The sequence below is a fragment of the Molossus molossus genome, unplaced genomic scaffold (genome assembly GCF_014108415.1).
Source record: "Molossus molossus isolate mMolMol1 unplaced genomic scaffold, mMolMol1.p scaffold_m16_p_3, whole genome shotgun sequence".
Classification (NCBI taxonomy): domain Eukaryota; kingdom Metazoa; phylum Chordata; class Mammalia; order Chiroptera; family Molossidae; genus Molossus; species Molossus molossus.
The window spans coordinates 37,380,649-37,451,544 of NW_023425366.1; the positions used below are offsets into that span (position 1 = coordinate 37,380,649).

The 70,896-nt window shown below is 53.2% G+C and overlaps 1 protein-coding gene across 1 annotated transcript; it reads left to right on the plus strand.

Moving 5' to 3' along the window:
- The first annotated feature begins 30,197 nt into the window (after positions 1 to 30,197).
- On the plus strand, positions 30,198 to 34,364 carry IRX4 (iroquois homeobox 4). Its single transcript, XM_036280670.1, has 5 exons — positions 30,198 to 30,242; positions 30,730 to 30,981; positions 31,784 to 31,905; positions 32,780 to 33,108; positions 33,538 to 34,364. The coding sequence occupies exons 1-5, from the start codon at positions 30,198 to 30,200 to the stop codon at positions 34,362 to 34,364; spliced, it is 1,575 nt and encodes a 524-aa protein (XP_036136563.1).
- Positions 34,365 to 70,896: the final 36,532 nt, after the last annotated feature.

Genomic DNA, 70,896 nt, shown 5'->3' on the forward strand with positions numbered 1-70,896 from the left:
CAAATACATTACAATGTGTACATGTGTAGTGTATATTTACATTCCAACATGTATAATGCATTTGTATTTACATAGCTTGATATATCCAGAATCGTGTCGCTGGCCCTAAAGTCATATTCCTTAAACTATTCTCTGCTCTAGAAAATGACAGATATTACATAACCTTATTATTTCACTATACAGGAAAAATGGTAACATATAATTAGGTTATTATAATTTATTTAATAGATTATTATCATTTTCTTTTATTTTTTATTCTGAAACCTCTGACACTTAATTGTCTATAAAATAAGCTCATAAACATAGCTCCTGATTTATGACAGAAGTTTGGCCACGGGACAGTGGCAGGTACATCCCACTGGGGGTACCATGCCTGTGCACAAAAGTGAGGCCCACCTCGGGGGGAGGACTGCCTGCCCAGCCACTTACCCGACCTCCTTTCCTGTTCCAGTAACTCCTCTGAAAGGGCAAAACGTTGTTTCTCAGGGAAAGAAGTGTTGTCACCGGAAGTGGAGATCGGCAGGTGCCAATGAGTCGAGACTAGTGGCCCTGGCAATGAGGGGGACTGGCGGTCTCTCTCACTCAAAGGAGAACAAGGACCCCAGGGTTGTGGGGTGGTAACCCTGCGGTAAGAGCACCTGAATACCCAGGACTTCACGGGACAGTCTGGGTGTGGACACCCAGGCTGAGCAAAAGAGGGGAATGTGGAAGCTGTGCAGGGAACAGAGGGGAGCAAAGCCATCTCTGGGGGACAGGGGCGAAGGTGGCATTAACAGAGCAGGGCAGTAGGTTGGGTCTTCTTAAGGAATCACAAGGGGCGAGTGTCTGAATGGGGTGAGTGGACTCAGCAGGTTCGCTCAGGATTCTCTTCCCCACGCCCCACGTGTCCTGTACCCATGCCCCACATGTCAAGGCAGCACCTGCTCAGTCACCTTTGGAACGTGCACTTATGCTGCCAATGAGAACAGGCCGGGTTGGTGGGGGAAGGGGACCGAGGGCACACGCCCCAATGTACCAGCCACCTGGAAAGGCTCAGCGTCTGCATGGATGGATGCGCTGTGCTCACTGATTTGAAATGTATTGTAAAGATGTTAGCAAGCTTGCCCAGCCGGTGTGGCTCACTGGTTGAGCATCGACCTATGCACTAAGAGGTCGCCAGTTTGATTCCCCGTCAGAGCACATGCCCAGGTTGTGGGCCCAATCCCCATTGAGGGCATGCAGGAGGCGTCCCATTGATGTTCTCTCTTGGCTATGTTTCTATTTTTCTTTCCTTTCCTCTCTCAAAAATCAATTAAAAAATATTTTTAAAAAATGTTAGCAGGCTTGTAAAGAGACTCCCGATTTTGTGGGTTTCTGTTTGATGAAGTCTGGGGATCCCTGATTTGGGACCACTTTCAGATCTCAGGACAGAGGTTTCAGGAATGACAGATGAGGAAGAGCCACCTGGGCCAGTGGCATTCCGAGGACATGACCCCATTGGCAGCCTTTGTGCAACCTGGAGGTCCGCAGGACTCCCCGGGCGTCTCAACCCAGGAAGCTCTCCACGCTCGGAGCTCACCCTGAAGGAATGCAGTCCCAACTTCCTGGACGGCAGCACTGTCCAACGGTGTTCCCGCTGGCTCCGGTACTGCGATGACCCCACCTGAGGCCGATGGAAGGGGCTCAGGAAACACTGGTCGACTTAACCATGTAGCGCCAGTGAAACCCCTTGAAATGCAGAAACTGTGGGCGCCACCAGATTGTCCTGTGTGCCTGAGAAGCTGAAATTGCAGAGCCAGTCTGCATGGGAAGCTCCCTATAAGACAACCTGACAACCGGAACCTAAGGCACAACCCACTTATTCAATCCACGTGGCACAACGCTCTCCAGTCCTCTGGCCTAGAGAACAGCAAATTGGGAAGCGATGGCAAGTCTCCCTCACGTCCTGGGTGCACGTGATAACATAAAGCTGACACCAGTTGCCAGGTTTGGGATGGATCGTGCCCAGGTTGCAAGGAAGGAACACTTCTCTCCTTGTTCTGAATCGCTAGCACCCCGACCGCAGGCGTTTTGATTCCCATCAGAGACAGGATTTGGTGAATGTTAGGTTTAACCAATAACTTGGTCTTTAGATTACATTCTCCAGCTCACGAGCCTGTTGCCACAAAGCTTGCTCCTCAATTATTTATCAGCCTCAGAGGAAAAGGGAAAACATGGAAGCTCACTTAGAAGACAGCCATCTATCCCAGTGCCCGATCGGACCGGCAGCACAGCAGCCGCTGGCCAAGGCAGAGCCTGTCACACTCTGCACAAAGTAACAGCGGCGTTGCCACTGACACCGCTACCTAATGATAAAGGTGAAAGAAGTCGCAGTGTCTGAGGGAGTGTGTGCTGTAACCTTCTGCGGTCTTTCTTGTCTTCTCCTCTCAGGTGGGGATGGTGCTGCCGGTGAGAAAACCACCGCCATCGACATGTGGCTGACCATTCCGACCCACATGTCTGGCTAGAGGAAATACTAGAAATTAAATGCCTTTTTAGATGAACTGAGTTTATGTTGAAAGGAAATAATGCCATTTAAAAATACTGCAAGAGGCTTTGCAGCCTCTGCAGGAGCAGCCGTGTGGGATGACAAGGCTTACGCGCTGGTCAGTCTCGAGAAGCCAGAAACTGCGTGCCGAACATGCATTCCTTCCTATGATGCTGAAAGGCCCTTACAAGCAGTCAACTGTTTTTCTAAATCTGTCAATTACACCATAAAACCCTCAAGCCTTTGGGGTTCTACCAAGCCTGGTCTTCAGATGGAAGAGGCCAGCTGCGCACCTGTGCAGAGGAGGTAGAACGAGTCAGAAATAAAGGGGTCGTGGGCACATGTTAATTCAGCTGAGGTCAGCGATTCCACTGCAGGTCTGCTGGGTGCCCCATTTCTGCTTTCTGAAAAATCTGGGAGCGCAGGTCTATTCCCCCGGCATCTAGCACCTTTAGTCTGAAGCACAAAGTGGCCTGGTCTGTGTAATTGAGATGCTGTTAAAGTGCGATGCTGGTATAGCCTCAGAGAGCAATCTCTGTCCAGCCAAGAGGTGAGGCCTCGCTCTGCCCCCTTCATGCCCACAGCGGCTGCAACCTGGCGAGGACCGAAGAAGGAGATATTCTGAAAGAACAACAAACCCTCTCTTCATTGATAGTATCCTTTGTCATAAAACCTTGGACAGGCCCTGGCCGGTTTGGCTCAGCGGTTAGAACGTAGGCCTGCGGTCCAGAGAGGCCCGGGTTCGGTTCCCGCTAAGGGCATGTATCTCAGTTGCAGTTTGTCCCCGGCCCTGGTTGGGTTGTGTGGGTGGCAACCACTCGATGTGTCCCTTTCACGTCGATGTTTCTCTCTCTCTTCCTCTCTCTCCTTCCCACTCTATCTGAACAGAGAAAATGGAAAAATGTCCTCAGATGAGGATAAAAAAACAAACAAACAAACAAAAACCTTGGACAGGAAGGACGACGGAAGGAGGGAAAGTTTCAACTTTCCTATCTTGTAAACCTTAATAAAAACCCAGAAGTGATCAAGCAACTCAAAATTCAGAGAGAAGCTCCTTCTGCGATGCTTTTCTTTATTAATACCAGGCCTCTGCAGGCTGACTGCAAGCTATAAGGGCAGATGAGCACAAAACATCTGATCCATTTACCAAGGAAAAAAAAGTATTTGCACAGGTGTAGAGTGTGTTTGAGATCATAGAAATGTGTTAAAACGAAAATGATAAGTGAAACATCAAGTTCAAAACAGCAGCTTGGTATGGATGCATTTGAGTTCAAGCAATGCGGCCACAAAGACAGAAGACGGCACGTACACGCGCCAGACTGGAACCTGGCGGTCTCCGCGCATGGGGACTTGAAGTGGTTTTGTTATTATTACTGTCGTTTGCTTCTCTGGATATCTGGCACCTCTTTTGCAAAGATAAAAAGACCATTGAGCACTTTTTGGACAAAAAGTCTGCTATCACTTTCATGATGCAAATTAATGCAAACCTGCTCTTTTCTTATCATTGGCACTTTGAAAGGGGTGTGAACTGGAGCTTTTAATGAAAAATTCAAGCATTGTGCCTCCATGATATGTGGGTGAGCGAGGGAAGTTGTTCCAACTCCCCACTGCCACCATCTGCGTCCTCAACAAACTGGTTCCCTCTGGTGGCCTGAATAAACCCAGGCAGCAGGGAGACCCATGACTGGACCTCGAAGGCCTCGCCTTCAGTGAGGAAGTCAGCTCTGACCCATTCCCACTGGAAAGTTTTCTGGAGACGAGATCCCCGGTTCCCGGTGCTCACTCTTCCTTTCCTCCCTTGCCCAGTCCTCCACAGTCCCAGGTATAAAAGAACAATTGTCCCAGACACTGGGTGAAAGCAAGACTTTACTCATGACTGTCGCAGCAGAGGGAGAGCCTGAACTCAACTCAGCAGGGACTAGCAGGGTAGGGGAAGAAGGTGGACCATCACGAAGAGGAGCTTGGTTGAATGTACAGGAGGAGGGATGGCTGATCGGAGGTCAAGGAAATCTCAAGGACCAGCTTAGCAGGATTCTTGCCACAGCTGGGCTCCAAGGGCCAAGGACAGGGCCCTGGTGTGAGGCCCAGTCAGAAGAAGGCTTGGAGGAGCCTGACAAAGTTCAGTCCAGGAGGATCCTTGACACCATGTGAGCCTCTCCAGCGTACCTCCCACCGGGCCCTGTGGCTCTGCTTTGCACTCTGTGGATGTTCACCCGATGTCCTGTCTCCCTGGTCACTTGAAACCTACCGTTTGTAAGGAATTTGGTTGAAACTATTTGCTTTAATCATCTGCATTTTGAATTCCGAACCCCTCTGCCAGTTTCCAGTTTAATCAGCGTCACCTGGCTGTGTTGGGTGTGCTGGGTCACCTTCTCCGGGTCTATTTCTCAGAGCCCTGGAGGCGCCCTGGGGCTCAGGTTGTCCACACTCTGTCATCACGACGGGTCAGGATTCACCCTGTGTGTGAGGGCAGATGGCAAAGCAGGCTGTCCATATAAACTCTTGGCCAAACTTCTAAGATCCTCACAGAAGGAGCGATGGCAACAATGTTAGACATGGTCACCTTCACGTCCACCAAAGCGGCTGTCCTTACACTTTTTATTCGTTAACTGACCTGATTCGTGAATGTATCTAATCAATCAGTGAGAAGGTAGTCGTCACGCCAGGCACTGAGCAGGCTGCGGACAGAGCGTCAGTAGGATGGAGAGCGTCCTGCTCGGCGGGACCCTTGTCTGATGGCACCGGGTGAAGCTCGGTGCTGTGGAGTGGGTGGCACAACGATGCAGCTCTCTTGGTCCTTAGTGGGAGGATGAAGCCATGTGACAACCAGAAGTAAATCAGAAGTAGAAGTAAATGGAAGCGCTGCTATTTCCACAACGCTCAGCGCAGGTGGCTCTCTCGGGTCTGGCTGGGAAGTGTCTTCCGGTCAGCAGACGTTCAGAGAGGTGTGCTTTGAGGGACGAAGATGCACCAGGAGTCCCCAGCCAAGTTCCCAGCAAGAGAAAACCTTTAGGCTCATTTTAGCTTATTCTGATTATAGTGTAAGTTATGCTGCATCTCTGGAAAAGCCTCGGTCTCCACCTCCGCAGACAGGAGACAGGAAGGTGAAAGGGCCGGGGCAGGTGGTCCTTCCGTGGCCCGGGGACCTGGCCCTGAGGACAGAGGGCACAGGACAAGGAGTGGACAGTGCCTTGCCGCACCGAGAGCCCCTGCTCCGCCGAGTGGAAGAAGAAGGGCATTCTGACGCCTGGATGGTCAGGCCACCTCTAAGCCATTGGCTGAATTCCCACCGGCTCCAGGGAGGAGATCTGGAAGTGCAGTGGCTGGAACAGGAGGCACAGTAATTGCACTGGGTCTGCGGAGACCCTGCTAACTGCTTCCAGGAAGGAGAGGGGGGTCCCCGAGCCCCTCAGGAGGGCCATGGCTCGGTGCCCACTCAGACGGAAGTAACCCAGATTTCATCACCTTGAGGAGGGACCCAGGTGCACTACTAGAAGCCCGCGTGCCCAGCCCTCCAGGTGGGGGCGTCCCTGCTGCTTTCCCTTCACTGTCTTAGGAAAAAGAACTTCCTTTGAACACAACTTCAGTCTTTTCTTTAAAAAAAAAAAATGCTTTAAAATTACAAGTGTAGATCTAAGCATATTTTTTCAACTGATTCTTCTTTCATTTCCAGGACATTCTCTCTTGCTACCTAAGCTGGCGTCTCACCTCAGGCAGGGACCAAGTTGGGAGAACTTAGTTCAGTTACATGACCCACCAAACTTCCACAAAATAATTACTCTGAAACGGCAGGACACAATTAAAGCGGCCCTGAAGGCCCTTCTGGGAGGGTGCATCTTTGCTTTATAAACTTTGGGGTTTCTTAAAGTGATAGCACACACCAATTCCGTGACTCCGCAGGATGCATGAGCCAAGGAAAACACAGTGACACAAAGGCTGGTGCGAATGTGGGAGCAGCATTAGTCCTGACAGACAAAACTGGAAACAAAGCAACGTCCATCCTCAGCGAACTCGGGGACAACATGTAGGACATCCTGGGATGGAATCCTAGGGGCAATAAAAGAAACAAAATAGTGATTCATGCTCCAAGCTATGAACCTCAAAAACATTGTTACAAGTTATAATGTTATGCTGGAGGAAAAGAAAAAAGATGCACAAGAGTATATATTAATGTATTCCATTTATATAAAATTCTCAGAAAAGAAAAAATTATTCAGACAGAAGACTATGGAGACAGAGGAGACCAGCAGCGGCCGGGTAATGGGGTGGGAGTGGGGACTGGGAGCTATCACAGTATTTGATGTGTTTGTTTGGACATTCGAAACATTATTACCAGACATTTGACAGATGGGATGAAAATGTGTAGGAAACAAAGCATTGGTTTCATAGAAAATTAAGCAGTGAAAACAATCCCATAAATATTAACTCCAAGAAACATGGAAAGTTATGTAACAAAGGAAGAATAACCACAGTGGGTAACTTGGCTTAGCAGTAAATAAAAATGATTTAACCAAAACTAGTGACAAAGCGTGTTAGAAAGATGAGGAGTCACACTAGAAAAGAGACACGGGGAGCACGAGAGAGCCACACTTCAGCCGCCGTGGGAGGAGGCCGCTGGACGTGGTCTAAACACGGAGAGCAATAGAGAGTAGGATACTGTATTATTTATAAACTGGAGACAAATGGTGAAGAAATAGGGAACAGAACAGAAAGGTGCTTCTGGGGAGCAAGACTAGAGGCTGGAGATCTCTGGGGCCAGGGGCTGCACTGCATTTTCTTATAAACCTTTCAGTCTTGTTTCACTTTTAAACTGTGTTCATATTACTTTTTTTTTTTTTTTAAATAATAAAACTACTCTGAAAAGCAAGGGCTTTGAACAAAATCGGTAATTACAATCTACTTCTCCACCATTTCAAAAGTATGTTGCTAGTGCCAAAAAAGTTGGAAGAACAGAATTAAATTAGTTCAAAATATGACTGTTTTTTGTTTTTTTCTTATTTTTATCATGAAAATTTTCTCGTGGTCTGGTAGCCGTCTGGAATCCGCATCGTCACTGAGGAAACGGCCAATGAGACGGAGGAGGGTACTGTTGCAGAAGGCTTTGGGAAAGGCCCTATTTGCCTTTCTCCCCCTTTTTCTGCCTCTTGCCTGGAATGCCAATGGGATGGCTGGACATCAGCAGCCTCAGTAGGACTATGAAGAAAACTTAGGGTGGAAGCCAAATGAGATAGGACAGAAGGATAGAAGGAGCCCTGATATCGGAGGAGGTTAAAGCTCCCCTTTGACACAGGAGAAAGTTGCGTTCTGCTTTATTTAAACTATTGTCATTTTCAGTGTCTTTTATTATTAGCAACCAAGCTCAATTCCTTGTAGAAATAGCTTTGCAGACATCCTCTTTCTATTCTTGCTTAGTGACGTTCTAACCTTTCCTTCTGAACACTTCAAAAATAAATCTATTTATTCAACAAAGATTATGTCCACAGGAGAGGGGCAAGAAACATAATATCTAGAATTCACTATTTTCCATTCCTATTTCAGACCACCGTTGTTCAAGTTTTTCTGGATATTGATCAGCAAACACCTTTTCAGCAATTTCCATTCACCATCTCAATTCTGTTCTTAAGCTCAAGGTACCCAATCAAATTCCTCTTTCCCAGAACCTTAGCAGTCACTGAGCTTAACACCTATAGTGAATTTTACCTTGATCCGTGAGAGGCGAGTGTTTGAGGAAACTAAGAAAACAGACCTAAAGATCTTCTGCTCAGATCTCTGCCCCATCAGGTCATCTGCTTCTCTGTTGAGATGCAGCTCCCGGGGTCTGTGTGGGGCAGTAGGGTGCAGGGTTGATGCTCATAGTGGCCCCCAGAGGACATACCCACATCTTCATCCTCAGACCGATCACTAGGATCTTATTTGGACATGAAGTATGTTAAGGATTTTGAGATGAGGAACTTAACCAGGATTACCTGCATGGCCCTAAATCCAATGACAAATATCCTTATAAAAGACAGGAGAGACACACACACAAAGGAGGCCACATGAAGACAAAAGCAGAGGTTGGAGGGACTGGCCACCAGCCCGGGAACCCTGGAGCCCCCAGCAGCTGGGAGAGGCAGGAAGGTGATCTCACGGAGAGCCTTGGAGGGAGTGTGACCCTGGGACACCTTGATGCCAGACTTCTGGCTCCAGAGCTGTGGGAAGAAGATAAATGTCTGTTATTTAAAGTCACCCAGACTGTAGTATGAGTTATAGACACGGGACACACACCCCTTCTTACATCCCGCCACCTTGTGGCATGTTCAGGACAACCCACCCTCCCATGCTGCCAGGCCCCGGGCCCCCACATGCTGTCTGAAGTCACCTCCTTGCTCCAACCTCGGAGTTGCACGTGGCCCCTGTGTCTGTGCCCAGAGGCTGGGGCAGCCTTCAGTTGGGGTCTGGTCCTCCAGGGGAGCAGGGGCTGCAGGCTAGAATCACCCCAGGACTTGAACTCTCATCACAGTGCCGGGTTCCCTCTGCGACACTCCCCCCTTGGGGCTCCTCATCCAGGGCACCCACAAGAGCAGCCCCAGCTGAGCCAGTCTCTCTAAGTGACCTTGGTGCCCTTTCCCCAGACACAGATGCCCGCTAGGCTGTGTTTCCGAGGTTCATTATTTTTCTCATGAAAAGTAATCAGTTTTAAAGCAGTTCACCTTCTGGAGGTGAGGATCTGGCTGGCAGAACACTGACTCTGCCTGACCCGGCACCGCATCGCACGGAGATCTTTGAAAAGGTCGCATGTCCCTAACCGGGAACTGGTCATGAGGGGAGAACACGGTGTCCTGATATTTTCATGCAGCAGACACACAGATAAGAATTTGGAGACGGATAGAAAAAGACCCTTAAATAGCATTTCTCTAGTTCAACCTTCTTAGGATTCAGTGATTGTATTTAGAGGCTATGAGCCTTTTCCGAGACCGATGAGCAGACGGCCCACCGCCTGCTTTTGTAGACTGTTGCTCTGGGCGCCGTCACGCCCACCAAGCACCCCAGGCTGTTCGCACCGGGAAGCAGAGCTGTGTAGTTAGGACCAAAGTGTGTGCCATCCAGCCCTGCGGGAAAGCTGGCCGGCCCTGCAGCGGGCCAACAGGAAGAGTAGCCCACATGCCACAGTGCCACGGATGTGTGCCTGCAGACAGCTGTGGTCCTCTCTCATTGTGTCATGGCTGCTGAAATGGATGTAGAAAGAAGACACATCCCCAAAGATCTGTCAGGGTTTCTCTGAGCAGTGTGACTATGAGTAATTTGTAACGTTTCTTTAATCTTTTCTGTATTTTCCAAATTTTCTACAATGAGCATCTTAAAATCTGCCATATTTTCCTTAGGAAGCAGAGGCTCTGGTGAGGTGGTTAGACAAGCAGATCAGCAGAGAAGCCAGTGGCTGGGGAAAGGTTGTACAGATGCTGCCCCAGAGAGCTGAGGACCAGGAGGAGAGAAGGGTCAGGGAAAGGAAGAGAAACTGAGAAAGGAAGAGGGAGAGGGAGGGAGGGAGAAACAGAGAGAGAGGGAGGAGGACATTGAAGAAGAAACAGGGATAAGGAGGGAGAGATCGAGAAAGAGAAGGAAAGAGAAAAAGAAAGAGAAAGGGGAGGAAGAGTGAGATGGGGAGAGGGAAGGAGGGAGGGAGGGAGGGAGGGAGGGAGGGAGGGAGGGAGGGAGGGAGGGAGGGAGGAGATTGAGCAGCAGAGACCATCAGGTAAAGGACAAGAGGGAGAGAGAAAATGACGAGAGTGAATCTGTGGAGTCTAAGACGCATGGTGTTAAGGGCTAGTGTCTCTTGCTTTCTTCCCCAGGTCAGGCACAGTCGGTCTCCTCTGCCCCTCTCCCCACACCTTCACACTGAGGACATGCATGGCTGGGTGTCCTAACTTGCCACAGTGTACACAAGGGCAGCAGGCAAAGCTGGGGTTGGCCCAGGAGGTGGTGCGAGAGCTGAGTGTTGACATCTGCCCGCAGCCAGTCAGAGCAGAGTGGGCCTGATGGACAGCGGGGGAGGACGGGTTTGGGTGGTGACATTGCAGGGAAGCCACCCGGCCAGGAGGCCCTGCCACGGCTCCCTGGTTTGGAGGGTGTTCCTGCCATGGCCCAGCCTCGGGGTCAGGTGTCGCAGTCCTTCCCAGAGTGATCTCACAGTGGTGTATCAAAGGGGAAACAAGAAGACAACATGTGGGATTTCTTCCCCAGTCAGATCAATACCCTGCTTCTGAGACTCCTGCTAACTGAGTCGCTGTGGGGGCCAAGGCCTGGGCTTCCAGGGGCCCATTACTTCTCACTCCTGCCGGATGAACCTTCAGGGGAAATGACATTTTCCTCAGGGTCAACTAAAGTTCCTATGGGATTAGATTAAATTATTTACATTTGACTCATATGTGATCTAGCACGGCTACATATTAAAATGCAGGCGTCCGTGAAGTGGCTCCCTCCCTGCCCCCAGCCCCTGTGTGAAAAGCACCAAGACTGGCTGAGCCTTCCGAGTTAAGCATGTTGGTGGCTTTCTAGTCCAGCCACATCAGGGACCCTCCTGCTCTTCTCCTCCCATCCAGAGGGTGTACCGTGACATCTGACAGACACAAACACACCCCAACGCAAGCATGTTTATGCAATGGAGTGCCTTTGGTGCTTAGCTTTGTACTGAGAATTTGCAGACCCAGGGGTGTGCCTGTGTTCCCAGATGAAGTAGGCCATCCACGGGCAGATCCTTCGGCCAGCTTGCCCGGTGCGTGGGCAACTCGAGTCTCGCAGCCTAAGAGCAGAAGAGGAACTCCATTGTCCACTGGTCCCCAGCCCCTGGCAGAAGCGGAGTTCCGGGCGTCAGCTCCCCACCCTGGGCATGGGAGTCATTTTTGTCACCAGCCTCTCTGGTGAAGTTCTGAATCGGGTGTTCAGTAATTCATCCTCCCTGTGCATGGCCGGGTTTTCCTTGGACCCACTGAATAATCAGGAGTGAAACAGAAGCTCGGTGCTTCATGTCCGGGGGCTCCCAGTCACCGTGCAAAGGAGAGAGTCACTGTGGACAGAGAGACGGCGCCGGCAGCACCCAGGGGCCGACAGTCCTCAAGACCTGGCACGGTGGCAGCACTGACCCATCCGGCGAGCGGCTCAGCAGGGGCGGTGGTCTCAGAGGCCGCAGCCCAGCCCGGCGGCACCGGCTGTGCGGGCCCCATCCTCAAATCGGCGGCCATGGTCCAGCGGCCGCTGACATTTCTCTGAGGTAGAGCCACACGTCTCTATTTCCCGCAGATTGTTTTTCTTGATTAAAAACTGATTTTCTGCTGTGCTCCCGGAATTGCTTTTCATTGCCTTTGGAGGAATAGAAGGGAGAGGAATAAAAATCTGCTGTAAACAATCTTCCTCGGAAAGAGACTTGAAGAAAAGGAGACCTAATTTGTCTGATTTTTCCCTTGTAAAATGAGCGCATATGTAATGAAACGGTTTATGTGTGTGTACATCATCTTTATGATCTGGGGTGAATGTGCAGAAGTCTCGGTTTTAAAGTATTCCTGGTGTCGACACGGGAACGTGAGCCCAGCATAGCCCCCGAGTGGAGACGCCCAGCCCTGTGCTGCTCCTCCGTCCCCTCGGTCACCTGTGAGGCAGGTAGCAGGCTGTGTCCTAAGTGTCTGGTCAGCTTTTGATACTCTGTTACATAATTGAAATACATGGGGTTGAAGAAAACGCTCTTTTGAAAGCGTAGATCTCCTGTTTACTACAAATCCCTTATCTCGAAGGAAACTAACAATTTAATAACACATCTCCAGGCTCTACTCAAATGGGTTGCCTGAAATGTGAGATTTTTAAAAAGGAACAGAGCAGACAGAGGGAAGCTGAAGGACCCCGAAGGCGCTGCTGTCCCGGGGAGTGTGCTGGGACTGCCCCGTGCCAGGTCGGAGGTGACCAGGAGGGTAGGGTGTCCCTGAACCAGGGGAAGAGGTGATCGTCCCTACCCAGTGCGTATGGAACCTGGAACCGCTGTGGAGATGGCGCCTCCAAATCGGGGAGGCAGAGGGGTGGGCAGGGGTCTCCTCCTGCAGCAGAACTTATAGGGGACCTCAGGATGGGCCCTTTCCCACAGCTGCCATGCACTCGGGCTCCGGGCCGGGCCCCTGGCCATTGCTTTGAATACATGGCTTTACCGTACTTACATCTCAACAGAACAAACGTGTCTGGATGGTGCCCTTGTGCCCATTGCTCAGAATGTGCAAATTGAGGGTGCAGAAAGGTGAGTAGGTCCCACAGCAGGAAGGGGCCAAGTCTGGGTTGGAACCCCATCAGGGCCGCACTGAATCACTGGGCTCCTGCTCAGGGCTTCCTATCCTTGACTCACGATCTCTCCCCAGGACGGTACTCAGGAGGGCAGCTGGGTGTCAGCTTTCTGTGTCCTGACTTGGCCAGACACTGAAAGGCTTCCAGCTTCCCCTCAGTCCTCACCCACTTCCAGGAGGAGGGACAGTAGCGGGGTCCTGTGGCCATGAACTAATCAGTGCCGCTACATTTATTGATTTCTGTAAATTGAACACTTACCCACATTGGTCCAGGCTTGGGGAAGACCTTCACCAGTCAGGAAGGACCGCTCTCAGGGATGAGGATGGGATAGTGTGTGCAAACAGTGTGACTCTGCCTGCTGGCACCTCGCTCTTCGGGGAGGGAGCTGTCGCTCTACATTTGGCCTGCACTGCAGGAGAGGAGACCCAGAGAGAACTGGGTTCTTCCTGCCAGGGTGGCCTGGCTCCTTCCTGGGATAGACCAGAGGTTGGGAGGCAGGAAGCTGAGCCCCAGGACCAAGCCCCCAGTGACAGCCATCACACAGGAAAGGGTGTCTAGGTCTTCCAGCAAAGGCCTGGGACATCGAACCATGGTCCACAGCAGAAGGTGTGCCTGCCTCTAGCAGAAAGACATCCTGGTGGCCAGAAAGGCACAGCCAAGATACCAAGCATGGAGAATGTGGCTTTGGGGTGTGGAACCGACCCTGCTGAAGAAGGGGTGAGGAACCCAGAGGGGATGACTGGTTCTCTACACTAGACACCAAGTTACATCTGCACACCACCAACCATTCAGCCAAGTTTGTGTCAGAAACTGGCTTACCTAGGGAGCTGGCCCGTCAGGCCAGGGACCGGGGCGACATCTGTCTGCTGACCACAGAGCAGCCTTCCTTCTGGCCATGTCCACAGCACCAACGAAGGGGAGTCAGGATTTACTGGGTCACAGATGCCCACGAAGCACAGAAACCTGGTCCACGTGTATAGTAGAAATTCGACAAGCGGCAGATGTTCATTTACTTAATTTCATGAATTCATTCACTGAAAATGAATCTCTTAAGCCCCTACCATGTTCCAGACACTGTCCTAGGCACTGGGTTACAACACTGAAGGAAACAGACCGCCTCTCTGTCCCGATGGTGGCTTCACGGTGAGAACACGAGAGAGGAGTTCTGGAAGACAATCCACGCTGACGGAGCCCCTGCCCCGGGGCTCACTGCCTCCCGTGGAGGAATCTGAGCGTGTTATTCTGCACCACAGAGGGAGGGAAGGGGAGCCGCACACCGTGGCAAAGGGCACAGGCTTTACCGTCAGACCAAACTAAGTTCCCATCCGGCCGTCTTACCTTCTCACTGTTTCAGTGACTCTAATAAGTTACTTAACTTCCCTGTGTCTATTAGCTCATATATAAAATGAATAAAAGTTTCTAAAGAGTTATTTCTGACTCTGGATAAGATGTTATCCTAACCTGAGTCCCCCTCCATCTACCCCAACCCACCCAGCTAAAAAAAGCAGACCCTGAAACAAGCGTTTTCATGCAAATGGCTTTCCTGGAAATGTGGCCCCAGGCCACAGGAGCAAGGTTTAGGGAGACTCGGGGACAAGTCTGAGAGCGGTCACCGAGCCCATTCCCATTACAGGCTGTGAGGAGCACCGCAGTGACCACCGCAGTGACCGCCACAGTGACCGCACACTGTCCTCTCGGACTGGAGGAACAGAGCATCACCCACCGAATGCCTCCCTCAAACTTGGCCAGAGATTCCAAGTTTGCCACGTGCGAGTAACAAGCTGACACCCAAAGTGGCTGTCACTTCAGCACCTGACATCAGAGAGACCCGGGCGCAGTGGGAGGGTCTGCCCGGGGCAGGGGCTGCAGGTTCCACCATTGGGAGGCTGCCCGTCCCAGCCACGGCCGGCCTCAAAGCTGGGCCAGGAGCACAGAGGCCGGGCACAGGGGTGTCCACAGCAAGTGTATAAAGCCCTGCATGCACGCCAGAGACGCAGTAAGCACTCGGTCAGTGATGGCTGACGTTAGTGCCACCGCTGCCGACACAACTTCGGAAGGGCATTTTCATAAACTAGATAACCAAATGCACAGAGTAAGTTCTACCTTTAGCTTTCAGGCTTACTTATGATTTTGGAGAAAAGAAATGTGGACTGTGAGGGCTGGATAAGGAAAACTAAAGGGGGTTTGGATTATGCCACATTTGCTACCCACTGGTCATAACTTGTCAGAAGGTTGCGTTGTGGAGAAACGTCTTCCTGCAAGATAGCGAGTTCCCGCTCAGATCTCCTCTGCATCCTGCAGCCTCCCAGCAGGTAACTCAGATGAAGCAAGCCCACACCTGCATCTTTCCCATTGGTGGAGAAATCTGTGCATCTTCTCTACACCTGGTTTGTTCCCAAACGCTTTCCGTTGTTTTTGACATGGTTCATTCAAGTTATAAAATCTGATGCCACAGCCGATGCCAGTGGATGACACTGCTCGCTCCTCTCTCTCACTGTCTACTTAATCCCTGCTCTCTCTGCCGTCCTCCATAGCTGGTTATCAGAAGGAATCAACTAAATCAACTAAGGCAAGCAACAAAACTGGTTCTAAGAACTGAACTGAACTCTTCCTATTTAAGTATAATTGAAATTGTTTTACCCCATTCTTGACTAACTCGAATTAGTGGTAATGATCAACCCCACCTCAAGGAACCTTATTCTGCATATGAGGACATAAGTTTTAGTTGGTGAAGGGGATACACTGGCCCATCAGGGTTGCAAGCTGAGAAAGAAAGTAGGAATCTTCTGGCCATTGCAACAGAAATCTTTGCCTCAAATCGACTTCACTAAAAGGAGACATGTCACCACCCACAGGAGACCTTCATAGGCAGGGCGAACGAGGGCCTTGTCTGCTGGCCCTTGGCTCCCACCCTCCAGGTTGCTTCATCCTCAGGCTGGCAGCAAGACCTGCTTATTCTAAAGGTCACTTCCAGGCATGGCCATGTCCATTCAGACACAAGTACAGAGGTCTACTTCCTGTCCGGGCCCGAGCTTGGTCTTAATTAGGTGTTCCCAGTGCCCTGTGCAGTTCCGTGGATCAGGAGTAGGTGGTGGTGTTTGCATCTTGGCAAGCAGGACTGTTACTTGTCCCCCGTGCCTGGCACTGGGCTGAACTGTGATTCGATGCACTGTGGGCGATGAGGCGCGGTGATTAGCCTTTCTGACAATCCGCCATGATTCCTGTTATTGGCTGGATCATCCTGCCGTCCCAGATTAGGACTGTGGATTAAACCATGGAAAAGCGGTTGAGTGAGTGCAATTATTTTTCCTGTGTCAATTTGCTGGCAGACACTACTGAAGAATACTTTTCCAGTGAGGTGCTTATGAAAAATATTTCTGAGTACCATAAAATCAATTGAGTTTATGAGAAAGCTATTGTTCCAGGAAACTTTGCTACAAATTCAGAATGAAGGGACTCAGGAATAGCAAAGAAGGAAAAGACACGCCAAGGAAGGACTCTCTCAGCCCCGTTGTTCAGGTTGGGTCACCCCAGTCTGGCCGTGCAGAGTCTGTTGCTGGGTGATACACCTGGGCACTGGGAAGTTAGAGCAGCCCACACCAACCAGTTTTCCTTTTCAATCAAATGGCCATTCCTGGTAAAGCAGTAAATAGGAACAAAACTTAGGGTATCATGTGATACAATGGGTCTTCAACTTTTGGAAATGTCAAGGGCAGGGTGGTTACTTGGGAAGCATGGTCCCACTGGGGCTGAGACAGGATGACTGTGGAGCCATGGGAGGAAGGGCTTAGCTGGCCCTGACCCCAGGGTAGAGTCCCCAGGGACCCAGCAGCCCCTCCTGACAGGTTTCCAGATAGGGGGTTTTGTGTTCTAACACCAAAAGGGTATTTTACATCGATGTTTTTCAAAATCTTCCCCTTTATGTCACTGCAGGTGGAATAAGAGCCCACAGACAGTGTACACCGGTGGCTTTCATCTCCCCACCACCACAGGACACTTAGTGAAACCACCGATACAAACTTCAATGCCTCGTTTGCTCGCCCAAGAGGTGCTGTCCAGGCCGTTGTGTTGTGTTGTGTTGTTTGTTGTGTTGTTTTAGTGAAAACTGTACCACTCTTAGGAAGGGGTTGTGAGAACAAAGTCTGCTGGCCTCTCTCAGATAGTGGCAACTCAATTCACTTTGAGAAAGACAGCAGGCCTTCTTAAGAGCTGCCCCAAAATGTTGCCCATGGTATTGAGTAGCATTTCCTTTTAAGGATCAAAACATTATTTCAAGAATAAATATAATATGGAATACATAAATTGTGAATAAAAACAAAAGTGTACCCTTTCTTACAGTGTCAGATCCTCAAAAGCAGCACAGCCCATGTGGAAGCCCTACTATCCCGGAACGCTGGCTCCGCCCCCCGAACAGACCTTCAACCTCCCATCTTCCCTATTTCAAATGCAGGTAACAGTGCCCAGGCCATGGCCAATAAATATCACTTGCTCTAAAATTAACCAGGACTTGTAGAGGAAATGGCTGGTCCCAGGACCAGAGCAGGAGCCACTCACCATGAGCCCAAACATCCTGTTGTGCCAGAAAGTGGGGTGATACAGAGCCTCTGGGGGCTGTGACAAAGGGACTCAGGAGAGGACTTGAGGTTTCAAGCAGTCAAAAATGGGGTAATATAAGCCCAATAAGGATAATAACTACATCGGATCGAAACACATGGACAATGTTTAAATTCAAGGGTGATGCTGACTCAAAAAAACAGTTCCTATTCCTCACTTTTGGCGGATTCTGAGACAGCAGCTCACTGTCGATTCATCTCTCCTCCAAATGGTTGATGAGGGCAAGTTGCTCTGTGTGAAAGTATCCCAGAGAGCAGATGCAGAAAGGTTGATATCATTGAGAAAGCACCATTTTCCAGATCCTAGTGATGACCACCAGTGGTCACCAGCATCACAGAGAGAAACACAACCCCTCGGAACTTAACCTCTCGTGGAAATGCTCGCCAAGAGTGATCAGGTTTCTACATCTAACTGACAGTGCCCATGAAATACAGGGACAAAGGGAAATAAGAACTAATTCTATGCAGGGATGAGACAAAACAGGAACACGGGAAACTTTACAGAACGAAGCCCAGTTTCTTCTTCAGCAACCATAACCAAATGGCAGACTGAAGGGTAAAACATAGATGGGAAACCTGACATCTTAAAGAGACCTAACAGACGTGTTCACCAGGCATAATGTCTGGCCTCCACTGAGTCCTAAGGTTCAGAATAAACTGGACAAAGTCAAGGAAATGGGAATATTGCCTGCATACTTGGGGCTATCAAAGAAGTACTGATTTTTTTATGTCTGACATTTATCCTGGGAACTTTTCATATGTCCCCGTCTTCTAGAGATGCTGAAATACTTACAGACACGAAGCCCCGGATGTGCTTCACAGCAAGCAGGTTGAGAAATGCGTGGGATTGCACATGAGTTATTACGCGTGGAAACTGGTTGATGGACGCCTGCTTGTTCTTTCTGTTCTATAAATATTTGGAACTTTCCATGAGAAATAGTCCTAAAATGTGGAGTTGGGACAAGGGGAAGCTACCGCCTTTGAGTTCTACACTTCTCTTTTCTAGCTTAAGTGTCAAAGCCGTGGACCAAGATCAGAACCCTGCACACCATCAGTCCATGTGGTGCCCCAGCACTGCATCTACTCTGAGTGGCGGGGCCCTCTCCCCTGGGTGGGGTGCTGGAAAGCATCTCAGCGATGGGGTCCCTTGAGCCCTATGGAAGCAGGAGCAGGTCTGGCCAGGCTCAGCACACCTTGAGAGCAGGAATGTAGCTCCAGGCTGTCACCATGGCATCACAAGCACACCCACTGTACCTCCTGGCCTCTGACCCCACTGAGGTTGCACTGGCTTCCCGTGATATTAGCCTGTTGTCCACAAGAGACTATCTAACCATGAGGAGGAGCACCAGAAAAAATTGCAATCGCAGGTGAATGTCAAGATTCTCAAAGGCCACCACAGTCTGGCAGTGTGGATGCTGATGTTGCGACAGTCACCCAGGAGCAGCTGCGTGCACACAGCCTTGGTGTGTGGTCAGTGCCACAGGGGGATCGAACAACGCTGTTGCCGAGGGGTGGAAGCAGGCTGTCAGTGGCAACAGCAGACAAAAGCAAAAGCAAATCAGAGGCAAACACGCACAACTGGAAAACAAGCGGCAGGTGCAGCAAGGCTGGGAGGAAGACGTGTATTGATTTTCCGTTGGGCGCGTCCTCCAATAAAGAGATCTGGTTCCTCAATCTAACAGCAGCACTTGGCCCTGCCTTGCCATCCAGGACTCACGATGCTGAACCAAGTGACCAGGCTGCACAGGAAAACACATCAAGTCATGATCAAACTGAACACGGACATCCCGTTCTGAGCTCCTCACTGAAAGGCGCTGTCCTGTCCAGATCGCCTGCTGTTCTTCATGCAGTGTTTGGGATACAGGTGGGCGCCTCCGTCTTCTCCAGGCACATCTGGGCCTCATGGTAGTTGCGAAGAGAGATTCAGGCAAAATTTAAGTTTCTAAACTACCAGTTGGATGCTTTTTGAAATTTTTAGTCCATAGAAAATTTCTCATGCCCTGGCCAGTTGCTCAGTGGTTAGAGCATCAGCCTGCGGACCAGAGAGTCCCGGGTTCGGTTCCTGCTAAGGGCATGTGCCTTGGTTGCAGTTTGTCCCCGGCCCCGGTTGAAGTCGTGTGGGTGGCAGCCACTCGCTGTGTCTCTCTCACATTGATGTTTCTCTCTCTCTCTCTTCCACCCTCTCTCCCTCCCGCTCTATCTGAAGATAAATGCAAAAATGTCCTCGGGTGAGGATTAAAAAAAAAAGAAAGAAAATTTCTCAGAGCTCATAATCCTTCAGACAAATGAGCCTGTCCTACTGGTCCTAAAAAAAAAAAAAACTATTAAGAATTAAAGAGAAAGCCAGCAACCTTTCCCTCAGGTACTGGGACCCTCACCTAAGTTGTGAAGATAAGAAAACCCAAAATGAGCTCCCTCCTCTGCCAACTGGTGGCCAACGGGGACAGCCAGACTGCTGGTTTCCATTCTGACCAAAATGATAACGACTCTACCTGCCCCTCCCCCTCCAAAAGAAAAGCATCACTATGTTGTTATGAGGAAGACCAGGGCCTGGGCGTCTAAGAGCAGGTGGCAAGTCCCACCAGGACCGTGGACGCCAACACAGAAGTCATCTCCCACCCACACAGCTCAGCCCACGGGTGCAGGCTGGAGTTCAGCCAGGTTTTGAGCCGGATGCTCTAGGGAGCCAGGTCCTTGATCAGGGTTTCAAAAATTCAAAGAACCTGCAACCTGTCAGAAGATGTTAGACAGCCTGGGAAGACAAATCTCTGATGACTTCATTTCTAACGTTCTTTCTGCAGATAACACAGGAGCAGTTTATTTCCTAGGAAGCAAGAAAGCCATATCTAGAAAGTTGTCAGTGTGATTCTGAGATGTGCATGTTGGCCAGGACGGGGAATGGTAAGGGGTGCTCACTGGCTCTGGAGGCACAGGCTTACGTCTCACTGTCCAAAGACAGTCAGTCACGGGCTCACACCTGATGCCAAGGTGTCAGGAAAGTACAATCCACCTAGTGTACAGCGACAAGGGGCCTCCGGCATGGCTAGCAGCACAGACTCCCATCAGCTCTTGACCAGCTCACCATGATTCCCTGGCCAGAGACCGCCAACATGGAGCAGTCTGGGAACAGGGAGGGTCCAGCATGGCCACCATGGCTGTACCTACAACCTTGTGCTGAAACCTCAGAAAGGCTCAAGGTCACAGCATTCAGTCACCCAGGGTCTGCTGGTTCTCAGCCGTCTCAGCAGCAGGCCAGGAGTGAGAAGAATTACCTGGAACAAACCCAACACAGTGAATGCCAGTGAAACCCACAGAAGGCCCCAACGTTCTTGAGAAAGGTATTTTAGCAAAAATGCCAGCTTGGACCAGAAATGACATAAAGACAACAAAACGAAAGATGTTAGCCTCCCAAAATGTTCCAGCAGGAACAGGCCCATATGACGGAGCTGAGTCTGTGGTGAGTTCGGTATGCCATAGTAGGTATACCCCACAGTGGTGAGGAGGCAGAGTGGGGAGCAGTCAATCTAAAGAGGGAAACTGAGGCAAGATATAACAGGGTACCCCTCTGTTATGGGTTGAACTGTGTTTGCCAAAAATTCATATGTTGAAACTCTGATTTGGAAATAGGGTCATTGCAGATGTAATTGGTTAAGATGAGGTCATCGGGGTGGTTTCTAATCCAGTATGACTGGTGTCCTTTATACAAAGGGGAGGTTTGGACAAAGACAGACACAAACAGGAGACTGCTGCATGAAGATGGGGACAGAGGTCAGGATGATGTGTCCACATGGGACGTCAGCGATGGCCACAACCACCCGCGACCGGGAGAGGCCTGGGCATATTCTCCCTCACGGCCTCCGAGACACCAGCCTGCCCACACTCCGATCTCAGACTTCTTGCCTCCAGACCTGGGAGAAAATAACGTACTGTGATTCAAGCCAAACACACAGCTCCAGGACCCTCCCACACCCTCCCCCACTGAAAAAGTAATGCCACCTCTTTCTCTGGGCTCCATGCCCAAGCCAGTCCCAACCAAAGAGCCACTTTGGTGAGTGTGGGAACCACTGTTCCTTTCCAGGACCTGCCGTGTCACCGGCAGTTGGACAGAACAGAGAATGAAAAAGGTTGCTAAATGTATAAGTAATTTTGACTCAGTCATTGATCTGGATACTTTTAAAGTAAAACAGTAAGTATTTCTGTCGCACTTTGAAGTCAGCTCCTTGCTCCCTCTCCTCCCCCAGGGCTATTTTAAAGCCATTAAGAATGTGTTCCTTTTATCTGGAGCCTTCAATTAATTGAATTTCAAAAATACTCTGAAATGGTTTTTTATATATAAAAAAAAAAAAAATTCAGCTAACTCCCGGGGGACATTCCTGTGTGATTTACTGCCACAGTAATTAAAAGCTGGTGGTTATGCTGGTCACTGCCGGGGCGCCACCGCCACAGGCTACGCTGAGGCTTAACGTGGAGCATGGAAGCTTGCACAGACAACCAGAGATGAGAGGAATACTCTTGTTTCAGGGCTGCTTTGGATGGCCTCACACCCTCCTGAATCACCCCTTCAAGGGGACACACCGGTATTCATGGACAACTAACAGCAAGCTCCAGTCAGCACCTCAACTGCAGACAATGAAACACTAAGTGGCCAATGCTGGTCAATGTCCTCCAACTTCACGTGCTCCTTCTGCGGCCGTGGCTGAGCAAAGTTTCCCACCAACCTCCAGAAACTCAACCCATCACAATGCCAACTCAATAAGCACACCACCCAGCCTGAGAGCAAGTACCCATTGGGCAGGCGAGGGTCCAAACCAACACTTGACATCCCACACCCAATTTATCTCATTTTCTCACTAACCTATAAAGGTGCCATCTGGTAGCTTTTCACCTTCTCCTTGTACAAATATTTTTTGCACACAAGTGCAGAAGAAAAATATATGTGAGAGAGTCAAGAAGCAGGACCCTGAGCTTCTTTTCACTATAGCAAATATATTTTTTGTGCAAATTTCAGTCCAAACACCCAGTGAGAGTCCTAGGTTGAAGACGCCTCCCACATCAGCTATTTAATAGTTTTGAGATCCCTTACACGAATACCAGCTCATGCATTTAGGACACCTGCTTACATTTCTTTTCTCCTTACTGAAGATTTTTTTCTTTCTAAAATGATGTCAGGGAATTCAAAAGGATATTCAAACTACTGTTTAGAGCAATGGTATGCACTATTACCTTTCTCTACAATTTAAAATAACTCCACCTCCTCTGGACGGCTTTTCTAGCTGGGACATTTGTGATCTGAGACTGTGCTAGGTAAACATTTCAAGTTTAAACATACAGACTGCAGACATTGTCTGAATTAACAACCTTTCACTTTTAATCATAAAACCTGCCTAAAATCCACTGGCACATTTTAGTGTTATAGACATGACACTGTATTTATTCCTGAACTAAGGAGAAAGAAAAGACTATCTAACCCTGTTCATTCAGCCAGCCTCCTTCCAACTTGACGAGGACCAAACAGCAGGAAATGAAAATGAGACTGGAGATGGGAGGCTTTCTGCCCCTCTGTCCACTCAAGGTCACCCTGTGCAGTGACCGCAAGCACCTCTGACCCATGGCCAGGCCACACGTCACTGTCTCTACCTCGGACATGGCTCTGCTTTTACAAAGAAAACTTCTCGTGATAATTCCATGTTTGGCATTGCACTACAAAGGGGGGAAGGAAGAGAGAAAGCCCCCTGCAGCCCAAGGGCCAATTGGGCCAAGAGGTTGGGGACCACACAAAAGCCAGGAGCCTCAGGGAAAGATGCCACTCCCCACTCTACACCCCTCAGGTCTTGTCCCTGCAACACTGCTGTGCTGCTAAGTCAGGCCAAGGAGCCCTTTCCAAAGGCAGACCCTTCCGAGGATAAGGGCATCTTTGGGACACCAGTGCCAATGGTCTTTCGAGGCTGTCTTCACTCAGGACCAGTTCCTGCATCCTCCTCCTTGACCTGGGTAAGAGCCTCTTGCCCTTCCTGGGTCCCCCGGAGCGGGGAGCGTGAGGCTGTGGGCCCCTTGGCCCCAGCAGGCACAGGACAGTGTCGAAGCCGGCCCAGTCAGCTCCAGCACAGCAGTTTCAACCAGCAGATGCCTCTGCATGTTGCAGCAAGGTCCAGGCCAAGGGGAGGTGCAGCAGCATGGCCAGGCCCTGGGGCACGGAGACTCTTGTTTCAGATTGCACTCCGCACGCTGCCAGCAGGAGAAACAAAGGAGGGACTGAGAGAAGATGGATCCATCAGGGAGCAAGTATTGACCAGAGGTGGGGGCATGCCTGGGATGGGGGTGGGTGGGGTGCTGCTGGCCTGTCACAACACAGGGCCCATGCCTGAGAGGACTCCTGTCCTTCAGAGGTGGCCGCAGCCACAGTATCGCTTCTGGAATAATCACTCACTGATGCCAAAGAGGGACTTTCCCTGCCAGGCCCCCTCGCCAAGACCTGGGTATTTCCATCATTTCCTCAGAGCGGCAGCCTGGGAGGGCCTATGATGCGGAGGGAAGGATGGGGCAGTCCCCTACCCCAGAAGTCCAGGGCGGAGGGGCAGAGTATGGCCACTGATGCTTCTAGTCACATGGCCAGGGGTCCAGGGCAAGGTCAAGCCTTTGGGGCATTGGTAAAGGAGATGGCTACTTCCCAAGGAAGAGCAAGAGAGCCCCCATACACCTGGTGTTGTTGGGTTGTGGACAACCTGGAGACAGGGAGCCTTTCAGGCTGCTGGCTGCCCTGGGCTCCTTTCTTGGCCTGAGGTTTGCTGGTTTGCTGTTGTTGAGAGGCCTGAGTGAAGTTGCAGTTTATCTTCAAATCAAGGTGTAAGCACAGACTGCCTTGCTTATCTTCAGCTATGAAAAGAATCTAAGTCCCAGGTGAGCTCTGCAGAGAGGGAGGGTCAAGCTTATCCCCCATTGGCCCCAGGGTTCTACCAGGAGCATCTTGCAAGGCCTAGAGGGGGAGGCGAAGGAAAGGGAGGTGAGCAGCAAGAGCAGGACCTAAGCAAGGCCCTCCCATGGCAAGGTGCCAAGAGGCCTTTCCTCCACTTCCTCTCAGGCAGAATATAATGAGCCCCCCCGCCCCCACCGAAGACAGCCCCTCCCAGAACCCCTTCCATCAACCCAGGGAGTTAACCCCTGGCATGTACCTCTGGGTGGACGCCTCTAGGTCTGTAGCCCAGATGAAGCCCACCTTTGTGTATCCTTCCCTGGGAAGCCACCAGAAGCTCTGGGCTCTGCACAGAGCAGTCAGCCGGGCCGCTGGCTCTCTTCTTTCCCAGCCCTGCTACATGAAAAAAACTGGAGGCAAACACCATCCCAGCCTGCTCTTGGCGAGGCAGACATGCATTGCCTTTCCAGTAACTTCAGATAGCTTTGAGGTTTAAAAAAAGAGGAGGGGGCAGCAAACTTTTTTCAAATGTTATCCAAGACAACAAACCTCAAATGTCATTGCACCACCACATATCATGAGGAGAAAGTTTGTGGTTCTCTGAGGAGAAAATGAAGGGCGAAAAGAAGGGGAGGGTGACCAGGGCAAGGGGTTCTGGCCTGGCTGAGTGAGGGTCAGGGAGCCATGGTCCTGAGACCCAGAACACTGCCTTCTCTCCTGGACACTGCCACAGGCTGTCTCCATTGGGAAGTGTGTTCCCAGGCCAGAGGTCCAGCCCAATAGGGCTCTGGAGAGTCCTGGAAAGCTCGCATGTCAGGCCTCCCAGTTTTGGGCTTCTGTTACCTTAGCAACACCACACCAAAGCTTTCCAGAACTGCCCTGCCTGCTGCCCCAACACCACCAAGAGAAGCTGGGCTCCCTTAATGCAGTGAGGTTGATGGGGGTGTGGGGGGGGGGGGCAGGAAAAAAAAGGAAGGGCTTGAGAACCTAGACACCCAGCCTATTCACCTATTCTGAGGAGAAGCAGGCCACCTGAGCCATCAACCTGACCACAGGGGCAGGATACCACAGTCAAGAGGGGACTCTGAGGAACTGGGGCCAAGAAGGAACAATGCTGTCTGGGGGAGCGGCTCCTCAGTCAGGCAGCCCCAGGCTTGACAACTAGGGCACCAGGAAGGGCCTCCAAAGGGTCCCTAAGGAGCCCAGGCCCCCTGGAGCAGTACAGCTGGCAGAGCCTTAGGCCAAATCAAGGCGGCGCGCCTTCCAGCTGTGTTGTTAAGCTCGGTGTCCTCTCTGAGCCCTGAGCCCAGTGTCCCTGCCACCCCACTCCCCGGGGCACCCCTCAACCCAGCTCCTACGTCCCGAGTACCCAGAGCGCAGGCCTGGTGGAGGGGAAAGTTGGGAAGTGCGCGGCGCCCGCGGGGGAAAGCGTTAATGGGCGGCCGGGTGGGAGCAGCTCTCTCGCTCGCCCACGTCACGCCGGTGCGGGCTCGGCTGACGACCGCGGCGCCTGGGGACGCTGGCGCGCTCTGCTCGCCAGGTGCTCCGCCTGGAAATGTCTCCATTAGTTGTCGCCTGCTCCCCGCCGGAGCGCGCGCGCCGAGCGGCCGCGCAGAGCCCTCGCGGGCCGCCGGTAGTGGTCCGGCGCCACCGCAGGTAGGCGAAGTCCCCGCGCCCGCCCCCGCCTCGGGGCTCCGAGACCCCTCCCCCCTAACGGGGAGGCGGAGGCTCCGCGCGGCCGCCGAGGGGCGCGGGCAGCGGCGACGGTGGCGAACTCCCCGGTGCGTCCCGGGCTGCGCGCTGCTCCCCGAGGGCCCAACGCCTGAGCGGCGCGGGCGGGCGCGTCCCCAGCGCAGGTAGGGAGTGGGCTCGGCCGCACAAACTTTGCGAGGATCGCTCCCGCGCTGGAGGGCACAAAGTTTGCTGCCTGCTGGTGGGGTCTCTGGAGGCCGCCGCGTTCGCTGCAAGTTGCAAAATCTGGGTGCGGGGGGACGGCGCGGGGAGCGGGGGCCAGCGGGGCCTGTGCCTGGACACCCGGACTGTGCGCCTTCCCCGCTCGGGCGGCGCGCGGCTGGGGTGCGGCAGGAGAGCCAGAGGGAGTCAGCCGGCATGGAGGGCGACTCGGGGAAGAGGATTCAGTGCGGGAGACCCCAGAGGACTGGCTGCAAAGGAGTGACCTGCCAACCTCAGGGTTCGCGAGTGTGGCGCCACCGACCTCCAGAACGCCTCTTAGCCCCTCACCCCACCCGGGTGTCCGAGAGCAGTGGGCGGGCACAAGCACCCCAAGCCTGGGCCCTAAGCCTCAGAAAAGAAGGCCCTTGCCTAGCTGCTTGCTCCCACCTCCGCCCTCTTCCGGGGGTCAATTTCGCTGGACTAGCGCCCCCGCCATCCCCACCCCACCCTTGCTTTCGGCGCGGAAGGGACTGGGTGGCCTCCGGAACGACTGAGGGAACCGAGAGTGCCTGGGCTCAGTTGACGGACGGCAGGGGCGAAAGTCCCACCCGGAGCAGGAGAAGGTCAGGGCGGGGCCTATCTCCCCAGAGGCCCTCCAAGGTTCTGACAGCAGGCAACAACCCAGGGCAAGAGCGACCAGCAGGCCTTTAACATTTGGGACTGGTAGTCCTCAGCCCCGCTCGTCCTTGGTTCCTTTGGAATACGCAGGCCAGTGGGAGCACCTCACCCAAGCCGAACTGCTGCCCTGGCCGTGGGGAACCGCAGGTTTCCAGCGGTTCTGCTCAAGGGTGTACTTAGGACCGGGGGTCCCTCGAGGGACATGGACTCGGCACTCTGCGTCTGTGCTGAGGTGCATGTAGCTGATGATGCCTGAGATTCTAAGGCTTCTGTTCTGTCTGCTCTTGGAGGAAAACCGAGTGCCCCATCTCAAGGCTTGGCCTTTAGTGAGGGGCACTTAATAGTTATTCCAGTATTAGCTATGGGACAAAGATGACCCAGGAAATACCCCAGTTTGGGCAGAGAGGCCTAATCCAGGACGTAGGTTGTCATCGGGATGCCAGGGTGCATGCGGACCCTGCCTCAGGATTGGTTTTGGGGGCCTGGGTGAGCCACCAGCAGCCCCAAGCTTCCCAAACACTGGCTGGGCTTGAACAGGGCAGGAATAGAAGGATCAGTGTTCAGCAGCCTGGGAAAGTGGAGCCAGTGAGCTGGGTTTCAGGATGGGGAGGTGGTCGCCTGTGGAACCAGGCAGGTCGGTGGGGCTGGAAACATCTATTTACACACTCATCCTGGAAAGGAAAACAACAGTGCAGTGATAGTCAAAGGAGGCCCCTGAAAGCTCTCCCTCAGAGCCCCCCACGGAGGGCTTGTGCCTGCCGGCTTTCAGAGTGAGCACATAGTTCAGAAGAGGAATGGAGAGGAATGGTTGCGTTCAGGGGTGCTGTTTTCGGCGAGCTGTGGCCGAGTCTGAGGAAGGACCTGGAGCTGTTAGGTCTGGATATGCGGGGCTGCCAGCCAGAGTCCCCAGGCACTGGCGGCTGGGACGACGTGGTGGCTTACTCCCCAGCCCGCTGAGCGCTCACAATCGCCAGGCGGGGCCACGGGAATGGGGGGGAACGGATGCTGAATGCCATCCTTGCATCGGGATTCCTGCACCCTGAACCCTCAGCCACCCTCGCCTGGTGCTCCTCCCTCGGCCGGGCCTCATTACGAGGAGAGAGCGAGCTGTTTGTAAACAATAAATAATGGAAAGTAGGAAGACGTTCAGCAAAAGCCAGAGCAGAAGCCGGAAAACTGGAAGGAGCTGGGAGGAGGGACGATGGGGGAAGGGAGGAGTGGAGGAGGAAGACAGGGAGATTGAGAGATTCATTTCTGCCAAGAAGCCCCGGTGGCTAGTTTCTTATTATTTACAGGAAGGTGATATTAGCAATTCAGGTGAGAAAGAAATAAACACGGCTGCCACGAGATCAATACAGAATTCAAAAAAAACAATTATTAATGTCATTTGATTCGTGTTCTTTATATATCTCTTCCGGCTACAGACGCTAAACTGTCTGAATAATTTGCATGGAGCGGCTATTCATTATTTCCGATGTTTTTCCTTTGCAAGCAGCTCGGACGTGGCCGGCTGCGGTCCAACGCGATCGGAGAACTCATATTTTCATCTGTAAATTAAAGCAATTACGCAGCAGATATTATATGATGAGTACTGTGGTCTCCAGATAGTCATCAATCACCTTCAACCAAGCTGTCAGAGCAGGCAGATTTCGTTTCTGAGAGCCAGGCTTGCAGCTGGGGAGAGAGTGAGAACGTCATCATTAATTAGAGGGTGACCCTGGGGCAATTCACAGGTCTGAACCCAGGAATCTCTCCCAGCAAGTCTGCACAGCGCCGCCGTGCGCGGCTCCCTCCGGCCTGAGCGCGGGAGGCCCAGCTAGGCGAGAGCACCCGGGCGAGCCCTGGCCCCGGAGGGTAGCGGCACACCAGGCGGGAGCTAGTTCGGGGTAGCCCGAACGCCCCCTTGCCGCCTGCGTGCTGGCCTCCGCTTTGGACTCAGACAAGGTCCCGGGGCCTGGACTGGCTGTGGAAGTCCTGAGTGGGCACTTGGCTTCCTCCCCAGACCGGTCAGCGCGCTCCGCGCACAGAGCTATGCAAAACAGGCTGGGAAGGGCGCCTCTGCCCGACTCCCAGCGCCCCTCCCTCGTGCCTACCACCGAAGGTCACCGGGAGGAGCGGAGGCAGCGGCAGGGGCCCCAAAGCTGAGTCTCTAAACCTACTCTTTGGAGCGCGACGGACTTTTGGCAGTCCCGGGTTTAGCCGCGAGGGGCAGGGGGTGGCTAAGGGAATGCGGCCCGCGGGAGGAGCAGAGGGAGGAAAAGGAGGGCTGTGAGCCCTTCGGGAACTCTCAGGAGGAGGAGGTTGTGGGGGGCGTCCCCCGGGGACACAGCGGCCAAGAGTGGCAAGCCCTGGAGTGGCGGGCTCAGGGGAAGACCCCAGGACCCACACACCTGAGGGCATTTTGACCTCCAGATGCGGACACTGTTATAGCTGTATCTGGTTCTGGAACTCCATCCCGGAGTAGGGTTCGAACTGGTGGGAAGCTTGGCCCACTCTTGATTAACAATATTTGGGCCGGCGCCGCCGCCGCCGCCGCCGCCGCCGCACGCCCGGCCCACGGAGCCTACCTCAGTCCACCTGGAGAGGCCCGGAGGCTGCCTGCGTTGGATCAGGGCTAATTTTAACTGTTGATTACATCTTCATGAAGACTCACTCGTGTGTCCCTCATACGTCTCATTTGTAATTGAGACTAATGATTACAGTGGCGCGGGGAGGAGCAGCTGCTCATTAATTAATTTCTAATTAAAAGTGCCTCCCGTCCTCGGTGACTAAGGAGAAACGCTGTTCGTCGAGGTGATCTTGATTCCTCGGATGAAATTCATTTGTTAACGCGTGTTGGCCCCTCCGCGTGCCCCGCCCGGCCCTGCCGCGGCCGAGTGACCGGTTTGTCTGCGGCCAGGCCGGCTACGGCGTGGGCTGACGTCAGAGCCTCCGCCGCTTAAAGCAGAGCACATCTGACTTGACGGGTTCGCGAGACTGGTTTTTTTTTTTTTCTTTTTTTTTTTTTTTCGTTTTTGCAAAATATGTATTTGTGTCGCCGCTGCGAGGCCGGTCGGTCCCAAAGCCCCCTCAAGGCTCTGGCTTGCGAAGCTAAAAGGATTGCGGCGGCCGCAGCGGCTCACTCTCCGACCCTGTTAGAAAAGTTTGCTGAGCGTGTGGATAAATTAACCAGCTCTCCTGCTTCGCTCTCTCCAGCGCCTAGGAGTCGGCGGCCCCTGAGCAGTGGCTACGCCACGCCGGGCGCCCGCGAGCAGGACCCCGCCGGCCGGCCGGCCGGCCCCGGGCCGCGTTCGCCATGTCCTACCCGCAATTTGGATACCCCTATTCTTCGGCACCCCAGGTAAGGAGGCTCCGCACTGGCTGGCGGGCAGTCTGGCGATCCGATGTTGTTTCCCAGTGAGTAGGGCCTGTGCCACGTGCCCCTTGTACCCAGCCTTGGGGAAGACAGGGGTACTGAGAAATGCCAAGGGTTGGGGCCCCCAGTTCCCACTTCGTTGATATTCACCCCCCACCCCCGCTCTGAGGCTGCACCTCAGGGCACCCAAGGCACTCAGTAGAGACTTGGCACAGGAGGGCGTGCGCAGCCTTGGAAACCCCTCAGGGAGAGCGTGAATACTCCTGGGCAGGATTGGCTGGGACCCACGTGGCTGGAGGGGAACTGGGGTGCGCAGGCTCCCGGTGAAAATGAGTGCGCCGTCTGGCACGGACCGCTGTGGACCCAGAGGACGTAGGGAGCTTCCTCCTGGGCGGTGCAGGGCGGAGGAGACCTGGGGCCCCAGCCTTGCTCCGGGTGGCCCACCCTTCCTCGCGGCTCCTCTCTCCCCCAGTTCCTGATGACCACCAACTCCCTGAGCACGTGCTGCGAATCAGGTGGCCGCACACTGGCTGATTCTGGGACCGCCGCCTCCGCCCAGGCTCCAGTTTACTGCCCGGTCTACGAGAGCCGGCTGCTGGCCACCGCGCGCCACGAGCTCAACTCGGCCGCGGCGCTGGGCGTGTATGGGGGCCCCTATGGCGGCTCGCAAGGTTATGGCAACTATGTGACCTACGGCTCCGAGGCCTCCGCCTTCTACTCGCTGGTAAGGGTGGAGAGGGTATATCTCCAACCTTTCCCGCCACGCCACGCCCTACCCCTCGATTTGATTTGCCAACTTCACTTTCCCCAACTCCGGAGGAAGGGGCAAGAGGCCCCAGAACCGGGTACAGTAGGGGGTGGGAGAAACTTCCTTCACTTTTCGTCTCCAAGGCTGGTCCCCGGGAACATCACCAGGGCTCACTCCACCCTAGGTTGGGACGACCAGGTATATAAGCCCCAGTATTTAATGTACTGATGGTTCTTGGGTCACTATTAAGTTCTGATCAGATTTCTGGTTCTGTGCGAGCGGGCTCTCCCCTCCTCCCTTCTGCCGCGGTCCTCCCCCTCCTCAGCTCCCTTATCCGATTCATTTCTCCTGGCATCACCTCTCGTGTCCTCCAAGCCCCCCACAAACATACACACACACTCACCCTCCCTTCCCCCTCCTTCCCTGGCCCCTCTCCCAGTCCCCTTGCTCTTCCATCGCTCTCCTCCCTTTTCCCCCTCTTTATTTCCTGTACCTTCCTCACCCTCCTTTTCACTGCTGTCCCTCAATCCCCACCCCCACTTCCCCCTTCCTCCCTCCAGTCTCACCCTTCGATCTTCACTTCCTCTGCACCTATTCCCTGTTCCCCCAACACCCTCCAGTAGTCTCCTCATTCCAAGTCTTAGGGCTCCTTCGCTGCCTAGGCACTAGGGACAGTCTGGGAAGGGAGCGAAGCTTGCAGGAGCCTGGGGCCTAGGGGAGGAGCTCCAAGTGGGTGGTGTCCCGGAAGCCGCGACCCTAGGCTGCTGGGCTCCCACAGAACAGCTTCGACTCCAAGGACGCGCCAGGATCTGCGCATGCGGGCCTCGCGCCTGCCGCCGCCGCCGCTGCCGCTGCCTACTACCCTTACGAGCCAGCACTGGGCCAGTACGCTTATGACAGGTGAGGGACCGACCTTCTTCACTGCCACCGGGGCCCTTACGCTCTGATCAGCCATCACCCCCCACCCCAAGCATTGGCATGCCCCCTCTGAAAGGTTGGGAGGCAGAACAAGCGGCATTCCTCTCTTCAGGTCGTGCTAAGATGACCAGGCCTTGGTCCCACCCTGCCACCTGTCGAGTCCGTGTGGCCTGGGTTAAAAGCGCCTCCAGTCTCCCACCCCACCACCCCACTCCCCTACCTGTCTAGACTCCTAAAGCCACCGCTGTGCCGTAGTTTGGGGAAGTCTCATCTTGCTGCCCAGGCATGAGATGCCTCCCTCCATCCCAAGAAATGCAGCCCGTGTGGAGTGTCTGGGCCCAGCCCACCAGACTTAGCGTGGGAGCTGAAGGGGGAAGTCCTTGCCCACTCACAGACAGCATGTGACATCTTTTGAGAAGTGACAATTACATATTTAACTGCAGAAAGTTCACAAAGGCCCACTGGGCACATTCTCCCCACGGGCACTGATGACCAGTTCTGCCTGTGGGTGTTACATAGTCTGGTTTGCAGCTCTGTGACATGTTTTCCCGGTTTCGGAATCAAGAGGGAGGAGATGAAGAAACCGGAAGACATATATGTCTTTGTGAAGTGACATACACCTGGCCTTGTGCCTGTGCCCCACCCATGACCTCTGTGGCTCAGGAAGGAGCCCAGGCTCTTTGTAAGTTTAATCAAATATAAACATTCTCTTTGCCCTTGGGCCAAAACCAGCAGCCCCAGGGGGCAGCAGCACAGGCCAGGACCTGGGTGGTCTTACCCCCATAACCCCCCACTAAGGGGACTGAAAGCCTGCGTGGGCCTTGCCATGGAGCTCCATTGCCCCGCCTGTCTCCAGGTACGGCACCATGGACAGCGGCACGCGGCGCAAGAACGCCACGCGTGAGACCACCAGCACGCTCAAGGCCTGGCTGCAGGAGCATCGCAAGAACCCCTACCCCACCAAGGGCGAGAAGATCATGCTGGCCATCATCACCAAGATGACCCTTACGCAGGTCTCCACCTGGTTCGCCAACGCCCGCCGACGCCTCAAGAAGGAGAACAAGATGACTTGGCCACCAAGGAACAAGTGTGCAGATGAGAAGCGGCCCTATGGGGAGGGTGACGAGGAAGAGGGTGGAGAAGAGGATGCCCGGGAGGAGCCCCTCAAGAGCACCAAGAATGAAGGTGGGTAGCAGTTGGTGATGCTTGGGCTGGGGTTCAAGGCCAGGACTCCCTGGGCCTTCTCTGTGAGTTCTAGGACAGCCAAAGGCATTGAACCTTTGAGGAGCAAATGCATGAACTGACCCAAGCAGAGCCGTGTGTGTGTGTGTGGGGGGGGGATAGCATGTTTAAAGAAATCCAACATTATGTTTAAAACATTAGACACCCCTCCACCGTTGAGTTGAGGCTGAAATCCACTCACAGGTGTTGCCAGTTTGGGGTCTGGGAGCCTCTAAAGGAGATGAGAGGTAGGAAGTAAGGCACAGTTGTTTTTCCTAGCTCCAGGGCCAGGCCCTATAACCATGGACAGAATTAGGAAGGCGAAGGAAATGGTGGTCTAGTTAACCCACCATCCCCTCTCCCTTCACTGGCTACTCTTTCTCTCCTGGGCAGAGCCCATTGGCAAAGAGGAGAAGGATCTTGAGCTCAGCGACTTGGAGGACTTCGACCCGCTGGAGGCAGAGCCCCCGGAGTGCGAGTTGAAACCTCCCTTCCAGCCCCTGGACGGTGGCCTAGAACGCATCCCGGCCGCGCCTGACCGCCCCAGTGCCCCTGGAAAAGAGGCCTCTGGCGCCCACCGGATGCCCCTGGCCACAGATGGCGGGTCCGCCCTGGACCAGGACCTGGAGAGGGCCCGGAGCTGCCTCCGGAGCGTGGTGACAGGGCCGGAGCAGCAGCCAGGTGCTGGGGGCGGCCCGCAGGTCTGCGAGGCCAAGCTGGGCTTTGCGTCGGCTGGCGCGACTGCAGGCCTCGAGGTCAAGCCGCGCATCTGGTCCCTGGCGCACACGGCTACCGCAGCCGCCGCGACCAACCTGAGCCAGACTGAGTTTCCTTCATGCATGCTCAAGCGCCAAGGCCCTGCCGCCCCTGCAGCCATCTCATTGGCGCCCCCCTCGTCCTCACCTGCGGCCCCCGCCCCCGCCGGTGCCCTGGACAGGCACCAGGACTCCCCGGTAACTAGTCTCAGAAACTGGGTGGATGGAGTCTTCCACGACCCCATCCTCAGGCACAGCACTTTGAACCAGGCCTGGGCCACCGCCAAGGGTGCCCTCCTGGACCCGGGACCGCTGGGCCGGTCGCTAGGGGCTGGCGCCAACGTGCTGACGTCACCCCTGGCGCGCACCTTCCCTCCCGCCGCGCCCCAAGAGGCCCCTGCTGCTGGCGCCCCGAAGGAGCTGCTGGCTCTGCCCAAAACCGGCGGGAAGCCCTTCTGCGCTTAACTCCGTAGGACTACTAGGCCCAGGAGGGAGCCGGTGCTCAGACTGCAAGCTTGCAAGTCAATGACTCTTTTTCTAAACAAGTTTCCAAAGCTAGGCGAGAGTGCAGCGAAGCTCAGGCCGCCCACCCACCCTGGAGGGAGTATCCGAACTCGATCTCCTGGAACCACGGACAAACCCCTAGAGCGGTGGACCACCCTGGCCATCCCCAAGCTCAGGGACCGGTGGGATCGGGCTGCACCCAAAACAGAAGGCAGCCGCCCTGAAGCATAAAGTTTACGTCCAAAGTTTACATGGAGAAGACGTCTTGGTTCCCAGGCTTGTTTGTGTAGCTGTCTTCTGGGTGTGAGGCATGCCCGTGTTCTTTCTGAGGATCCCTCAGCCTGTTGACCTGATTTTATCCTCAGCACATAATTCTCACCCAAAACACTTCCCTGAATTTACACTATTGCACACTCTTTACTCGATAGAATTATGTTTTTTAAATGTATGTTCACACCAGTAATTGCCTGCTTCAGAGGCTGTTATAACAAAACCAATAAAACCAAGTGATGATGTTTGCATTGCAAAATGAACACATTGCCAAGGTAGGAATTTGATAACTTGTTGGAGGAAAGGTGCTGATCACCACGGGGAGAAATGGGGTAGGGTACTGTCCCAGAGTACCCAGGAAGTTGCTTGCTGAGCATAAGACAGTTTGGTAAAGCTATTTAAAACAAACAAAAAGTAAACTTCAGGATTCTGTTGAATCGTCTTGAATCGAAGTGGATAAAGTGGATAGAGAACCAAAACTTTTAAACTCTCTCGTGTTACCACACTCTAGAATTTTGAGTCAATGGGAGTTTATTTGGCTAGGTTAATTTGAATAACTTTTAAACTTTCTAAATTCCCTAGGACTGTGCCCTGGTTTGGGGTAGGGGTCAGGGACATCACAGCCATTAGACCTTTCTGCTGAAGCTGGCCCTTCCAGGGCCCCATCTGCCTCCTAATCCCACCTCCCCTTCCTCCCGGGACCCGAGCCTAGCTGGCAAAGATCCCCCACTGTGAGCTGCTGCTCCGGAGCGGGGAGACGAAGTATAGACAGAAGACCCAAAGCTGGGCTAAGTAGGAATTAGGGACAAAACCCGAGGAGCCATTTGGGGTGGGAGGATGCAGGCCTAACCCCACCTCAGCAAGTTTCCTTTGAGGTGCAGACCCCTGGCTTTCCTCGGAAACCAGGTTCCCCAACCCCGCAGGTGTCTGGCCCAGAGCCAGGGCCCCTAGAGAGCGGTGTTTGAGAGCGGTGCGCACTGGACTTGGGGCTGGCCCCTCGCCCAAAAGCCCTCGGCTTAAGGCCCTACTGAGCTTCATTCCACAAGTCCCAGGTGTCCCGAGGACTGATACGCAAGCCAGTGAGCCAGCAAAGGTGGAGAGGCTCTTAGGCGCAGTGAGAGGGGATGACAGCCCTTGCCCAGGACAGGACAGATTGACAGATGGGGAGACACCAGCTGAAGACATGGGTCCTCTCTTCGACAGGCAGGCAGCTTTCGAGGGACACGGGAGGCCTGGGCTTTCTTCTGCAAGGGGTTGGGTAGGACCGGACCGGGCCCTGTGGGGTCGGGGCCTGGAGCGCTCAAAAGCTGGCTTGATTGGCCGGTGGGACCCGGCTTTGGGGAGAGTTTACACACAGGAGAGAGGGAACCGCGCGGCCAGAAACTCGTCGCCCGGGGTACCCTTGAGTTGCGAGACCCTGATGGCCAGACATCGTTCAGACTCCCAACTCTGAATGGTGGGACCTCGAAGCCCAGACCTTGAGTGGAGTGGAGCAGTCCCGGTACACTGTGTAAGGACCGGGTCCGCTCTGAGGCTGCCCCGGCTGCGCTCGGTAATTGGATTGTATCCGCCCGCGCGCTGTCACCGTATTGACTTTCGCTCTCTTGGATGATATTATCGAGATTCGGAAGCTCGCCGCTGATGTGCCTGTCAAAAGGCTGCGGCGGGAGCCCCCGGCCTGGCGAGCGAGCATCAGCCAAGATAATTTGAAGTGAAATTTTCATTTTGACAGTAAACCCCTCAATTTCTAAAGGCTCGGCGCTCTGAGAGCCCGCTGGCAGGGGGAGGCTTTGCAGAAAGCCACGTCTTAAACTGAAAAGGGCAAAAGAACTCGAATTAGTTGTAATAGATAAAAGGGCAAAAATAAAGAGTCAAGGGTACTTGACAGTAATAGCGGAAGTGGAGTCTCAGGGGAGACGCTGCGGCCGAGGCTGGGGCGCCAGGAATTTTAATGCGGCTACCCAAGCGCCCCCACTCCAGCCTGAGACAAAGCCAGGCATTTTCAGCGAAAACAAGGCTTTGAGGACACGGGCGGCGCCGTGAGGCGGGACCCAGGCTGTGGATGCGGATGCGGATGCGGACATCTCTGGCTGGACCAGCTTGGCCCGGGTTGTGGGCTGCTCGCTTTGGGGGTAGACGGACTGCGGGCAGGTCGTGACGCCGGTCGGTGAGCGTGGCGGCCACGAGGTTCTGATTCCCATCCTTTCCCTCTCTCGCCTAGGTCTGTGGCCCCAGGACCTCAGGCTCCAGTACCGTGGTGGCTCAGAACCCCGTCTGTTCCCGAGACCCAGGCCAGGACGATTCCCCAGTTCTCAGTGGAACTGACAGACCAAAGTGGTTTATTTGATGAAATAGAAATTTTGTGTGAAATAGAGACATCGAGTGGGGAGTTGGGATTCAGCCGCATGCCAGGACAACTCGCCCAAAAGGATACCCAAAGCTGGGGCTGTCACTTCGCCCCACACCGAGATCTTTGGGGGCACAGTCGCTTTGTGCACCTTACCTGCCCTCTGGCCCATCTTCGTGGGGTGGGGGTGGGGGTCAGGAGAGAAAGGTTGCCGGGTAGGGCGGGGGCGGCAGTGAATAGGAGCTGACGCTTCGGGGAAAGGTCGCTGTCCCTGGGCGAGGCCCCACTTCACTCCCTGGGCGTCTGTCAGGAAAGGAGCTGGGGACCGACGCTCAGCCAGTCAGGCGTGGCGAATTCAAACACACCGAGGAGGGTGCTAAATTAACGGCGCTCTTTACATAGAGCCCAAATAAAACTGCAATCAGCGGCGCGTTACTTTTCATTAAGCGAGTCTGACAGCAGCAGATCCGGAGCCGACAGGGGAACAGGCGCGGGAAATATACGGCGCGGGCGCGGGTCTAAGATAATTCCTTAAGCTCCATTAACAACTCTTAGCCGCAGGAAATGGGCTCCCAGAAACCTTCTCCAAATCTAAAAGCTTTATCGACCCTCAAACCGCTGCTGATGGTTCCATTTTTTTCTTTTTTCTTCCTTTCCTTTTTTTTTAACTTAAGGAAGAGACGTCCAGCAAGGTAATAGAGTTTGACACGACACCTTCTTAACTAGAGAGAGAGAGAGAGAGGCAGGGAAGCAGGCCCTTAAGTGATATTTAAAAGGCAACCAATTAAGATTTAAAGTGGTGATCTGCAGAGACTGTGCACGCGATTTATGCCACCTACTTTACCCTGGGCAAGCCTGCCTGCGGGGCGCAGCTGCAAACAGCCCGTTGGTCTCTCTCCCTCCCCCTCTCTCTTCCTCCAACCTGTCTCTGCCTCTACCTCTCTCTTGCTGTCTGTCTCTCTATATATTCTGTCTCCATTTCTCTCCCCACCCCACCCCCAATACAGAGAATAACTGAGGGAAAGAGGCAGCAAATCTCTCAGTGCTCAGTTCCTTCCCACCGGTCACCTGTTGGAACTGGCAAACTGTCTCCTAACACAGATAATACCAGACTAAGGAGACCTGAGCCTGGCCCCTCCTACAGACATCTAACTGACCATATGGTGTCCTCCGCGCCTGGGTGCTGGGGGGCAACCTCTCTAGTGGGGTGCGGGTATCCAGGCTGCAGGGGCTGGCACAATGGAGGCAGAGGTAGTTAGTCCTCACTTTTCCCTTCCTCCCCTGCCCGGCCCAGTACTGTCTTCTCTACCAATGTTTCAGAAAGATGCTTTCTCCTTCCTGCACCTCTAGGAAAGCCCTTCATCTGGACCAGCGGATTTCCCTTTCACCCTGTCGCCTCCCTTAAAGTGATGGTGGCCACAGCATTGGCTCCCATTGGTGCCCCTGACTGGAAGAAGCCAGAAAGCCCCTTACCCAGGGTCAAGCCATGGGAAGGCAGCAAAGCCTGGGAAGGAAGAGCAGGGACCTTTCAATTGGACGCCAGTCTCAGGCCCTGTGCAAGGACACAGGAACAATGGGCCCTGGAAGGGGCGGGGGATGGGAGGGGAGGAGAGGGGAAGAGGGAGAGGAGAGAGGGGAGGGAGAAAGAGAGAAGGAGAGGTGAGGCTGGGAGGGGAGAGGAGGCCAGCAGGGAGGAAGGAAGCAGAAGGGAGGGGAAACTCAGTGGAGGGCAAGAAGGAGCTCATGGTCCAACCTGTCTGCATCAACGTAATGAGAAATACTTGTGAAAAAGTGCCTTTTCCCCAAAGGACCCTGACTCTTAGGGTGAAGGCAGAAGGTTTATCAGAAGTCTGGGGACTGACAGGCCCCCTTCACATTGTGCCTTGAGTGAGCCTTGAGCTTCAGGTTTATCCACTTCTCTGTTGGGGAAGGAGAGATGGGCATCTCCTCAAGGTCTCAGACATCAGCCAAGCCCACTGTGGACTTTAAGAAGCAGGAGTGTTGTCCTGCAGCCCAGGTCAGAGAAGGTTTCTGGAACTCCTTTTAGAATGTCTCACTCCAAGGGTGGAATTTAGGGAGCAGAAGCTCCCCCTACTAAGAGCCTTGACAGCTGGAACTGAACCCAAGATTTAGGAAGGTGCCCAATACCCAAAGTGAGAATTAGACCAAGGTAGATTGTCTTTGCTTTGCTGGAACCCTCACCCACACGGGGTAGCTAAGGCTGCTATCCCAGCAACCATGGCAAGTCTGTTTTTGTCACAATAACCTGGTAATTCAGGGACCTCCCAGAGAAGATGAATGTCCTCATGATCCCCTGATCCCCACTGCTGTTCACATGTAGATGTGGACTCAACGGAGCAGAATGGCCTGTGTGATTAGAGACTCCTGATCTCATGGAGAAATAAGAAGAAACAGATGAATCCATGGCAGAGGAGCAGCACACTGGCAGGAAGGGTAAAAGCCAAGTGTTTACACCTTTGCTTCTCAAGGCATTATTTTGTTTTAAGTGCACAATCAGTGTGTTCATCATCTCCTCAAACCAGTGAAGGACAGGCTGATGGAGTCGTGTGCACAACACTGTGTGAAACTCCATCTTCTGTTTGTCCAGGGCTTGCTGGTGTCTATACTGGGCACAAGAGGTGCTGAGTGGCTGCCCCTCCCCCCCTTCGCCCCTGCTGATGGCTCTGCTGGCTGGGTCAGGCTGGAGAGGGGCAAGAGGAGAGGTCAGTATAATGCTCTGGAAGCCTTTCCAGCAGGTTCGGTACATTCTTTGTCTTTTCCTCTCCCTGCTTCACGAGTCCTCTGTGGAATGAGCCCCCCAACCCGTGGTGAGCAGGGAGGGCCCACAGCTGTCCAGCTGGGGTCTCAGTGAGCTGGTCACGTTGTGATAGATGGGACAAGAGGACTTGCTAGAGGCCAGGGCACGCACTGGAAAGCATAGTGCTCTTTTTAACAGGGGACAAAGGGGTGGGGTGGGGGGTTGAGGCAGGGACAGCAACACCAAGGGAGTCTCACATGGGGCTGGATTGGGGTAAACCTGGGGGTCAGTGAGCAGGGGGTAGCATCAAATCATTTGTGCAGCTCCCAGGGGGTCGGGTGCACGCAGGAGGGGGTTGCTGTCTCGAATTTGGCATGAGTGGCCAGGGACAGAAATAAAATACCCAATAATCCAGTGGAATGAAGGCAGCAGGATCAAACCACAGGACAAGAGGAAAGGTGGCTTTCATCAGACGATTTCACATAGTGACCTAACTGGACATGGCAAGAAACAGTCTTGTGTCAGGAAGACTCACATAAGCTAATAAAATTAGGGGCATTTCTGGGAACAGAAACACAGGGAACCAGGAGGTGCTCATGGATGTGTGGGTGCCACGGGGCAGATTTCTATCTGCTGCTGATTCAGTACAATGCACAGCACAGCCTGTGGTCACATCTGTGTCAGTCAGGGACCCCAAGCCTCATGGTATCCTGACCTCCCCATAGCACCTTCCCTGAGGGCCCTGTTATCACAGGTGGCAGGATGGGCAGAGGTGGAAGAGAAAGAGTTTCACAAACTTAGGCTGAGGAGTTCTCACTGGGAGGTGCAGCCCCTGGGAAAGGTTTGGGTCACTGTGACTGGCACTCCTGGGAAATTTCATAAGAAGGGGACCTCCACTGTATATGAACATGCACACACTCACATACAACTCCACCTATGCACATGCATGCTTACATGTATGCACACTCACACAGGCCTATGTGAGCACTCACACATAGGTACACATGCACTGACACACAAGTGCATACATGCAAATATACACTCACATATATGCACATTCATACACAGGCACTCACACACAACTGCACATGTGTACATGCATGCACACCCACACAGAGGCCTATATGCACATTCACATAGAGAGACACATGCACATCCTCACACACATGCTGCTGCAAATTGGTGCAGGTTGTGACACCTCTCCCTCTGGAGTGCAGAGAGCAGCACAGGTGAGGCAGAGGCAAGGGAGAAAGGAGCGCGCAGGGCCTCCCTCAGCACAGAGCTGGCCTAGCAGGGAACAGGGCATGCAGCTGCCTAAAGAGAGTTTTGTTTGGGGGGCGGATGCAGGAGAAACCTTGTAGAGTCAGGGTGCCCTTACTGTCCCCTTCAAGTGGGATCTCACCCTCTAAGTGGGGTGGGGTGATCAAGCAGGGACAGGAGGGAAGGAGAAGCAATGGAGGAGTACCCAGTGTTCTGGGGAGACAGCCAATGAGGCAGCCCAGCCACTGAGGATCTGTGGGCTGGGCCGTGCCCGATGGCAATGCACTCAACAGGTGGGCCTGAGGTGAGAGAGATGCCCCCTTGGTCCCACCTGGCCCTGGATCCCCCCACCCCAACACTCCAGCTTAAGAGTGTTTAAGTGTGACCCCTGTGACCCGGCCCGACCTGGAATCAGAAAAAAGATGACAGATTTCCCTGCTCTGTGCCACCCTATACCTTTGCGACCTCACCAGCAGAGTAGGGCCTGTCAATCATACAAGTGACTACCACTCACAATCAGGCTGCAAATGGGACCTTAATTAATGCATTAATGGTAAAGACTATTTTCATGGAACATTAGTGCAAGTTCACAATAATCCACCTAAACACACTCCAAGTTTGCAACAGCACTGGCCTGGGGCAAGAGCATAATTTACGTCACGCAAGTAGGTGGCTATGCCGGACACGTGATGGTGGCTTACAGGGCCCCCAGGCAGAGGGCTGTCCTGGCACTGGGGACAGACCCTTCTGTGGCAGGGTGGTCAGCTGCAGTGCACACACGTGTTATCATCTGCACCTCTGGGTCATGAGAACCCACTGCAGGTGGCAGTTGGCTCTTCTCTGCTTCCAGTGGTCGGTGGGCCTTTCGTGGCTGCTTCCTTTCTGCTGTGGCCCCATCTCTGTGACCACGTGGCCAAAAAGCAGAAGGGGGACATCAAGGACTGGAAACACTTCAAAATTTCGAGTTCACACCTGGTCCTTCCTGCCTGGCACTGGCCTGCACAAAGTCAGTTGTGTGTGCCGGGGGTTGTGGGGCAGCGCCTGGGGATCATCCAGGAGCAGATGTCAGGTACCCCGGAGAGCTGGCTTCGGGAAGGCTCGCTCGGCACTGGCAGCAGTTTGCGGGGTGGAAACAGGAGCTGCCCATGGGCCCGCTCTGGGCCCACAGGACTCAGGAAAGCAACCAGGACCCTGGAGGAAAGCAGTGGCCTGGCCACATGTTTTCTCCTTCCCTCTCACCCCCAGGACAGCCCACCAGCCCTCTGCAGAACGGGCTGCCTGGGGCAGGGCGGAAGCGGCTGGAAGTCGAAGCGAGTTAAACGGTGAGTGCGGCCATGCCAAGGTGCACTGTGGAGACCTAGTCAGACCCAGGCCTGCGGGGTTTGGAAACCTGCCTGCAGCTCTCATTTCATCCTGCTCAGGCTCTGCAGGGGTGAGGCGTGGAAGGGTGGAGACCACATGCTGAGTACGCACAGTCCCGCTCTCGCCTACTTTGTTTTCTCAATAATATTCTTTGCCTAGAATGTCCGCTGCAGGAGGACTTGGGAGCTGAGCCCTCAGGAAGCACCGGCCAGACATGCGCCAGCAGGCAGGGGCTGTGTGGTTTGAGGACGCCTCCCAGCAAGGTCGCACCCCACTGGCAGGGACCACAGCCCCTGGTCAGGCATCAGTGCTGCTCCAAAGCAAGGCCCACCACCCTGCCCCAGCCCAGTGTTCTGTTCTTATCTGGTTTCATTCCTAATCTGCTCCTTCACCCACTGCTTCGGGCAGAGGAGGCTGATCGGGGGTTATCAGCACATTTGTAACTTTTCACCTGTTTCTGCTATTCAGCCAACACTAGGCAGCGAGAGGAGAGGCAGTCACAGGGGGAGGCGGGGTGGGCAGCCTCTGACTCATGCCCTCCATTCCAAAGAGCCCCTCTACTTTCTAAGGGCACAAAGACACAGACTACGGTGGTATGTTTGCCTTTACCTGCTTCTAAAATGAAAGAGCGTTCATTTTATTCTTCTGGTTTTGAGTGCGAAATAAGCCGTTCTCCTTGACGGTTAAGATTTTCTCCCTCAATCTAACACCCGTGTTTCGAACATCTGTGACATAGACGTGCCTACTTGAGGAAATCTATGAAACAAGGAGACTGAAGGAGGGACACACTCTCTCGTTTTGTGATGCATTCTACTTGCCGTTAAGTTCATTTCAAATGCTGTGCTTGTGTTTAAGCCGATTTGGGTTCCCAAAGCCGGAATTGCAGAGGAACTCCCAGACTGCATCTCTCACTACCATTACCCAGCAGTGGACAAGCACAGCAATTCACAGCCCTCTGCCCACCAGGACCCTAACTGCTGGTGGATTTGGTGGATCTCGGCGGACAGTGAATGAATGATGGCAGGATGGTGAGCTCATATTCCTTGGTGAAGGCATGAGATACAAACAGATACTTAAAAATAAAAGCAATGTGTCACTTAAATGTAGGGGATACATGTAGATAAGGGAGAAGTGTGGCGAGCATCTCTCTCTGTCCCCCTGGGTCTCCTGCTGCCCTAGCTGGCCCCCTGGGGCCCCACTGCTCTCCCTGACCCCCCTCAGTCTCCCACTGCCCTTGCCGACCGCCTACAGCTCCAACCCCCAGGACTGGTTCATGAACATGCAGTTTTTCTTCTCCCCTCTTGGGTTTCCAATGTCTTCCCTTCACCAAGAGTGCTCTGTAAAGGGACATAATGTCCTTACTGTAAAGTGACACCAACAGTCTACAGCATCAGATCTCCCTCTCCCTGGGATCTGTTGTTTAACAAGACCAGTGCATAAAGGAAGGGCGCACAGAAAGTCAGACCATGCGGGGGGTCCAGCCCCATGTGTCATGGCTGCTCAGGGCTGTTGAGGCCACCCTGTGTTTGAGGCTGAGCAATAACCACCTTCTCCAAGCTACTCGGATAGGGCTCAGGAGTGAGGCCTTGTCAGGTGATAGAACCTTTCAGACCTCTTCAGGTGTTAGAACCTTTAGGACAACGGGTTCTTGTCCAGGCAACACTTCATGCGAATCACACACAGTGCAGTGGTTGCGTTTGGAGGGTCTGCCATGCATGTGCTGCAAGGGATAGGGGAACGTAGGAAGCGAGGGCCTCAGCCCAGAGTGGCTGAGCCACGGCCCCCAGGGGCTGGACGGGTATTGCCTGTGCACCTTCACATCCCTCTGCATAGTCTCCTGAAGGGCCCCAGGCTACTGTGTCATCACAGGAGCTGCAAGAAGTCGGGAAAGCAGAACAGAGAAAGCCTTGCCTTTAAGAAGATGGAAGGACAGAGCCAGCAGGCTGCAGGACACCGTGCGAAATCAAGACCACAGTGGTCTGCAAACCTCCGTGCTCAGGGACTTGCCCCTCTGCTCCAGAATGTCAGGCTGGCATCCCCGGACTGTTTTCCTGGTCTTATGACCACAGCTTCCCAGGAGCCCCTGACCCCAGCTTCTCCCACTTCTGTGTAAGCACAAATTCCTCTGTTATGTCCTGTATCCACGTAATAATTGTCACAGCTGCTCGTCCCAGGGAATAGAACCTCCAGGAGAGAAATCTGGAATGAGCTTCCTTATCTGATTAGATCAAAGGCATTAATGTCCCTGTCGCTGAGGTAACCAGAGCAGGGTGGTCCCTAATGCACATAACAAAATACTTACTCACGGTCACCTGTGGTCATCCAGAGCTGGCGCCTATTTAGGGCAAGGCTCTGCTGACTAAGTGGCTGCTGCTCACTCTGGGGCACTGACACCCCCAGGCACTGAATTCCCAGCTGATGGTAGGACCAGAGAGCCTCTGTGCTGGCCTGAAGGAAGTCCTTATGCCCCGTAGCCAAAGGATCACAATTTCTGGAAACCAGATTCGCAAGCTGAACCTGCCACAGACCAAGAGGCAGTGCAGGTGGATTCATAGCTTGCAGCGTTGACAGCATCGGACCCTCCAGTCTCTCTGGCATTTCCACCACCCTCCCCATACTGCCGGCTCCTCACCAGAGAACCTGCAGCCTCCCAGCTCCCATGACCGTGAAACCCAGGACCAGTCTGAAGTCCCAGGGCCCCAGGGTCAGGCATGGACTATGACACAAGAGGATGGGCCATGCGCACAAAAAGAACCACAAAATTTTACAATGTTTGTCGACAGAAACCTGAGGAAATTGTGTGGCAGTGATCCTCAGGGTGGCGATAGGCCAGGCTGAAAGGCGTCCATGTCGGCTCAAGGCAAATGTATGGGTTGGGCAGCCGCGATGCTGTATGTTGGCTTCGCAGCACTGAGTCGAGCAGCTCTTGGGTTTTAGTTGGTAGCTGAAGGCACGGACTGGCTGGTTGCTGCGGGGAATAAAGTCAGAATGGTGGCGGAAAGGACACCGGCACAGGGACACGGGACATGGGTTCCCCATGCATGGCCTGTTCGCTCTGCTGCCCATGTCCCCAGCGAGGTGCAGACCACACTGCTTTCCCCAGGTTTGAGAATGATGGATGAAGAGAGAACCCCGTTGTCAAAGATTCTGCCACAGCTGTGGCCATGAAAGACACAGCCATCAGCATGGCCTCAGTCCAGAGGGGGAATGGGCTCCCGGAAAAGCAGGACCAAGGGGTAGGCCTTGCCCACCAGATGCCAGGTGGGTGTTGGGCCCATTGGGTAGCAGGGCTACCCAAGCATGGCTGGGCTCACAGACATCTTCAAGTCTACCTGTACATCATGACGTTTCTAGCATTGAGGTAGGCAGCTCAAATCTTACTACATTTGTATAATAAAAGGGACATAAAACAGCCAAACGTAACCTCCAAAACAGGTTAAAAGCAACACAAAACAACCTCCTAGTCTGGTAAACAGAGGTTGGATTTGAACTGGGTCCTCTTCCCCAGCACCCAGCTTGAGAAGCTGAGAGGCCAGACTCACTGAGTGGACACTGCACTATCAGAAATTTATACCAGAAACCCCTTCCCAGGGGACATCTCAGGGGCCCTTTAACAGGGGACTGTGCACTGTATGAGGGTATACCCAGGCCTCTAGGTGACTTCCACATAGTGGCTCACGATTAACACTAATTCCTGGAAACCCAAAGCCCACAGTCAGGTAGGAACTCGTGGAGGCCGACAGAACAGCAACTGGGCAGCAGGGTCACCTCACAGCGGCCTGTGTGTCTCTGGGTCCAGCTCAGTTATCTCCTTGGCTCCAGGGTGCAGGGGTGCATAGATCCTGGGATGAGGAACGTAAAGACTTTCCTGCCAAGTGGGAGACTTAGAGCTGTTCTTCCCACGAAATGGTTCCCGAGGTGGTTCTGCTCTGGAGGGACCACAAGGACCAACCATCACCAAAACCCTGAGAGATGCAGGGGCAGTTATCACTCCCAGGACCAGAACTCTCCCCGTGACCTGCGCAGAACAGTTGGGTCTTGAGGGAAGACAATGACTGTCACAAACTCACGAGGATGCTGGCTGTCCCTTCGTTGATGTTCCTGCTGTCGTTTCTTTAGTGGAAACAGTCAGTACACTCCTTGTTAACAATATATGCTGATGACCTGGGAGCACATTGTCCCTCCACTTGTTAGTGAAGACATCACACAAGCTGTGTCATGCAGAGAAACAACGCTGTGACAAATCCCCGCTGGTCACTGGAGGGCGTCGTCACTCACCAGCCCTTCAGTGCAACCTCGTCCGCCTGTGATGGTCTTGGACATGCAGGCTCCCCACTCACTGACGGGGCCACTGTGTGACTGGGAGTGATTATGAAGGGGGAAGTGGTCCCTACCAGCCATGGGTTGGAGGAGAACCTTGGAATCCTGGACTCTTCTGGCCTGTGACTGAAGAAAGGTTACAAGCAACTCAAACGGGGAGTGACCTTATTTGAGACGGGCTCTTTAAAGCGGTGATTAAGTTAAAACGAGGCCATTAAGGTGAGCCCTAATCTCATGTGACCAGTGTCCTTATAAGACGAGGAGATTAGGACGGACGCAGGGAGAAGGCCGCCATCTGGAAGCCAATAGAGAGGCCTCGGAAGGAACAAGCCCCGCGGCGCCCTTGCGCTCAGACTGTAGGCCTCCGGGACAGCGAGGAGATAGATCTGCAGTGTTTGAAGTCACCCAGCGTGTGGGGCTTTGTCATGGCGGCTCTAGGACACCAGTGCCCAGGGCAGTCTCCAGAACCCCGTGGGCCCCACCACACAGCGTTACCGGGCCCCAGTGCCAGCCGTGCCAAGGCTGAGGCAGCCTGGTCCACGCAAACCACCTGGTTAAGTGTGAGCTCACAGACAAGTCCTGTTAAGAAGTGGCTGGGCATGTGGTGGGAAGAGATTTCATTTTACAACAGGATTTATTCTAGAATCCCACTGGATGGGCAACTCCCCTTGAACAATTCAGATGGACCCATTTGGGAGGTCCTGTCTGCACAGGTGTCTCCTCAGATGCACCGGTGGAAAGCAGTCAGCTCTGAACAAAACTGGCAAAGACGCTGCATTTCAGAAGATGGCAATGACAGGCTACCTCTTTGCTTTAGTCTGAATTACTGAACCATCAATCCGGCCGTAGCAACGGTAGCCTAGACTGCACCTTACGCTCCTGGGGAAGCTGGTGCTCCAGCGTCATTTCGTGACTTCAAAGTGGAAATCACTGGGGCTTCTCTAGTACCAGCTCAATCCAGAAACCACAGCTTGGATGGGCCACCAGGGTCCCAACCACAAACTGCTTTTGGTGTCTTGATCACAGTGGTCTCTCGGGAAGCCCTGACCCTCTGACCCACTGACCCACAGAGCTGCTGCACAGCCAGGAGGCTCTCACAGTACAGGCTGCCAACCCCACCCCACTGGCCATCAGCCCAGCAGACCCAAAGAAGCCTTCCTACCCGTGTCTGGAGAAAAGGGGCACAGCAACGTCTCAGTGTGTGGTCAGGACAAGAACAAATCGCTGCCAGTGGCAGGAAGATATGCCCTTTTTGGGAAGCAATCTTTGGCTCCTACTGGTCTCTGATAGAGACAAGCTGAGTGCCAGACCATAAGATATCAGCTGACCTGCCACATGGGCTGCCTGTGCCAAACCATCTCGCCACAAGCCCCAGTGAGCAGAGCTGCCACCTGCCAACCAGAGAAGTGGCCTGTGGAAGATGAAGCTCAGACAGGCCGGGAAGTACAGTCAGGCCAGACGTATAGTCAGGCCAGGAGGTATAGTCAGGTCTAGGAGGTACAGTCAGCTTGGGAGGTACAGTCGGGTCTGGGAGGTACAGTCAGGTCTGGGAGGTACAGTCAGGCTGGGAGGTACAGGCAGGTCTGGAAGGTACAGTCAAGCCAGGACATACAGGCAGGTCTGGGAGGTACAGTCAGGTCTGGGAGGTATAGTCAGGCTGGGAGGTACAGTCAGGCTGGGAGGTACAGGCAGGTCTGGAAGGTACAGTCAGGTCTGGGAGGTACAGTCAGGTCTGGGAGGTACAGGCAGGTCTGGAAGGTACAGTCAAGCCAGGATGTACAGGCAGGTCTGGGAGGTACAGTCAGGTCTGGGAGGTACAGTCAGGTTGGAAGGTACAGTCAGGTCAGGAGGTACAGTCAGGCTTGGGACCTCCCCATCAACATCTCCTGCTGCAGCATTGCCTCCCCATGCCATGCTGGTCTCCCTGGCGTGCCACCTGCTGGAGGCCATCACCCCTGGGCAGAGGCTCTGGCCCAAGGTGGCAGTGCAGTCTGGGAATGTTGCTGGCGATGAGCTGGGACGGTGTACCTGAAGAAGGCCTGTACTGGCAGAGCAAGGTATCAGGCACTGAGAAACATGCGGGGATCCTCATGCTGCTGACACTGGAACTGGGCAGCCATCATCAAACGCAAATGATGCTTGAGAAGCAGACAAAGAAAGCCTCGTCTTTCCTGTGCTGGTGACAATGCTCAACCTGCCAAAAACTGACACCAACACTGATAGCACTGTCCCTTGCAATGACCCGCTGTTTGGTGCCAGGTTCACTGTACTGATCCTTCCACCATGCAGAGTGTCTGTCCATCTGTTCCCGTCCTGGCTGGAGCAGTGATGAGGCCCTGGCGAGTCCTCTGGGTTCCTACTGGCCCCACCATGGCAGCAACCCCAGGACCTTCTGATGATCAGATTCAATTACCTGTCCCCATCTAAGGACCCCTTCCCGGCTGGCCCTCTGTCATGAGGATACCCAAGTGATCAGATGAGACCACACCTTTATTTAGTGGAAACCTCATGGGGTCTGCTTAGCCCTGTTATGTTCATAGCTGTCCACTGCTATCGGCCATCACCAGCCAGTTGCTGCAAAAGCCAAACAGATGAGTTATGTGGGCACACAATGGGGTCAAACACCTGTGAATTCTAATCTTTCCAGTCTGGTGGACATGACATTGCTCTGATTTACAATCTTGGCCAACAGGAGTGGTGTCAGGGCTTCCACTGGGACATTCACAGAAAAACCCTGGGCACAGTGGGCACTCCATGCCAGGGCCACAGAGAGCCATCAGATTGTCTCAGACACTCGGCTTAGTCTGTGGACCCACTGGATCCACTGAAGGATGGACTTGGCTCACACCTTATTCTCCAGCTGACCTCCAAGGGCCCCACCCCAGAGATGCATTCACCAAGGTGCTTGTCTCTCAGGTTGCCTTCCAAGCTGCCAGGAGGCCTCCCTAGACTGTTTTCAGATGTCATAGGCATGAGCTCCCTCCAGGGTTATTCCTTGAGACTATGAGAACGCAGGGGTTCCCGAGGTGTCCCTGCCTCACCAAGCTGCTAGTCCAGGAGTAGAGGAGGCTCCAGTGTCCCGGTGGAAGCTGGTTCACACAGCACAGTGTGGTCACCTCTGCTGCAAGTGGAGCGAGACGGGAGGTTGTAGGGCTGTGTAGGACCCAGGAGGTCTCTGTCCCCCTCTTAACCTACTCGTGCATCAGTTTACTCTTGTGTAGAATAAGCAACAACACCTGCACCCTACAAGATTACTGAGTGAGGGCTGAGCTCAGCAGCCTTTGTGAACACAGTCCCAGCAGCACAAGGGCCCCAGTGGCCCTCACTCTCTCCCACAGGCACCGACACCTGCACCAGCTCAGTCAGGAGAGCACTGACTGTCCTCCTGCCCGGACTGTGGAAATGCGACAGATTGTATGGGGGGCAGAGGTTGGCTGTTTCTGTGTGGATACTCTCTTCAGCAGGGACTAACTTTGTTCTCCATGTCACAAAATAAGCCGAATTCATATTCTAACTGAATAACAGACTCCGCTTTCCCTCCTGTTCTGCGAAAGGCCAGGGTGTGTTGGTGTCTGATGACCTTCATTGGAACATCGGGTGGTTGGAGATTCTGTGCTTCTCTAAGATTGTCTGACACTGTGCATCCTGCCTGTTGGAACGTGCTGGTCGGATGGCAGGATGGGATGGAGCACTGCAGGCGAGGAGCCCCGTGCAGACAGTGATGGGCGCCAAGGACAGACACCTCTATACGGGCTGCGATGTGGTGGTTACATCTACTCAGGGAAGCTGGGTTCAGCCCAGGGAGGTCAAGGCCACATCCAGGAAAAAGAAGGTTCTTAGCAGGTCCAGGTCACTTCACAGAGAATTAAACCCACCCGCCCCAGGAGGCAGCCACAGGCCATTAGTGCTGGGAGGCCGGGGCCTACCTTTTGGTCCTGAGGCTGTGCTGGGCATCTTCCAGCTGGGACCTGTCTCCAGGGCCCTTTCCCACCTTGTCCCCAGCAGGAGCCTGTGGCTGCATCTCTGACCATCAACCCCTGATGGCACACATGGAAACGTCCCTTGATTTGTACAGTCTGAGGGCCGTGCTTGGCATCATGTCCTTCTCCCTGAATGAGGGTCCAGCTGGGTCATGGAGGAGCAGCGTCCACACTGAGCCCGGCCCCTCCTGCAGACCCAGGAAGCTGGGGACTGACTGCCCCAGACGTTTTCTGAGTCTTCTCTCTTCCTAGGCCTGGAGTCACAGGATTCAACGACCTGGGTGAGGACATGTTAATCCTTTAAAGAATTGTGCTGGTTATGAGTAAAAACGTCAAGCTTCTCTGCGGAACCATCACGTGGAAGCCAGACCTCTTGTTCCCATTGCAGTTTGAGGAGGATTGTGGGCCGACCTCCGGAGCGGGCACGGAGGGCACAGCGGCACCGATGTGTCTCCTTTGTCCTCCCTGAGGAGGAAGCCTCGCCGTCAGATGAGCTGTGTTCACAGAGACTTATTTTTTTTAATTAATTTATGTATTTATTTTTTGTATGTGCCCCTAGCGGGAACCGAACCCCAGACTCTCTGGTCCGCAGGCCGACGCTCCAACCGCTGAGCCAAACCGGCCGTGGGGAGACTTATTTTTATATATGAAGAGAATTAACTTTATCTTCATCAGTCTGTTTCCACGTCTCTTCAGCCCACCGGGTCTGGCCACCTTTCCTCATCTCCGTGCAGGTGGGTTCTCAGCAGCCCCATCCTTCCAGATGGTTCCACTTTCAAACCCACCCCACCTGTCTACCCAGCACGTAGCGCCAGAACTGCACCCTCCTGAGATGGCTTGGCTTGCAAGTTTTCCCTGTCCGAAGGGCGCGTGTGGGCCAAGCAATATTTCTAATTCAAACTTTATTATGTAATTACAGTGTGAAACATATTATTTTTCTCTTTATTTTCCTCTCTCAGTTAACAGTAAATTTTATTGCCTAAATAAATTACACATGCCCAAATGCGTACCTCGCAGCCTACACACCAATTAAACCTGAAGCTGACACAGTCCGAGCACAATTACATGTAACTGCAAAGTGAAATCGCCATTCATTTCCTCTGCGGTAATAGTCGGTGCCATTAGCTGCCGGCTGCTGTAAGTCCTGGGTGGCGGGGCCCTGGCGGGAGAGATCTGTGGGCCCCTCGGAAAGGGTGCTGGTAGCAACTACTTCACCCCCGGGCTGGGCACGCCCTGCAGTGACCACACAGCATCCCCAGGGAGGACTGTGCCCCAAGGAGAGGCAGCTACCCCACTTCACTCCAGAGAGAATCCCAACAAGTAGCTGTTTGAGCTGCTGGCTTCTACTTCCCAGGAAAATGCCCCTTCGGCCCTCCTAGAGCACCAGCCCTCACTGCCAGCCTCTGAAGGAAGGACTCCTCCTCCACTCCACTCCAGCAGCCATCAGGGGAGTGTCATTAGAATCACCTGAGGGAGAAAATGGGAACCCACTCTGCTCGCACATGCCCATCCTCCCATCGCCCCTTTGTCCCTCTGAAGATGTCTCCTGGGCGCAGAGAGTGTGCATGGCCTGGCAGCTCAGTGAAGGTCCTGACCCCTTTCCCTCCCCAGACACCTCGTGGTCCTACCTCCTGTCCTCCCCTGAGGGTCACCACTGGGGGTGGGGGTGCCTATAAGGAGAGAATGACCAGAGGTGGAGGAATTGGGGCAGGGAGATAGGAGAGGCAGTGCTGAGGGGTGGCGTTCCAACAAGGCGAATTCCTGACCCTAGGGCAGATGCAAAGGGAATGAATCAGCACTCTAATTAATTAAGTGATAAGGGACCTGGACTAGCTACACCTGGGCAGGGAAACCGCAGAACCACAGATTTCCATGCAGCACGGGAATGGTGAGCACGTTTGTAAAACCCGGTCTGTCCGCAGGGCAACACCAGCTGCGTTCCACTGGACACAACCAGTACGCTCTGTGACTCTGCTGTCCTCAGAGGCACATCTCTGCAGTCATCAAGGACAGGGAACACGGCAGAGGAGCACCCCCAGGGTCAGATCGGCCCTGCAGATTCCAGCCTTCCACTGCCAGGACATCTGCCACCTCTTCTGCTTATTCTGTAGTCTTCAACATTTCCTTTCACGAGTGAAAAGAAAGACACCTAAGAAGTTCTAGGAGAAAATTATAATGGGACCACCAGCAAATGTCTCCAGATCCCACCAAGCGAAATTTAGAGGCTCAGGCGGCCTCTCAGTAGAGAAAATGTCAGCCACATCCAGGGCGATGACCACGGGGAATGCCTGGGTGACCCTCCCACTGCGTAGCTTTGAGTTTTTTAAAAGTAATTTCTGATCATTTGCACCTCAGAACAATCAAGTGTCCAACGAGGTTGTTTTGGGGCAGACCTGTGGTGGGCAAGGTACCGACAGCACCTGCCTCCGTGCAGACCGCTGTATGGGTAGTTCTGGCTCTGTGCCCAAGCTCACAGGAGGCTGGGCAGCAGCATCCAGACCCTCTTGAGATGCTGCCCACCCACTGGGTACTGCAGGAGAAGGACCAGCCTCAGACTCCCTCCCCCACTGCTCCTGTCCGTGGGCAGGAAGCCCAAGGTCTCACTACAGGCCTTATCCACTAAAAGGCTGTGGGAACCACCTCCATCCCCATAGCCCCCGCTATCTGAGTTCTGAAATCCAATTACAGCCAATAATTCAACCTAAAATATGTGCTTAAAACTAAATACACACCAATTACTTCTTTTAATCAATCCATTTAACTTATTGCTATTCACATGCAGGTACCTATAAAAGGATTCAGTATTAGTTCTAGTGAACGAGCGTGATGTCTGTTCCGTATTTAAGTTCTATTATTATATAATATATATATATGTGATATGAGTGAGCCTCTTCGCCTCACCAACACACTGCACGGAGCTGTGTTCACGTGGCCACCTGCCCAGTGCTACACACCAGCAGGTGTGACATGCAAACGTTTCCCTCGCAGTGACCCACCAAGCCCTCGCACCAGTTCTGAGGGTGCATTAAGACCCCTCCTGGAAGAAGGCCATTCCCCATGATGTCCCCTGTGGGGGAACAGGAGTACAGACTGGGCCGGGCCATATGAGGTGCTTTAACCAATGGGACGTGAGCAGGTGCAACCAGAAGTTCTGAGAGCCGCTGCTAGCTCCCACCTGTCTCCAATCATGAGGATATCTCCACGAATCCAGGTATGGATCCAGATGTGAATCCATGTATGAATCCAGGTGTGAAAATATACTTATGCCAATTAAGTAAATGAGGCTAGCTGAGAGGACGTTGTGCTTTTCACTCCAAATAAAAGGGAGCCAACCCGCAGGGCCACAACGAGAGCCCCTCAGGACATCATCCAGAAGGGAGGGGCTACACTCTGCCCAAGCCAGAGGAGTGAGCAGACAGAATATTTGAATATCACGGCTTGAAATCGCCCAAATTTGGTGAAAAAACATGAATATTAACATTCAACAAGCTCAACAAATCTCAGCTCGGATGAACTCAAAGCCATCCAGCCCAAAACGCATAAGAGACAACAACTTCAGTAATGGACACGTTCATAGCTGCATGTAATTTCAGCTCGCGGCCTTCACACAGTCTCCCCGCGGAGGGGTGGCACTTTAGCCAATGTTCCCACTGCCCTCTGTTCCCTCTGCGAGCTGTTGTCACACGGCCGGGAGAGCACACAGCGCAACCACCACCTCAAACCATCGTCTCCATGAGGAGATGCCTTCATGACTATCTGCCTCTCCTCCTCCCCACCAGACAAATCCAAAACCACTGTGGAACTTTGCATGGTAAGTGTAATTTAATAAAAACGTTAGCTTGTGCATAACAGAAAGCAAAAATGACTTACTGGAAAAGTATGCAAAACCTGCTAATTAATGCCTTCATATATATATTTTTAAATTTTTATTGTCCTTTTAACATGAAACTGTGTGTCTGCTGCATGCAAATGTAAGCAGTTTAGAAAGTGGGACGTAGGCAGTGAGACTCCTAACCATCCCTGGCCCCGAGGAGCCTTGCTGACCATCTGGGCACCTTTCTGCAGACCTCATTGCTGCAGCCCAGAGCTGTGCCTGCGCACCCCCCCCCCCCCCCGCCGTGTGGGGAACTTCAGGACCCAAACGGGGTGGGCTGCGAAGAGTTAAAGCTCTGGGTATGACCTCAGGCCCTCTATGCTGGCAGGCCGGTGATGTGTGACACAGCACAGCGGCCCTACAAGTGCTAGGAGGCACCTGAGCCAGGTGCAAAGGAGGGGAGAGGCCAGCCAGCCTGGACAGGCCCTCACAGGCCCTGTCGCCCTCCGCCCTCGGCAGGGAGTCACATATTCCTGTTCCCGTGTTGAGGGAGGTGTTAGGCTTTTCCCCATTCGGGCTCGGCCAGCTGGTGGCTGGTGAACGAGGGTTCAGGACCCTGCTCTGGACGGGTTCTTCTTGGATAGAGGGACGGCCTTCAGATGAGGCAAAGTGTCACCTGTCACGCCCCCCGGTCACCAGAGCCTCTGGAACGTGCCAGATGGCTGCTGAGTGCCACATACCCCACCCCCACCCCACTTGTGGATCCCCCCAGCGCATGCCTGTGAGGTCAAGCGCTGCTCTGGCCTGCTGACGTGTGTCATCTGGCAGCCGTTGGCTCACATCCTGAAGCAGGGCCTGTGTTCGGGGGGAGGGGGTGCTTCCAAATACCACAGTGGCAGAGGTCAGTCGTGACAGGGAGAGGTGAGGAAAGGTTACTGCGCTGACACTTCCCTGGCCTCCCAGCTGTCACTGCTGGCACGCCTGAGTCCCAGAGGAACCCAGGAAAGGAAGGCAGGTCCAGACTAACCAGGCTTCCCCGGGCAACTCAGAGCTTCCAGGGAATGTCACCTCACACCCTCCACCCAGCTGCAGAGAGTCCCAGGAGGACCGAGGTGTTCACAATCCAGGCAACAGAAAATGCGGGTGGTGTGCGTTCTTCATGTGCATGTGTGTGCACGTGTGGATGTGTGTGCACGCTGTGTATGCATGTGTGTGAGTGCACAGTGGGACGCAGCTCTCTAAGTCACCATGTGGCAAGTCTTTGTAAGTACATGAAATACCTTGTGATGTGGGTGGTCCCACCCTGTCCATCCACTTCACACACATGAACTTGATGTTCCGGCTCTCACGGCATGGTTGCCCTTCATAGAAAAGGCCAGATCCACCTTCACAATGAGGTGCGTGTGCTTCAGGTGTGACCCAGCGATCCCTCAGCACCTTGGGAGGAAACTGAGGCCAGAGGGTCATTTAAGCAGGGGGGCCAAGACCAGGGGTTGGGACAAAAAGGAGAGGAGGGGGGAGGGGAGGAGAGGAAGGAAGAGGAGGCACGAGCCACTGGGTCCTGATGTCCTGGGCACCTCTTTTCATACCCTTCCTGTTGCAGCAGCTCAGCAAAGTGGCCCTGAGACTCGAGTGTGGCTGAACCTCAGGCCGTGACTCTGCCCAGGTATGCTCCCAGGTTGATGACAGGGATTCCTTCCCTCTACGTCCCTCGGGGTTGGGCCCCCTGCAAGGCTGGGATGGGACAGAAGGGGCCTGGAGGCCAGGCTGCCCTGGAAAACCCAGCCTGGCGTCCCCAGCTGTAGTGGATGGTGGTGAATCAGCATCACTGCAGAGCTGCCTGGGCTCTGTGGGTCGCTGCTGGTTCCTGGGAAGAGGAAGACCAGCCTAAGAGCAGCTGCAGAATATTCTAGCACATCCACTGTGTCTACACATCAAATCCTCCCTGGCTTTTAGTCCACAGCCTCTAAATGGACCCAAGAATCAAACACCTGGTCAATCGTTGACACATGGGGTATGTACACAAATATACATGCACGTTCACATGTACACACCCACACATGCACACACTCTCACGGCCCACACATTCACACATTCACAGGGCACACACACTTGCATGCATGCACTCACATGCACAGTTATATGTGCACACACTCAGGCTCACAGACACACTCCAAGCACAAACACCACACGTGCACTCGCACAGGCGCACACACCCTCAGCCCACAGTTCAGCTGAACAATGGAAGAGTTGGTGACTCAAGTGTTACAGATTTTCTGTGTCCAGACACCGTTGTAGTCCGTGCTGGCCAACACTTGCTGAACGATACATCCCAGCTCACACCCTTTGCCACCCCGAGAAAACCATCTGTGTTATAAAGATAATTGTGTTTGCTCATAAACTAGAGAGAGAACTGTCTGTTCTTCACAGACCTGCCCCTTTTGCTCTCGAGCACCATCTTCTGGATCCGGCTCGAAACTGGCCCTCCAATCCCACCCTGCAGGATGCAGGACAGAGCGCTCAGACTTCTGCAGGGGAGCGTCAGATATGTCTGTCCTTAAGAGTTGGGTGGTGCTGGGTGTGAGAGTGTATGTGTGTGAGACTGTCATGCTTGTGTGAATGTGCATGTTTGTGTGAGCATGTGTATGAGTATGTGCATGAAATGTGCATGTATGAATGTGTGAGAGTGAGTGTGTGCACACACATACATGCATACCGTGGGGATTGAATGCTGGGCCCTTGGCTCTTGGCTGCTGGAACTTCCTCAGAGTCAGCAGGGACAGTGTTCTCACAAGACGACTTGACAATCTTATGTCATGTAATTACAGATATGTAATCTCACACATGCTACCACGTGCAGACAATCATGTGCATAGAATTTACGTGTTATAGTGCAGATCATCAGTAAAGTAACCATGTGCACATGATCATGTATACATGATGATTCCTTGTAAACACATTCACATGACTGCCTTGGGTACCATGAGCACCCAATTATGCAATGTTACCATGTGTGTGTGGTCATGCAGTGTAATTACACACATATAATCACGACTACAGCACATGCACCACTTTGCAGTATCCAGTGTGGTACACAGGAGTTCTGGCTCCCATTCACACTGAGGGGAGGAGTCACACAAGGTGGGAACAGGGGGAGGGTCACAGGGCCTCCTTAGCGTCTCTGCCACCAGCTGAGCTCAGTACACCACATCAAGTATAATAAACACTAAAACGTGCCTCTTCTCTTTGAACTCCTGACTGAGCTCAGATGGCTGCACCCAGGGTGCCCAAATACAGTCTGATAGGTCCACTGCCCCTGAGCTAGGGGAGCAGAGAGTCCGCGGCACAGCTCTGACTTCCCGAGGCCACAGCCAGCACCCTGCTGTGCTACAGTCTGCATCTGTCTCTGTGGGAGCAGAGAGTCCATGGCACAGTCCCCCGAGTTGTTGGCTCCTCAACCCACAGCACCTTAGGACCTCAGCTCAGGCTGTTCTAAGAGACAGGTCCTCCCTGTGACCAAATCCCAAGACATCACCAACCAGCAGGCGAGCAGCACTGGGAATGGCACCTTTCCACGTCAGCGGCAGCCCCACATTTTATCATGAGGATTTGGACAGACACAGGTTAAGTCAATGACATGTTCATTCCAAAGGAAACTGTGACAAAGATGGCTCAGAGGCAGCTCTGGCCTCCATGGAGGGCCGGAGACTGCCTTCCTGACTAACCCCAACCCTGCAAGTTGGGCTCCAGCCTCATGTGTGGACCATCAGCAGAATCACTTCTCCTTTGAGTCACTGAGAATGACAAGACCCATTCGAATGGCATCCGCCAAGGCACAGACCAGAAAGTGGCCTGTCCAATCTGGGAATGTCTGTGCACACCACTCACTCCCCACACTTGGGGACAGCACCCGCTTCCTCCTTACACAAGTGTCCTACGGCTGGGACCCCAAGCCGCACACACATCACTCCTCTGGCCAAATTAAGCACAAAGAGGCCTTTGAGAGCACGGTGAAGAGCCAGGTGTGGGCCAGGCCGGTACCTACCTGAGGCCCGGAGGCAACAGGAAACCTGTGGGCAGCACTGGAGGGGTTTGGCTGGCCATCTTCCTGAAGACTTCATGTATTTCACAAACGGCAATTCTGAATGTTAAGTTTGGGTCATAGCCTTTCATCTTGCACCTACATCCACCAATCAGCTCCTTGTCAGAAAACAGACACCATGAAGGAGGCCCCTATTGTCACAGACTGATGCAAGATCTTCACTGCCCAAGCACCTGGGGTCTTTGATGGGCGTGGTTCCTTTGGTTTAGTCAATGACCTTAAAGCTGTGTGCTATTGTAGACTAACTGCAAAGAGCTAGACTGGGAGAGGGGTTTTCTATGTATGGAAAGTGGAAGGTGCCAGATCAACTAAGATAGTGTGAGATAATTATTAACAACCTGGCGCAATGCTACCGTCTGTCAAGGACCCTATTACCAGGGAGTTGTCTTCTTCGAACTTAGAAAATCATCCCACCACTTTTCAAGGAACAAAGATATAAAGCAAGCAGCACTGGGTGGGGGGGGGGGGGGTGGGGGGGCATTCTCTGTTGATTATTCGTCCCCTGAATCTCCAGCACATGTCCGGAACTGGCATAGCACCTGGGCAACGATGGGAGCACCTAGCCGCTAGGTCCTAGCGGATGAAGGCGTGCAGGTCACTGGTTCCAGCGCCTTTCAGGGTTCTGACCACAGAGTTGCATGTGCTCCAGCATGAGACATGGGCCAGCTGTGCACCTGCACCTGCAGCTGCCAACTGACTCATGACCTTTGAATCCCCTGGGAAAAGCATTGCGGTCTTACTGCTTCCAAAGTAGAAACCCAAGATCCACTTGTTTGGGGGAGAAGGAGAAAGGGAAAGTCACTAGAGGGACACAGCCAGGAGGGGCCAGAGAAAGTTCCCAGAGACTTAACATTTCCCTTCAGCTGCCCTAATGTCTTGTTTCTCTACTGAGCAATCATTATAAAAGCAAGGATTTGCAGAAAGGGGGGCAAACACAAAGTACCGCTTTAAGGGCACATAGCACTGAACTGTCATGTGCAGCCTTCCGAGGAAAGAAGGGACGCATTTCGGGCTGAACTCTGCACTAGCTCGTTTCCAGGCACCCGGGGTCGACCCCACCGGGCGGCATCTGGCTTGTCAGCGTTTGGTCTATTTTTCGCACTTGTTTACTTCCCCGTCTTCCTAACAGAAACTAGTTTTTATTTCTTTTACTTTATCAATGTTCCCACAGTAGTTGAGGATTTACGCCATGGTTTCTACAATTTCCAGGACTTGGTTGACACAACTGCTCTTATGTTTGCAAATAGCAACCACATTTCTTGGTTCAGTGAAATTCTGTCATTTTTTTAGTGGAGTTTACAGAACGTAATTTAAAAATGTATATTATTTAAAAACATTTTCCCCCTCAGTTGCCTATAAGGATATTATGTTATTTTTATTATTTTGATAAATTTTTAAGCTAGAAAGGAATTTATAATCTAGAAAATGTTTCTTTAAAACAGCAGTTCTCAACCTGTGGGTCGCGACCCCTTTGGGGGTCAAACGACCCTTTCACAGGGGTCACCTAAGACCATCGGAAAACACATATTTCCGATGGCGATTCATAACAGTAGCAAAATTACAGTTTTGAAGTAGCAACAAAAATAATGTTATGGTTGGGGGTCACCACAACATAAGGACCTGTATTCAAGGGTTGCGGCATTAGGAAGGTGGAGAACCACTGCTTTGAAAGATTGTAAATCACAGCTCTTCGACCCTGAAAAATTGTTTTCACTTTGGGAACACACATATAAGGTATGAATAAGAAAATGTACCCTTATAATGATATAAAAACCAGTTATAAGCCCAACGAGTAACCTAAGTCATTTTATTGTTAAGTGGTATTCAAGAATGAATTCTGCCACACAAGTGTAGGGTGCTTAATGAAATGCAATGCATTTTAGGGTGCTTCTGAACTGCCTTGAATTTTATTTATTTTTTTTATTTATTTATTTTTTTATCCTCACCCGAGGACATTTTTCCATTTTTTGTACAGATAGAGTGGGAGGGAGAGAGAGGAAGGGAGAGAGAGAGAGAGAGAAACATCGATATGAAGGGACACATCAAGTGGCTGCCTCCCGCACGACCAACCAGGGCCGGGGACAAACTGCAACCGAAGTACGTGCCCTTTGCGGGAACCGAACCCGGGTCTCTCCGGACCGCAGGCCGACGCTCTAACCGCTGAGCCAAACCGGCCAGGGCTGAACTGGCTTGAATTTTAAACAGGAGGAAGATTTCCTGCTCACCCTGCAGTCCCCTCAATATACAGCAAGTGTGAACATGACCATGTGGAAATTCTCATGCCCAGAAGTCACTTCCGAAAAGCACTCTTTAAGGCTGTCCCATTGCACTGAATTGTCCTCTCTTCAACTGTGAAATCAGTCGGGAACTTAGAAAGCAATGAATGGAAAAAAACCTGCCTTCTGAGTCTCCTCCACCATCAAATGAACCAGTGTCTGATGTTTCTGAGATGTGGTGGGGTTGGGTGTGGTAGGAACAAATGGAGATTATTCTGAAGTCTTTCCTGCGAAGGAGCCTGTTTATTTGCAAATGAATTCAGAACCTGCAGAAAGTGAGACACGTCTTTATTTTTAAAGACAGAAGCCACATCCGCCCTTCCGATATTCTTGGCGTTGCCTGGAAAATGAGAGCACGTGGATTTGACTAAAGCCAAGGAGAAGCCTGCTCGTGGACTGCCCGCAACGTGGCTCCCTGTCTGTTCTTATTTGGGACGCCACATCTATAAAAACAACTGAACTGCCTCTGTTCCCGCTACCTCCCTCCAGCAGCTGCCGGCCAGCCCGGGGCCTGCTCACTGTGGCTGTGTCACCACCGCTCAGAGCTCCTTTCAGAGGGAAATTCATGCGCGCACTCATGCATGCCCAGCGGCGTGTCTGGGTGTCTGGGAGCCTCGGTGGTGCTGACGGCGCTGACAGCGGGTCAGGCCCCATTGGGCTGTCTTCTTGGGGCCCTGCCGGCTCCCTGCCCAGCAACCCCTCTGTGCCCTCGGGATGACAACACTCCTGTTTCAGCCTCTCCAAGGGTCAGCCAGATAACCCGTGGCAAGAGGCCTTATCTTTGTCCTTCCTCTCTTGCTGTCCCCTGAGAAGGGACAGAACCCAGAGGGCCCACAAAGGAGAACGGAGAGAGCGGGGAGAGGAGGGGCCCATGTAGAAGCCAGGGTGCCAGCAGCCTCAGGCCAGTGTCCACCAATCCTCCATGTCCACAGACCCTCTGCACCCACTGAGCCTGTGGCCTGGCCTGCCATCCCCCTGCCCACCCCGGCCTGTCACCCCCTGCCCACACCAGCCTGTCACATCCTTAATTCGCACTTCACACCGGCCTTGCTTTTGGCCGAATGACAGGCACCAGGGGTGATTTCCCTGGAAATAGCAAATGACCTGCTCGAGGGGCCTCAGCCTACTCCGGGGGTGAGGAGACTCCGAGGGGAGCAGCCCCCTGCCCACTCCCACAGCCTGAGTGGCTCCAGGACTCTAACCCTGCACTGCAGGAGCATTTGCCTGATCTGCACTGGGGCAGGGACCCTCCCAGGCTGTGTCAGGGTCTTGCAGGCCCTGCAGAGCCTGGAGCATGTGCCCACCTAGTGACTACCCAGACCCCCCTCAGCTCCTGTGGGTGACCTATGACCTCCAGGAGAACTCACAGTGCTGTGCATGTGGCCACGGGGGAGTTGGAGGGACACGGAGGGAGCTGCCCTTGCCCCTCATTACCCTGGAGGCAGCCTCAGCGTCCCCTCCGTTCTTTGTGCTCTTTTTTAGATTTCACAAACCAGGGGGCTTAAAACAACAGAAATGTGTTGTCTCACACTTCTGGGGACCGCAAGTCCAAGATCAAGGTGCCAGCAGGGTTGGTTCCTTCCGGAGGCTACAGAGGAGGATCTCACCCAGGCCTCTCCCGGCGTCAGGTGGCCCCAACCGTCCTTGGTGATTCCTATTTGTGGCCACCTCACTCCAGTCTCTGCCTCTGCCTTCACGAGGCTTCTCGCTGTGTGCCTCTGCGCCCAAATTTCCCTCTATAAGGACAGTTGCCACACTGCCTTTAGAGCCCACCCTAATCCACTGAGGCCTCGTCCTCCCTTGGTTACATCTGCAGACTTCATTTCTAAATAAGTCACATTTGCAGGCTCCATGTGGGCTTGCATTTTGGGGGCCCAAACCAGCTTGACCAAAGCCCTGACACCCTGAGCTCTGCGCACCTTCAGGCCTCAAACCCTCCTCTCGAACCCCACCACCAACACCACTCCGGCCGACTCCCGGGCCTCAGCAAGGATGAGTGCACCTCACCCCTGACGCCTGGAGAGGGGCATCTTAGGCTTCAGTGGGAACGTAATCTGAAGCTGTGTGATGGGGCCCCTACCCTGGGGACCCTCTCAGGGTTTATATACAGCTCAGGAGTCCCTCAGGGCGTGTGCAGCACCCCTGTGGCAGGGTGGGCACCAGGTGTGTGTCTCTGCACGGGGCAGCTCGGTCTCTCCTGGGCCAGCCCTTCACTCCGACTTCCCATCAAGGAGCACGTTCCAGCCTCAGTGGTCCCACAGAGGAGGTGACGCAGGCCCTCCATGAGACTTGTGTCCCCAGCGCACATGGCCAGCCTCTCCGTGGGCCCTCACCCACACAGGGCTTTCTAGTCTTAAGTATAGCGATTTATCCCAATGACCTGCAAGAAGACAGAGGTATCAAGTGCCTGTTGGTGGGATTGTGCATGAGCCAGTTTCAGAGGCAGAGAAAATATCAAGCAAGGACAGTGGTCCAACAAGAAACCAAGGAGACGTCGTGTTGCCACATTAGAGAGAGTGAAGACGACCATGTACTAATTAAATAGGAGACTAAACAGGACAAGCCTTTTGAACAGGAGACATAACATTTAAGCGTAAAATCAACATGGCGGGGGAAAGGTCACGGAGATCAAGTGAGGCCTCACACTTGAGCTTCTCCATTTCCTTATGGATCAATAGTACATTTTTCCAAGCTAAAATGCAACAGCAGAGTTATTGCTGACCTTTCTCTCACCCTTTCGCTGTGAATACAATCACAGCAAAAGAACAAATGACTTTATAAGCCACAGAATTTTTCCGATCCAAACCCCCAGGTGAGCTGAAATCTTCTTCAAAATCTATTCCACTTGAAAACGGGAAGAATGCGCTTCTCCTCGAATCAGACACAGGAGAACACCGTTGCCGCCAACAATAGCTCACTCGTCAGAGACGGGTTGTCATGGCGGCCGGTGGCACGGGTGGGACTGCTGTGCCATCCTTCCAAAAAGTCAACCGCGTGTTCCACGCGTGCGTCCCATGTGAGACCGATGCCTTTGTGAGCCGAGCTGCGGTTACCACCGTGATCCTATCACACCTTCTTCATCTGAGAAATTATGTAGGTCGATGTCCAAACCACTTCTTATGAACCGTGAGGACGTCCCCACCTGGAGAGGAAAATCCACTGGTTTCTTTGAGAAAGCCACCTTCAGGATGGGGCTGGTGCCCCGGGCTCCCAGGGAAAGACTCCAAACCAAACTGGTTTAGATTCAGACGAATCTGGTTTCAAAAACTTGAGGCTGGACTTTGCCAGTTCCCAGGTAGGATGAGCTCCGGAACCCGGTGGGCTGGCAGCCCCGGTTTCAGGGACCCCTCATTTCACCGAGTGTTTGCACTTACTGCTTTTAGGTTGAGTCCTGGGTCTGCAGAGAGAGGCACCCTGTTTCTATGTTGCCTGTCCCCAAAGTCTTCCTGGTCAAAATAACAAGGACATGAAGCATGCGAACTGATTTTAATAGGTTTTTTGAGTCACAGTAAAATTAAAATAGTGTCCCTAATATTAAAAAGATATGGATTTTCTTTAGATCTTATGAGTGAGAACAGTAGACCTGACATGGAAACTCTACGGCCACATTACAGGAAAACTCACTTAGATGTGAGCGCTTAGCATAATCCATAATTCATGTCAGGCTTGTGAACACTGCAGTGCCGTGCCCGGGTAGGGTTGTATGATGGCTGTTGAGCACTGGGTATTATATTCATGTAAATGAGCTTGATTCTGGGTCTTATTAACACAGAGACTATTTCCCATTTTGAAATGATCAATATAATATTCTTAGGGAAGGTGGGTTAATTTTATATACTATACTCCACCTTTTTGGTTCTCCTTCAAATTAATGGAGTTGCAGTAGTGGTTGATTTTAGATATTTTTTTTAAAAAATATGTACATATGTACATAACCTGCCGAGTAGATGTGCCTATTTATTGAAACTTGTTTTCTCTTTTATTTACACTTCAAAGTTTAAGACTGGGTTAAAAGGGATATTTTCCTAATTAAAATGGCTTAAATGTATTTGTGGCCACGCCCTCGGTACGTCAGATCCCCGGGCAGGAAGTGAGTGAGTGCAGCACACAGGACGGTTCCTGTGGGCAATGGGCGAACCTCCAGCCGGGTCCAGGGGGTGAAGGGCAATGGGAAGCAGCTCTCGGGGTTGGGTCAGCCTCCACCAGAACCCCCAGGTATGGAAGGGCAGGGCAGTCAGAGGCTGCAGGAGAAGGTCAGGCAGGTGTTAGAATGCAGAGGCCTAGGGACACCTGAACCTTGAGCTCCCCAAGGCATCCGTTCCCTCCCCCTTCCCCTTCCAGCTTACCTAGCATCACCTGAAGGGGGTCAGTGAAAATCTAGGCCAGGTCACCTGGAGAAGAAAGCTGCCTCCCAGACCTCTACACACTGGGTCCCAGGGTGTCTGCCTGCTCATTTGACTCCTGTGGGTGAATTTGAAAGGGCACCTGTTACTTTCAGGGATCAGAGCCCTCAGGTCCATGAACGGATGGGCAGAGAGCCCCGACCTGGCCAGAATCCCATGAGCACATGGCACAGCCAAACTCCTTGGCCCTCCTGAGCCTCTGTGACCCTGAGGCCTGGGCCCCAGTCACTCTGTGGGAAAGTAAAATGCAAGCTGTGAGCCCAGGCTTCGAAGAGACAGCGCCTACTACCCTGCGTGCACAGCCCTCTGATAAAGCAGGACATGGTCCTCAAAGTAACAGCTGGAGGGACTGCATTAGAGGGGAGCATGCATGACGGAGTGGCCAGGCTAAGGAGGGAGGGTCACCAACGTTTGTTGGGATGGGGTTTTGATAGTCAGAGATTTCAGCAAATCAGTGTTGTTATTGCAATGTCCAAGGTTCATTGGAAACAGCAACACACTCTAGGGCGATGGAAATAACTGGAAAATTGTGATTCATTTGTGTGGGATTTTTAATGACAAAGATTACTCTTTGCAGAGTTTGCTGTCTTCAGGCTTTGCAGCTAATTTCTCCACCTACTAGTTAAAGAAAACAACTTATACATAAAAGAGAAAACTTTAAATAGAGTATTTCTTTTTTTCAATTAAAAATAAGATTGAATGCTGGAGATTCAAATTATGAAAGGGAAGTAATCACAATTTCTTTGGCACAGCATTTTATTTACATAAAATTGGTATTTAGTTGATAAGTATTTTTGTTAAAGCCAAAATTAATCTACTTCGGTATTTCTATTTTTTAATCCTAAAATCCAGGTGGAAACTAATTGACCTATTTACAAATTAAATGGGTCTCATGAAGAATTATGTTTACCAAGAAAATGTGCCATAATAAATAAAAATTTTTTAAAAAGACCTGGTAGCCCTGGCCGGTTTGGCTCAGCGGTTAGAGCGTCGACCTGCGGTCCTGAGAGACCCGGTCCTGAGAGATCCAGGTTCGGTTCCCGCTAAGGGCGCGTACCTCGGTTGCAGTTTGTCCCCGGCCCTGGTCGGTCGTGCGGGTGGTGGCCACTCGATGTGTCCCTTCACGTCGATGTTTCTCTCTCTCTCTCTCTGTTCCTCTCTCTCCCTCCCACTCTACCTGAACAAAAAAATGGGAAAATGTCCTCGGGTGAGGATAAAAAAAAACAAAAAAACAAAAACAAAAACAACAAAAAAAGACCTGGTATATCACGATTTTTCTTATTTCAAGCAAAAAAAAAAAAAAGACGATTACATATGAAAAATGATGGTTGGGTTTGCATCCTGATCCTTTGTGAGGGTGGTTTACATGGGAGACTTATTCCTGGTCTTTAGGACACAGGCAAGACCTCATGTGACTGAGGTTCAAATGGGACTGCCACCATCAGAGCACAAAGGGGCCACGAAACCTCGCCAGTGCCCACAGCCCGCACGCAGAGGCCGACCAGCACCTGGGCCTTTGTTCACAGTTATGGACCATTAAAGCAATGCTAAACTGTATACACTAATTCCAGCTCGGCTGACCTCCCACCTGTCTTCCACAAAGCAGCCACATTAGGGTTTGAAGAAAGTGTCATAAGCATTTCATGGTTGGGATTGGGGGAAAAAATGCACAAATAAACAAGATTCATATGAATGTCTATATTTTCTAGATGTCACATTTCACTTTGGTTTATATAAACAAAATTTCACGACACTTGGGGGACCTGCTGTGACACTGGAGAGCGTGCAGCATCATCGAGGTGGGGCCAGGACTCAGCCACACCAGTCCCTTTGGAGAACCGGCCGCGAACATCGTCACTGTGCAGTCCCAGCCAGGGTCACTTCTGTCTGGGGAAGGGTGGACGAAGCTGAAGGAGGTGGACCTCCTATTTCTCTTCCCTTTTCCTTGTAATCAGGTCTGCGAATCATCTCTCACATTGGATTAGAGGCAGCTTGTGAGTTGCTTAAAGTCCCATCTGTCAACCCCCCCCCCCCCCCAGACTCCATGTGGGCTCTAACTCTGCAACCACGCTGGACCGGTGGTGTCCCCACCACCCCACTGAGCTGCCTCTTCCCCAGCCAGGAGGGCCTGGGGACCCTGTGAGTCTGGTTGCCTTACACTTATTCACAAACCCAGGTGTCTGTCTGTCTGGCTTTCCTTTCCTTTTTTGATAACATTATAGAATCGGAGAAAACAGCTCATGTGCCCTCATTTTTAATGATATAATGAAATCTCATTTTTAATTACCTGAACAAAAAGGTTTCAAGTCCGTCAGATTGCCTCTCAGGGCCTGCAGAGGTATTAACGGGCTCCAGAACCAATTACCTACATTTCCTTTTTACTTATTGCAAATGTGACCTTTTGTTAGAATTTGATTGCGAGTTTCCTGCTGTGAGTGGGTAACCATGGGCGTCTCAGGCCGGCTCCCCTCACGTCAGGATGGCTGTTCATTTTAATTCCCTCTGATGGCTGGAGGACAAGTAAGTGTCTGGGACCCAGCGCCATAATGAGAGGAACCCAGGGCCATGTGGCCCTTCCAGTGACAGACCCAACATCCACAACATCGATGGAGGAAAATCACCTGCCATCTGCCCGGAGGAAAGCAAGACCGTTCTGCATGTGGTGTGGGGACTGTTACAACCACTGTGAAGCCGCGGCTGGGCTGGGGTGGGAGCTGCGGGGAAGGAAGGACGGAAATGGAGCCACGTGGGAGGGCCTCTGGGCGGCGGGGCTCGAACACAGGGGAGCATCACCGGACTTGAGACGCGGGAGTTGAGATGGAGCCAGCAGGTCACCTTCCTGCCTAGAGCCATTTCCTCGATGTGCTAAGGCTCCTGGGTAGGTGCTCCCGTCACCTCCCTTACTCCCAAGTGCATATGTCCAGGGGGGCTCATTTTGGGAAGTCAAAAGGGGAGGGCTCAGGGGCGCCCCAGTTTGGGGTCAGCTCCTTAAGGAGACCATTGGAAACTGAAGCCCAGGAAGGACTGCAGGGCTCAGTGAGCAGTGCCTCCCGATTTTGCACCCCTGCAGCCTGGTGCAGAGCAGGATTAGCCGGACCAGCAAGGAGAGTCGGGCCAGCCCCAGGGCAGGGTGGGGAAGGGCCTGCAAGGGACAGAGGGCCGGGGCTCCAAGCCAAGGTCGTGCTCACACCAGCTGCAGTCCTGAACCGACCTTCCTATAGCCCCTTAAGAAGCCCCCCGTCTCCATGATGTCCTCAGATGGCTGAGCAGAAAATGGGAAAGGGCCACCCTGTCTGGGACCCAGGCTCTGATCTTGGGCAGGAGCCACTGGGGGCTCCTGCCTCTGGAGAGGCTAGGGTGAGCCACGGACTGCGGCTGCTGGGGCTCCGTGTGTTGTCACCTCCCCAGGTGGAAAGGAAAGGCCGGGGCTGCCAGGCTGCCTCCCCCACCAGCTTCCTTGACCACCACTCTCGGGCTGTCAGGAGACAGAGGAGGAACAGGGGACTCCTGGTGTCTGAAGGGAGACTCAGCTCTGTGCCGGAGTCCTGGTGAAACACAGGGCCCCAGGCCCTCAGGGTGCGTGGATTGCCCCACGTTAAATGCATTAAACTGGCCAGATGGTGGCACTTTCACAAGCTCTAATCTTGTGAAAGCCTTCGGGGAGCCTCTTGGCTCAGTTCCGAGATGTCCTCCGAGCCTGTGGCTCCAACAGAGCAGGACGATGGGAAGCCTTGTGGGAAAGGGAGCTGATCCACGTCAGGGGGGTTTGAACCACTTACTCTAAACCGGAACCAGTGACACTAATCTCGTGCTTTATTTTGCGCTTAGAAATATATTTTAAGCGTTTGTAATCAGAGCTTTTTTAGGATTTTTTTTTTTTTTTTTTTTTACAGTAATCACTGATCTTGTGATTCAGGCAGTGTGTTTGGTTATGTTGAGCCCCTAGGAGCAGCAGGCGCCTTGTAAGGGAAAAGAGAAGAAAACAGTGACGAACTTCCCCCTGTCTCAGTCACACACCTGCCCAGGATGTATGAAACCCAAAGTGTCTCCTCCAGAGGGAGCCCGGCTGACAGAGTGGCAGCCAGGCCAGAGTTCATCCTGGTTCCAGACGGGAACATTCAGTCTACATCCTGACTCCTCCAGGAGACCCTGGCTACTCCATGACCTTCAGGAATCAGCTGTCAGGACAGAAGGGTAGGGACACCAGCCAGGCAGCTGGTCACGAACCTGCACTGATGGAGACACAGGCCCTTAGGAAGAAGCGACTTTAGTGGCTGGGAGACCCAGGAGGCCCCAAGTGCTGGGACAGAGAGAGGCTGTCAGTGTCTAGGGAATGTGACCTATGTGTGGTCAGTCCCCAGTCAGTGCAGCAGTCAGAGTGAGCACAGGGCCGGGCACCAGGCTGCAGGGACAGCATCGCAAGGCACGGCCAGAGGGTGAATGACACACTCATGCCCAGGGACGCAGTCCCTTAGGAGACGGAGAAGGGTGAGAAGGGAAGGCAAGGCCCATGTGGGGGCTGTGAGGCCCTGCTTAACTCTCAGGCTGCTTCCTAAGGAAGCCCGAGGCCAGGCACCTTGGGAGAGTCTTAAAAAGAGACCATGGAGCCGCAGCTGCAAGCCAGGGGCTTTAGGGAGGAGGCCAAGGGCAAGCAGGGACAGATCTCAGGAGCTCCAGGACAGAGGCGTGGATGTGGAGCAGCAGGGAGAAAGGAGTGTGTAGGGGTCCTGGAGGCCCTTTCCAAACCCCGTGCTTCTCTGTGTGCTGGTGCAGCTGGTCAGCTACCCACCGTGTACCTCCAGGCCATGCCTGCCAGCCTCGCGCCCTGGGGCCCTCTTCACCTTCCTGAGGGAGGCTGGAGGCCCACAGCCCTGGCAACATTAGGGGGAGATGCATTTCTGGAATTTTCAGCTGGACCTGGGGTGAGTGTTGCCCAAGACTCTCTCCGCGGAGGTTTCCTGTGGTCCCTGGACTTGCAGGGCTCAGACCTCAGCAGCACGGGCTCCTGGTGGAGAGCACACGGGAGGTACCTGCTGACACAGCAGACAGAGTTTGAGAATCATCTCACTTGTGGATGGGGGACCCCTGGGTGATATGATGGCCATTCCAACCGCAAAACAAGCTCTGTTCTTTAATAAGCTGCCATAATTCACCTGGAGGGTGCAGAGGACGTGCAGAGGCGCACGGCCCACCGACAACTAAATCAAAGGAGCATTAGCACCATCGGCGCTGCAAACCTGCGCCTCCCACAGCGTGGGGGAGAGGCAGGAGTGATGGAAACGCGGTACCCGCCCGTGCCCGCCCTCCACGCTGACATCAAGAACCTCCCAGGAACAGGAAGACAGGAGTGCTGTGTTCACACAAGGGCTGTGCTGGGAAATTAACTGTTTCCAAAGTAAAGTGTTGTGAAGAAGTGAGGGGAGGAGCAGTGGCCCTCGAGGGTGACAGCTGTGAGTTGTCACCTGGAACGGCGAAGTCTGGAAATCCTGGGAGCTGGGAGTCCTGAACAGGAGGGGACTGCAGAGAGATGGCCCACACTGCTTTGATCTAATGCCGTGGTCCTGCCTTCGCTTGGCATGGTCCCCCAGTGCTGCCGTCAGC

Coding starts and splice junctions, on each gene's coding strand:
- IRX4 (XM_036280670.1), top strand. CDS start 30,198: ATGTCCTACCCGCAATTTGGATACCCCTATTCTTCGGCACCCCAG. Junction 30,243..30,729: donor CCTATTCTTCGGCACCCCAG/GTAAGGAGGCTC, acceptor TCTCTCCCCCAG/TTCCTGATGACCACCAACTC. Junction 30,982..31,783: donor CCTCCGCCTTCTACTCGCTG/GTAAGGGTGGAG, acceptor GGGCTCCCACAG/AACAGCTTCGACTCCAAGGA.